A 72,089-nucleotide genomic window follows, 5' to 3' on the forward strand; every position below is an offset into this window, starting at 1 on the left:
TCGGTCATACCTGCGCGAGAATCTCTCATTTTATCCCAAAGAATCGCATATTGTTGTATTTTAAATATTATTATTAATTAATTATTGTGAGAATAACATAAAGGACCCGGCCAAAGGGAATATCTGATGTACGATCCATGAGCCTATAAATAAATGGCTCATGGTAGGGATCAGATCTTTTTAAACTGAGAAAACTCTCTCGTTTTGAGATTTTGGGGACTGTTACTTAGGGCATTCTTGGGGCATTTTCTGAGAGGTTAGAGAGATAAATCTTGTATTCTCTAGAGAGAGAAACTCTATATTTTTCTACTTGAACTTAAGAAACTCAGTTGGCTCAAGTTCATCTGATCTTAAGTGTAGGCTAAATATATCACAACTCCAAGTGGATTAGGCTATTACCAACAAATTGGGGCTGAACCACTATAAAATTATCTGTGTCGTATTTTTCTCTTGAAGGTTCATTGTAGTTTTGTCGTCTACTTGTCGGTTGCCAAAATCGTGGTCAACATTTGGGTGCTTTTATTGAGAACCTGAAGAGAAGAAACACACGAATATTGTATCAAGATGGCGCCCAAGAATACCAGTGTGGCATCCAAAAAGTCAGGCACATCAAAAGAGCCTGCTAGATCAGAAGGTCCTCGACCGCAGAACCCAGAGACTGAGCCCAGGGTCTTTCTTGAGGAGACCACTCAAGAAGTTGAACAACTCCAGGAAGCAATAGGTGCTTCCCAAGAGGAGATGGTGCAATTTAATGCTCGGCAGGAGTCTTTTGCTGAAGAGATGGCCAGGCAGAGAGCTGCGTTAGAGCAGCAAAGGCGCGATATGGAGGCCAGAAGCGAAGAGCTCAGACAACGACAAGAGGAAGTCGACCGGAGACATCGTGAAGCAGCACTTGCTCTAGAAGTGGCTACCTGATTGGCCCAAGCCAATGCTCAAGTCGCGACACAAGCAGCCACCCAGGGAGCAAGAAATAATAATGTTGGTTGGAGGACCACTAACAGAGCCAATTCTCGGGGACTGGACAGAAGCAGGAGTAACCCCCCTGGTCAGGAAGATGATGGGGACCGATCTATAACTGCCTCGACGCAAAGGGAGCACTCTCGAACCCCCTCCAAGAGCCACCGATCAGAAACTTCTAGATCAGAGAGTCACAGATCAGGCAGTAAAAAGACTTCGCCCAAGCAGGATCAGACCAGGACTTCTCGAGATAAGAGGACTTCACAATTCAAAGATGGGCATGTTCGTGATGAGGTTGATAGTCACCACACCGACCAGTTAAATGATAAAGAAGACAATAACCCACAAGGAGAAAAAGAATGCTCGGGACATACCGAAAAGCCTCCACTGCACCCCGGCCAGCAGCGTAGTAGGAGAGAGCAAGTCTCGTGTAGTAAGCCCTCTGAAAAATCAAAGAGTACGGTGTTCGATCGGGCAGGAGAGCATGCTTCCCAGAAGGATCTGAGGGATGTTATCACCAACAAGAGGAGGATTGTCTCGGTCAAAGGGCAAAATCTGAACCGCCCTGCCAGTCAAGTAGAAATACTTGACGACAGTGCACCAAACGGTAATGCCTGACCAGGCGGTCAAGACCTTGGAACTTCGTTAGTTGCACCAGCCATCCAAGCCCAGCTTGACATACTAGCTGCTGCAGTGCAAGGTTTGTCAAAACGAACTTCCGGGATGGATGCGATAGACCACTGAAGTGGCAGCCCATTTTGTGCCCGGATTAGAGCAGCCCAGCCGCCGACAAAATATAAAGCACCGGTTCTGCCAATATATACAGAAAAGGCAGATCCCATCAGACATGTTGGGAAGTTTGAGGACCAGATGGAATTGCTCGGAGTAAGTGATGATTATCGGTGTAGAGTTTTCCCGACTACTTTGTCAGATACTGCCCAGGAATGGTATTGGAAGTTTAAGCCGAACTCCATTATCTCTTGGGAAGCATTCAGGAAGGAGTTTTGTAGACAATTCAACGCTGCCCAGACTCCACCATTTTATGCCAACCACTTGGCAGATATCAAACAAGGAAAAGATAAGTCTCTAAAGAATTATATACAGAGATTCATGAGAGAAGCCAATAGAGCAACTGTTGTAGGAGACAAGGGGAAGATGGTTGCAATATCCGCTGGGATAACTTATCGGAGCCCTTTGTGGGATAACATACATAGAAATCAAATTTCAACACTTCAAAAATTTCTTGACCGAGCACACAAGTATATGAAATTGGATGATGCAATCGAGAAAGAGGAGAATGGCATAAATAATCCGGGCGGATCAACTGACTCTCCTAAGAATGGTGGAAAGAAACGTGGAAATAATGGGTCTGACCACCATGAGGAAAAGAAAGCAAAGTTGAGTTCAAAAAAAAAAGCCAACCAAGTATGAGCCTCAATTCACTAATTACACCATTCTCTCGGCCACCCGAGCGGAAATATATCTTGCTAGTCATGAAGAGGTTCCCTACAAGAAACCTCCACCCATCAGGAAAGAGATGAGGAAGAGAGATATGAATAAGTTTTGTCGTTTCCATGGAGATTATGGTCATGACATGAATGAATGCAATCACCTCAAGGACGAGATAGAATTTCTTCTCCGGTCGGGCAAGTTGAGAAAGTACCGAGCAGAGACACCCCAAGGAGAAAGAGGCAGCAGCAATCCTGGTTTCAAATGACAAAGATCTCCGTCCTTGCAGCCCGGGCCTGTGGACTTTACCTTAGACACTATATGTGGAGGTCCACACTTGGCTGAGGATGGAAACAAAGCAAGGGAGAGGTATGCCGAGACACTTCGGCATGAGCGGGAGTGTTAGGATCAGGAGCCACTGGAACGGCGAGCGTCAGTGAATATATTATTTCTAAATACCGCTTTCAGAGTGGTAGTTTAATTTCAAGTTGTTTAACTTGTTATTTAAATTTGGTTTATGAGCTGGTTATTTGCTGACCAGTCATCTATTTTTGAACAATTTTTGTTGTTTAAGACTCGTTATTAGACACGTTTTGTCCTTTTTAATTTATGAGTAATAAAAGAGACTACGCGCAGCGTGGTCGATTCTTGCTACAAATGTGCATGTGTGTTAATTATTCGAACAGTGTTCAACTGTTCGATACGTTCAAGAAATGTTCAACTGCTCGAATATTTTCAATATATTCTATGTGTTTCACGAGCAATTAACTGCTCGAATAGATTCGGTGAAGTAGCAAGTGACCCAAGATCTTTCAACCCTCGATCAATTGGGGGGCACATGGGATATGTTGGTATATAATTTAACACAAGCAATAAGAGCACGAGTAAACATATTTGTTTTTAGGCTGACTTGTAAAATTTTGAAGTCAAAAAAGGCCATTAAGCTAACTTATTTGACAGAGCTTAAGTAACTTGGAATTTTTCAAAATTTCAAGTTAGAAGCAAATATTCATGTGACAATAAATATTATGCTCATAAAATGTTAGAGCAATAAGAGTGTGAGAAAGTATACTTAGTATGGACTTATGAAATGTCTATAATTTCAAAGTTAGAAAACTAAGTACTCATGCGAAAATATAAGGCATACATCAGAGTGACTTTACTATTCACAAAAAACTTATAACTTTTTAAGTCTAAAAGACTTAGAATGTTTTAAGTTAACAAAGAAAAGTAAAGTATAAATGCCAACAGCTCGGCTGTATGAGAAAAATATCAAAGTTGCTAAGCAACAATTGTCTTCACAAGAATAAAGAGTAAACTACTGGCCAGGTGCAAAGTTTAGCTGATCAGGTGCAAAGTTTTCCTGGTCGGAAGAGCAGATACAACTTCCCTGGTCGGCTGAGCATATATCACTGGTCGAGTAGGAAACTCTGTTGTTGAGCATAACTAACAACGATGAGTCCCTAGAGTGAATCAAACAAACACGAACAAATTCATGCAAAGTAAATACTGCATAGTGAAAAAATGTCTTTGAGAAGAGAAGTCAATTTTTCCCCAAGATTGATTGAGAGATTCGAACAATGTGTTTTGATGGTGTTTGGAGGGATAAGTTTTAGGCATGTTCTTAAATGGCTATGCCATATGCCCGGTCGGTTGGGTGATGGCTGAGCGGATGCCAAGCGTGAACGAGCAGGCCCGCGCGCGTGTCCGAAGGCTGGTGTCCAAGCAGCCGAGGCTGCGTCCGATCGGGTGTGGGCTATGTCTGAGCAGCAAGAGTTGCGTCTGAGCAGATGTGGGCTGCATCCGACCAGGTATGGGCTGTGTTCGAGCAGCCAAAACTACGTCCGAGTGAATGGTGGCATTCGTCCGAGTAGCTGGGGTGCGCCTTCAAGGAGCTGTCGTCTGTGTCCGAGGGGATGCTAGCTGGCCATCCGAGGAACTTGGTGCTTCCGAGCGTCCGTGTCCGAGGAGATGCTAGCTAGCCATCCGAGGAGCCTAGTGCTTCAATGGGTCCGCGTTCGAGGGCTTCCATCCGAGTAGCCAGTAGGAGGTGTCCGATCGGCTAGCTGCATGTCCGAGTATTGGGGTGCATGTCCGAAGAGCTGTTGGACAGGCATGCCGATCGAATGGAGCATTCTCAAGGAGCTTGGCTCATTCAAGGATACATGTCCAAGAGGTTGAGCATATAGATGGAGTGGTGTCCGAAGAGCCAGGCAGGCGTCTGAGCAGCAGGAAATAATACACCCAAGGGTTAGCAGTTAAGAAATTATTTGGGTCCCGGGGACAAAATAGGCATTTCAAATCAGCTATTCAAACAAGCTCAAAGAATGGAATTTGAAGAAATCAAAAGAAAAGTTCGATCGTGGATTTATTACAAAAGTGAAAGTTACCGACTGGATGGAAGTTTTTAGATGACCTCAAAAACATTTTGCTAGAAGAAAAGTTTATCATACAAGTAAATCGTATAATAAACTTGGGGGGCAAATGTTATCCCCAAAATTTCAATTCGATGATGTGGCAATCAGAAGTGACAAGTGGCAATGCATGGTTAGTAAATGACACATTAATAGTCAATAAATGTGTTGGCTCTTTGGAGTTGTGAGAAAGTAATCGGACCGACCTGATAGAATTTATGTCCGACCGGTGAAGATTTTTGACTGACTAGTCAAGTGTCATGACCGACCAGCGAGGTACTTAGCTGACCAGTCAAGTGTCATGACCGACCAGTAAGGTTCTTAGCTGGCCAGTTAAGTGTCATGACCGACCAGTCAGGTGTTTGACCGACCAGTCAGATGTTTGTCCGACCAGTCAAGTGTTTGGCCGACCAGTCACTTGTCTTGGCCGACCAGTGAGGGTTTGGCCGACCGGTGAAGTATTTTGGCCCTCCAGTTTTCCTTCTGGGTGTGATGTGGACCGACTAAACAGATCATTGCTACACAAGAGATCCCTATAACAGCTTCAGCTAGAATCGGTCATACCTACGCGGGAATCTCTCATATTATCCCAAAGAATCGCATATTGTTGTATTTTAAATATTATTATTAATTAAATATTGTGAGAATAATAGAAAGGACCCGGTCAAAGGGAATATCTGATGTACGATCCATGAGCCTATAAATAAATGGCTCATGGTATCATTTTAGGGATCGAATCTTTTTAGACTGAGAATACTCTCTCGTTTTGAGATTTTGGGGACTGTTACTTGGGGCATTTTCTGAGAGGTTAGAGAGATAAAGTTTGTATTCTCTAGAGAGAGAAACTCTATATTTTTTTACTTGCACTTAAGAAACTCAGTTGGCTCAAGTTCATTTGATCTTAAGTGTAGGCTAAATATATCACAACTCCAAGTGGATTAGGCTATTACCAACAAATTGGGGCTAAACCACTATAAAATTATCTGTGTCGTATTTTTCTCTTGAAGGTTCATTGTAGTTTTGACGTCTACTCGTCGTTGGCCAAAATCGTGGTCAACAATGGGCTTTATGGAGTCAGAGGAACAATATGTTTTTCAATAGATCCTATAGACCTGTTCAAGATACTTGTTCCTAAGATTTTTCTCTAATACAGGAATTTAGGGATGCTGGTCGTACATTCAAGTCTAATTAGAAACCAAAGGTGAATAGACAAGATATCCAGTGAATTTCCCCAAGTTCTGGTTACTTTGAGCTCAATGTGAATGCTGTAATTTCAATCTCTACTTCTTCAATGGGAATTGGTGCTATCATTAGGATTTGCAAACCTTACAAATTAATCCAAGATATTAATTCTGAAAATCAAAATAAAAAGCAATTTTAAATAAAACGATATCTCTATAAAAAATTTCTTTATTACACAAAATTTCCTTTTTTAAAAAATGGAAACTATATTTTTTGAATCTTTCTTTTCACAGCCAGCCATTACCACGAAATTCGTCAATAAAAAATATCACAAAATATTCTTTAATGAGTTGACAGAAAGTCTCAAAGTCTAAAAAAAGAAAAGTATATTTTATTTAAAGAAAAATCTTCTTATAAATAAAATAATTTTTTTCTCAGTGAATATCAACATATACGGATGAAATATTAAAACATATATAGATGAAATTTCAAGTAAAAAAATGGTCATAAACATATATGATGATTTCTATAATATTAAGACTTAACAAAACAAATCTGGAAAAAACAAGTTGTCGCAATAGATCATAAACATGTCTGGATAACTGCTTCAACCTTGTCAAAAAAATATTTTTGAGTTATAAAATATATTGTCTATTTAAGAAAGTCAATTTAGGGTTTTACAATCTCTCACTTTGGCATCTTTTTAGACAAAAATCTCTTATTTTACTCTCACTAAAAAGTATTTGCAAAGCACACGTTATTGAAGCATAGAGTTTACTCAAAACTCCCCCATGCGCAAGATATAACATAAAAATAAGGCACAGAATAAAAAACATGTTCCAAACTCGATCAGTTAGCACAAGAACATGAAACTTTTTATACCCCCCTAAATAAATCTTCTCCCACTTTTTGTCTATCAAAATAGCTAAAGGAACATCATTATGGGTCAAATACACATCCATCATACTTCATCATCATGGTTGCCTGCACACAACTTGGATGAAAAACGAAATAAAGAAACAAGAAGAAGAAGAGAAAATGAAGTGGAATAAAAAAAATGGGTACCAACCAAGACACCACAAAAATTGGGAAAATGAAAACTTTTTCTTATCTAAGAATATGATCTTCAATGCACAAAAGAAATTGTCAATATTTTCACTAATCCCACAAACGATCAACCTTTTTTTTGTCTTTTTATAATAACACAAAGGTATATATATAAATATAAAAATGCCAAAATATCCTTTTATGCCCAAAAAATCTTTCATGACCTATCTATTCAGAAAAAAACCAAACATTAGTACATTTTAAAAAAAATTTACTATAATGTTTAGTAAATCTATTTAACATACCATGATTTTATTTGTCTTAAGAAAAATAGTTAGTCTTCTCCCATGAAATATTTAAAGTGAATCAAATGTTGTATATGCATTTTAATATATTTATTTTACCACTAAAATCAGTCTAAAACATTTGTGTGTGCATGTGAAAGCGTGGGACATTGCCCTTTGGTGGCAAATTTTAGCCTTTTTTCGCAAGCTGCATGAAGTACCCATCTTAGACACTTTCACACTACATCGATGGTAGCCCTTTTCACATGGTAGAGTATCTTCTACATAATTTTATTTGCATAGTTCCAACTTACTCATGAATGACTTCCACACACCAATGCAGGTAGCTCTATTCTTAAGATGGAGCCTGAGACAAGATAAAAAATGTTATATACTCACACACCACATACACATATTGATTCATAAAAATATTAAATGGATAGACCTATCTATTTTTCGAGACCACTAAGCATGATATATTAACTAGAAAAACTAACCAAGTAGTAAAATAATGTTAAAAACTAATTTTTACAATTTTCTCAATTTGGACAATAACAAGACAACTTTGGAGCAACACAATGTCAAGGATATGGCAAAAAAAAAAAAAAAATTAGTACAAACCCCCAAGGATTTCTTGAGGGAATCAAACTTGATCGTATCTAGGGATTTTGTGAAAATATTTGCAATTTGTTTGGCAATCTCAACATATTCTAAGACCAAAGTTTTATTTTCAACAAGTTCCCTTGTGCGTCGCGACATATCATCAACACAAAAACATTTTCATGGGAAATTTTCAAATGTTTTCTCAATCGACATGGTTCATATTTATCAAAAGAATATTTACTTAAATTTGATAAATCATGAACATGACTCACACTTCCATTTTTCTCAAATTTTCAAAATCCACATGACCATGTTTTTCATGATACAAATTAGTATCACTCCTTGTGTTTGTGTGATTGAGATAATGTGTAACAATTATCAACAAATTTATAAGTCTTCAAAACACAATTTCCATCTTGGTCAAGCTCAAAAAAATTATCATGAGAAAAATTTACAAACAAGTCTTGGTCGAAAATTTGACTTATACTAATTAGATTAGTTTTAAGTCCATCAACCAAAAGAACATTTTGCAACTTTGGTAGTCCTTCAGAATTTAGAGTGCCACTACCAAGTACCTTACAAGACTTACCATCTCCAAATGTGACTTCCTCATTTTTCAAAGTCTTAAAGTCAGTGAGTATGCTTTTGTTACCCGTCATATGCCTAGAACAACCACTATCAAAAAACCAAGAGTTAGAATCACATGTTCTAAGACAAGTAAAGGCAGCAAGACATTTGAAATTATTTTTCTTCACCCAAATTTTCTTAGGTTGAGTCCTTTTCTTCAGGGGCATTTGTCTCAAATTACCATGACGATTAAAGTAATTTTTTGAAGAAAATTCATCAAGGTAAAACATTTAGGTCCAATATGACCTTTCACTCCACAAAAATGGCAAATTGGAATAAAATGACCAGTTTTTTTATTCTGGAAATTTCTGGTTTGTTTCACATGTGTTGTGACAGATTGAGAAGATGAGGCCACATGAGTCTGAGTTGTTCTTGCAGAAGGGTCAGTCGTCGACACAACAAGAAGATTTCCAAAAATAAAAATTGTTTCTCCTTTAGATTTAAACCCTTTTGTGTTTAACCTAAAAAAATCACAAGCATTTTGACTTGCAAGCAGAACATCATCCAAAACCATAGATCTATGATTAAGCATTTTGACACATTTTACAATTTGATCAACTTCATTAGACAAGGTTTCAAAATCTTTAGCAACAATATCAATTTCATATTTTTTAACAAGAGAGTCAAGTTCTTCATTTCTCTTCTTGAGGACTTTGTTATTGTTTTCCATCAAACGATTATCTAAACACACTTTCAATCATTGATCATACATGTTTTTGTATGATTCTTTCAAGGAATCCTCATCCAAATCGGATTCATCTAAATCACCATGGGAACCTTCATCTGTTGAAATGGTATTATTTAAACAATCAAGATTCTCATTCACTTGCACATAAAGAGGAAAGCATGAAAAAACAGAAGTTAAGGCAAGATTATAATTTTGTTCCTTATCACTACTTTCAGAGTCCTGGTCACTCCAAGTGGCTGGCATGACCTTTTTTTTCTTCAAGGTATTGCACATTCGGACTGAATATGTCCAAAACATTCACACTCCCTGCATTGAATACATTTTTCATTGGTAGATTCAAAAGGTGTGAAAAAATTATTACCTTTGGAGGATTTAGACATGTTTTTCTTGTTACCAATTTTTTCCATAAACTTCTTAAAGTTTTTTTATAACAAGATCACTTCATCATAATCTTCCTCATCGGAGCTTTTCATTTTCTTGTTGGAAGATTTCAAGGCAATCAATTTCTCATTCACAATAATTGGTTTCTCTTGTTGGCGGGTCTTTTGATTAAGTTCAAAGACATCCCATCCATTCGTCAACTTTCAAGGTGTCAAGGTTCTTTACCTCCTCAATGGTTGTGATCTTGGATTGAAACCTGTCATGAATAGATCTAACAATATTACTAACCAAAACTGAGTCAGACAACTTTTCTCCTAAAGCAAAATATTTATTAGCAATGTCAGACATGTTAGGGTTTTATGCCATGATTAAAACCCAATTTCTTTGTAATCTCTTTTATTATCAATAAAATAATAGAATTTATTTTTTGACTTGGTCAATCACTTTGCTCACATATTTTATTTTCATGATTATTTGTTTAATCTAAACTTCTATTAAATCCTGAGCATATATCTAATTGTATTTATAGTGACGTAATCATGGTGGAATATAAATATGATTGTATGTTCAAAATAAGTTAGTCCTAAGATTAGTCAGTGCACATGATTTACACTGACTTGTCAATCTACGATATGATCTACTTACACATTTTAGTGTTATATTCTTTCCAGAACATTAGCAAAGTAGATAAGATCGGATGTATTTATTACATCGGACAGGACCGATATTGACAGTTGACAGGAAAAGTAAAAATACCGTTATTATCGATTCTAGTCATATCATATAGTTGAGCATAGGTCAATTCAATCTCAATTCTGAGTGGTTAGTATTCTAAATTATTGTATTATTTGAGTTCTTTGACTTGTTTGTTACCATCTTGGTAGTATAATTGAATGGGAGTGTTAATCATAGATATGAACATCTATAGCTTCTGATGAAGAAGTGAAACGATGGTTTCCTTTTAGTTTGGTTCAAAGTGTTAAATGATAGAGATCTCATTTCAGTAATTAATATTAGTTTACTAAAATATCATTTACAAGGAACTAAGTATTTTAAGGATAAAATACAATGAGGGGTAAAACGGTATTTTAGTCCCATCTCATTGTAGACCGTCTATAGAGGATTGAGTGAAAATTATGGTTTTAACAATGGATAATTAATAGCGAAACCATATTTGTTATAGAGCATTCTATGAATTCAAGAGTGCAATTCCGAGTCTTTAGTGAAATCACGAGGAAGTAATAAGTTAGTAAATTTATTTGTTAGATTTATGATAACTTGTTGGAACTTGATTTCATAGGCCCATGGTCCCCACTGTACCTTGGATAAAATCATCTAGATAGTCTCAATTAATTGATTTAATTATCAATTAGAATTATCTAAGTTGACCAGGTCAATTTTGAATAGTTTCATAGAGTTATGTAATTTAGAGAAGAAAAGAGAAACTATGACATATTTATTAATTAAGATAAATTGGTATCTAAATTAATTAATAAGTTTAAAATCAAGGTTCAAATTATAAATAATTAATTTGATACAGGATTTAAATAATTATTTAATTAATTAAATCAATATAAAATAATATAAGCCTTTATTTTAAGTCCAATGAGCTTATAATCAAATAGGAAATTTCACGGGCCTAAAGTCCATGATAATTTCGACCTATGGCTGATAATTGGCTATTATTATTATTGTTGTTGTTGTTGTTGTTGTTGTTGTTGTTGTTGTTGTTGTTGACGCGGTTCTTCGCCAACAGGTAATTAATAGAATAAGAGAATGGGATTAGTGCTAAGTAAAGAACCGTATCAGATGGGTGATCTTATAATAAAATGGTGATACGAATACTTTTTTAGGTGGTTCAAAGGTTAAAATCCTTCTACTCCACCAGCCAATATTATTGCTAGATTTCTGGTATTATTTACAAGGTATTTCTTTACACAATAGAATCCAACCCTTTGCAACTCCCAGGGTGTCCATATTTATAGGAGAAGGCACCTGGGGGTTGGCAAAGGGGGGTCATCCCATGACCTTCTTACCCATCATGTCACTTCTGTGACATTCATGATTAATTCCTAAAACCTGACAAATGAAGTGTGGTCTAATCAGTAGGTAAGGGGGATAATGGGCCACACGGCCCAACCCAGTCATGGGTGCCTGAACACGCACGTTTATGCTGCGTGTCCGAGAATTCAGGGATATATCAGACACGTGATGGCTGATATATGCACGTTTACATTGCGTGGTTGACTTTATAAAGGGTTACAGCTTCCAACCCAAGCTCGTACCTCGAGCTGGATGTCTTCTTAACCCGCGGTGTCCATACCTCTGACCCGGCTCCTTAGTAACTTTAGTAAGCCTTTGGTTACCTCAAGCTAAAGAGGTGGGAGCTGGCGACAGCACCTCCGGGTACCTGGCATCCACGTGGCTGATATAATTATGCCATACCTCAGCTCGCTAATAGCCCATGGAGAATTAGGGCGTACATTTGCCCCCCAAGCCCCTACTCGTGGCACATGACGTCACCCAGGGCCACAGTGGGGGCTTTTAGGCTTCCTCGTGGACTCTTCACATTCTGCTCATTACGCAGGCGTCGAGTACGTGGAGCATTGTGGTTGGTGACAGTACGTCTTCCGAGAACCGCTTTAAGTGGCCTAGTCTATACTCGGCTGTCGTTTCACCTTTCGAGTAGTGATCCTCGTATCCCACATCCAGGCAATCCAACGGCCCTCCTCACTTGGCCTCTTACGTATATAAAAGGGGTGGCCACCTTACGCATGGGCCACCCATTCATTTGGAAATTTTCTTATTTTCTCCTTTCTTCGCAGTCTCAAAATACCCTCCCTTTCTTCCGGTTACTGTTCCCAGCGTTCCAGAAGTTCAGGAGCGAGAGCTCCTTTGAGACTTTGGCACCAGCAATTTCAGCAGGACTCCAACCTATACGACCTTTTCAGCCTCCTCACAGCAAAACATTCTGTAAGTTCTCCCCTTATTCATGCTTTAAATTTCCTCTTCATTGTTGCTTAGGTAAATTGTTTCTGTAGCCGCATGCAGCATTTTGCTGGTTTTTGTGGGTATGATAGGCGTAGGTTTTTATTCTAGGGCACCGACCGTAGAAAAAACCATTTAGGAGTACAACTCAAAGGGTACACTTTCTGGGAAAATTTTCTGGGCAGAATTTTCGTATGCCAGTCTGAAATAACCAGCTTTTTGGGGTGCAAAAACCGGGTAGCTTAGGGGACACGCTTCACAGGCGGTTTTGCATTGTTTTCCTACTGAAACTTTCCTTCCAAGGCAAAAATTTTTATCCTGACCCTCCTAACACACAGATTCCGAGTAATCGGGGACCCGTTGGGAGCACAGGCGCGTGTTCATAGAACCGCGTGGTCTCACTCTCCACGGGCTGAGATTACCTCAGCCCGTGTAAAGGAAACACTTCGCGTCAGATTCTTTCTTATGCTTAGGTCGCCTTTTCTAAGTTTTCTTCTTTTGTTCGTTAGGCGACCAGATGGGACCAAAGAAGAATGCCCCTAAGAAGACTGCTTGAAGCTCGTCTTCTCAGCAAGCCAAAGGAAAGGAGGTGGTCACGGACTATCCAATCCCTATTTTCAGTCCAGCCGTGGAGCAGGAGCTCGAGGTGGGGCCCGACGCTTTCTTCGAGGCTGAGAGGATCATCTCGAAGATCACCAGCCAGGGGAAAGTGAATAAGATATTCCTTTCCCACAATATTGAGATTGGGAGGGGCGCCCTAAACGCCCGACCTCCCCTAGAAGGCGAGTGGAGATGCGCGCCGCTCGATGAGGAATACATGGCCTGGAGTGATGAGCACTTCAAGGCTGGGGCCTTCCTTCTGCTGGACCAGTACTTCGCGAATTTTCTTAATTACGTGAAGCTGGATCCTTTCCAGCTCCCCCCTAACTCATACCGTTTGTTAGCGGGGTTGAGATACTTATTCCTGAAGTAGGAATGGGAGGTCCCCACATCGGCAGACATCCTTTACTTTTTCTTCCTCAAGGCCAGCCCGAAGCAGAGGGGGCGAGGCGACGAGTTCTACTATCTGACCTGTTTTCCAAACATGGCTGTGGTCATCGAGCTACCCAACGACTTTAAAGACCAGTTCTTCATTTCCAAGGGGTTTCACAACTGCGAACATCACTATTTCAACCGCCCTCGTAAGTACCCTTTACTCTTAGCTCGCAAGCTGATTATTGATTAGCTTCCTTTACTGGTTCCTGGCCTGGAAACAATCATGCAGCTATTTTCGCGAGGACTTCCAAGTCTGTGACCCTCGGGGGTCAATACGAAACATTGGCGGGGCTGCCCCCCAGCGAAAAGGACTATCGCCAGCTTGTGTCCGATGAGACGATGCTGGAGTGCAAGCTAATCTCCCCAAGCCAGACTCTGGCCTTGAGGAGACCGCGGGGCCTCCCTCCAGCTCGCAACATGGCGCCCACCCCTGAGGAGGAGGCCGAGGGAGAAGAAGAGGACGAGGTACCCCTCGTGCGGCAGAAGCGGGCACTGGAGGTCGCCCAAGAAACAGACGTGGAGAGGGACCGGTCTGGAGCAACAGCCGGCCCATCCGGGCTAGGTAATCCTTATATGTTTAGGGACTTAGATAGGGCCACTGCAGACCTTCGGTTATCTAGGTTCAATCCCAGTCAGCCCGTTCATCGCCATCGGAGTGACCAAGACCGCGACTTAACCTTACTCCAATGTGTCGACCAGCTCGTGCTAGGATATGACATGAGCCGCCCTAGGGGTACTGTAGTCGTAGATAATACCCTAGCTTTTAGGTCGGTCTTTTTTGAGGAGTATGGGACCAATCTTCGGTCGTGGCCCTCCGTTCGAGAGGGTATAGTAGCTCCGGGTCCTAGGCAATACGTAGAAGAGTCTAGTCCCGATCCAGATTCGGACCCAGAGCCTCTTCCAGCCCACGAAGTCATTATTCTAGGTTCCCCCACTACAGCTCTAGGGCCGGTGGTCGTGACCATAGATTCCTCCTCTAGCTCGGAGGGTAGGATCCCTTTCAATATATACTTGAGATCTATCTTTCCTCTTATTTTTGTTGTTTTGCATGAATACTTTTACTTGTATATTAACACTCTGTCTTTGTTTTACCAGAGGAGATGTCTCAGCCTGGGAGCAACGACTTGCGAGCTATGTTCCCTGGAGGGAGCCCTTCCTCTGGGGCCTCTGGGACCATGGTGAAAAAACTCCGGCTGGAGAAGAAGGCCATCGGGAACACCTCCAAGTCCCATGCAAAGGGGGAAACCCAGGCTCCGGAAGCTCAGGAGAAAGTGCCTCCGCCCCCTCCTGCAATGAAGATGCCTCCTCCTCCCCCGCGAGTTCCCGACTTTGCTCGGGAAACGGAGGTGCCCCTCGGGACCTTGTCGACCACCGCCTCCGAGGTGTGGGTTCCGGTGAATCCTCGGGCTTTGGAGAAGATCCCCGACATCTTTTGGGGAACGGTCTACGAGATGGCGAGCTACACCGTGGACCATTATTACAATGCCGCCGAGAGAGACCTGCGGGCGATCGAGACAAGGAGCCCAGAGAACGTGATGGAGTCTTTGCTGGGGATGGCTCTCACGGTAAGTTGACCTTGCCGTTTGTACTCCTGGCTCATTATGCATCGCATGTTTGTTTGTTTTTTTTTCTCTAAGGCGGTTGCCTTATTATCTTTTGATCCTGTAGGGTTCTTTGGCTCTCCACTGGAGCATATCCCGAACTAGGGCTCGGCTCGAGGATATGAGGGGCGAGCACCAGACTGCCCTGGCCACCCTTAAGACTGCCCAAAAGCAGGAACAGGATGCCAAGGATGCCCTGGCGACTATGCAGGCTGAGCTGGACGCATCTCGACCTAAGCTGCAGGAGGCCGAGGCTACCAAGGCCGCTCTAGCCGCTGCGAGGACTGAGCTCGAGGAGGCCAAAGCCACTCGGGCCACACTGGACGCCGCGAAAGCCGAGGCCGAGGAGGCCAAGTCTGCCCTGGCGGCGAAGAAGGCAGCCTCCAGCTCCTCCATGGAGGCTATGCTATACCACTGCTGGGTCTTCAACCCAGATGGTGACTTCTCCTTTCTGGGGGCGGACGCATGGGATAGCTTCCTGGAGAAGTTCAAAGCTCGCCTTCAGCAAGAGGTGCCCTCCGAGACCGGGGAGACTTCCGCAGCCGCCGAGCCGGAGGGCGAGGTGGTGACCTCATCGGAGCAGCCTGGCGGGGCCTAGGACTTCTTTTCTTTTTACCAATTGAACACATTTTTTTTTTGTATATTTGTATGAGGTTTTCTAACCTCGAGACAATCGCTTTTATCAACTTTTTGTTTTTAATTGATTTGCATCCTTTTGCCTCTGTAGTTGGTAGTATTCTTAGTTTTTGTTGGTGCTGTGATTGACATTTTATGCTTTTCTAGGAAAAAACATGTTAATCAATTTTGAACCAACTTCTAAGACAAGTCCTGGTTGCATCCTGGACATTAATTTAAAAACTTAGTTCGCATTAATTTTTTATTAATATCTCGTGCTTTTTAAGAAAAACAACGATCAATCAATTTGAGTTAACTTCTAAGTTTTAAGACCTGGTTACATCCAGGACGTTAATTTGAAAACTTAGTTCGCGTTAATTCTCGATTAATATCTCGTGCTTTTTAAGAAAAACACCGATAAATCAATTTGAATTAACTTCTAAGTTTTAGGACCTGGTTACATCCAGGACGTTAATTTGAAAACTTAGTTGGCGTTGATTCTTATCAATATCTCGTGCTTTTTTAAGAAAGACACCGATCAATCAATTTGAATTAACTTCTAAGTTTTAGGACGACCTGGTTATATCCAGGATACGACTTAGTTCGCGTTAATCCTTTATCAATATCTCGTGCTTTTTAAGAAAAACATCGATCAATCGATTTGAATCAGCTTCTAAGTCTTTAGGGTGACCTGGTTGTATCCAGGCACCATATGTTCCCCAAGTAATTAGGAAAGGGTCTTTCCTGGTTACTTGAGATTACATTCGCAAATATACACAATAATGAAAAAAGATTTAATTCTCATTGCTTAATAAACAAAAAAAAAAATGGCCTTGAACGTCCTTTCGCGACCGGGGTGAGGGAAGCTTGAGCAATGACCTGATCTTATCGGGGTTTGCCTCGATTCCTCTAGTGTTGACAATGAAACCCAGGAATTTTCCAGATGCGACCCCGAAAGTACACTTTTGCGGGTTAAGCCTTATGTCGTATTCTCTTAGTATCTTGAAGCATTCCTCCAGGTCGGAAACATGGTTATCGGCAGTTTTCGACTTGACTAGCATGTCGTCAATGTACACTTCCATGTTCTTCCCGATCTGGTTGGCAAACATCCTGTTCACTAATCTCTGGTATGTAGCACCGGCGTTCTTCGGCCCGAATGGCATGACCTTGTAACAATAGACATTAGTTGGGGTCATGAAGCTAATGTGCTCCTGGTCCGCTGGATTCATGGCGATCTGATTATAGCCAGAGTATGCATCCATAAAGGACATGAGCTCGTGCCCCACCGTGGCGTCTACCAGTTGGTCGATCCTTGGCAAGGGAAAACAGTCTTTGGGGCAAGCTTTGTTTAGATCGGAGAAGTCAATGCAGGTCCGCCATTTCCCATTGGGCTTCGGGACCAGCACAGGATTGGCGACCCAGATCAGGAACTTAGCTTCGCGGATAAAGCCACACTTTTTGAGCCGGGCTACTTCCTCTTCCAGGGCTTCAGCTCGAGTTGTTCCCAGGCACCTCTGTTTCTGAGACTTCACAGGCACGCTCTTATCCAAATGAAGGGTGTGCATGATGATGTTTGGACTGATTCCCACCATGTCCTCATGTGACCATGCGAACACATCCAAGTTCTCCTGCAGGAACTTAATCAGCTCCGCCTTCCTCTTGCCACAGAGGTTTTTCCCGAGCTTAACCATCCGCGAGGGATTCTGTGGATCGATATTTACCTCCTCGAGCTCTTCAATAGCTTGGAGCTTGGACTTATCCTCGCCTATTCTGGGGTCAATATCATCACTTAGGACGATACTTTCCCCTTTGGTACTTTGAGGTTTTTCAATCTCAGGATTAGGCAAATGTTCCTGAGATTCCTCATTTCCATCCTGGACGGTCATCGTTAACTCCCCGGGTTTTAATTTTCCCTTCATGGAAATGTTGTAGCATTCCCTGGCAGCAAGCTGATCGCCATGGACCGTGCATATCCCCGTGGAAGAGGGGAGTTTCAGCGCGAGGTGGCGGATGGAGGTAACAGCTTCAAAAGCTATAAGTGTAGGTCGACCCAAAATGGCATTGTACGCGGCGGGACAGTCGATGACCATGAACACGAGGAGTTTTGAGACTGTCCCAGGTCCCTCTCCTAAGGTGATCACCAACTCGATCGTCCCTATTGCCGCTAATCCTTCTCCAGAGAAACCATAAAGCATCATGGAGGTTGCTTTCAGCTCGGCGACAGACAAACCCATCTTCTCCAGCGTGGACCGGAATAGAAGGTTTACCGAGCTCCCATTTTCGACCAGCACTCTCCTAACCCTCCGATTAGCGAGCTGCACTGCTACGACCAGAGGGTTGTTATGAGGGAACTGGACATGGCTGGCATCTTCTTCAATAAAAATGATTGGTTGCCTCTCCAATCGTTGTTGCTTTGGAAGATGCTGCTCGGGGACGAACTCCACTCCATTATGAGCCTTAAGTTCGTTGATGTACGTCTTTTGGGCACCTCTGCTCGTGCCAGCCAAATGAGGACCCCTAGAGATTGTGGAGATCTCTCCTCCTATCACTGGAGGAGGGATGTCCTGATCTATCTGAGACCCGAGCTGACTGACCGGGACTTCCGGAGCTGGACGGCTTGCGGGAACCCTATTCCGCGCGTACTGGGCCAAGGGTCCAGCTCTGATGAGTGTTTCGATCTCATCCTTCAGGTGTCTACATTCATCGGTATTGTGGCCAATGTCGTTGTGGAACCGACAAAACTTGGAAGGGTCTCGCTTTCCCTTCTGGTGCTTTAATGGCTCCAGCTTCTTCCAGGGGAGGCGAGCAGAATTTGCTAGGAAGATGTTCTCCCTAGAGTGGGTGAGCTCCGTATAAGTCGCGTAGACCGGCTTAAATTTTTCTATGGACTTATTCTTCTTCAAGCCGTGCTGGTTGCCCTCACTACTCCCCTTTCTCTTGCCTCCACCAAATTGGTTATTCTGTGTAACGGTCTGGGTCGCTGTCACGACCTCCGTTCCCACTCCAGTGGGCTCCTCAGGGGCCTGGCTGATTCCTGCGGCTGAGGCTTGCACCTCCTCCAGGTTGATCCACCCCTGGGCCCTATTTAGGAATTCATTTATGGTGCTGACTCCCTTCCTTTGTATCTCATTCTATAGTCCCCCCCCCCCCCCGATGAGGATTCCAGTCCTCAAAGCCATGAGCTTGGAGCTGTCATCTGCGTCTCTGGCCCGAGCAGCGACGTTTGCGAATCTGCTCAGGTAAGCCTTCAAAGGCTCATCGAGTTTTTGTTTTACGTTTTCCAGGGTGTCGGCCTTGACGTGGGTAGCCTGGGATGCTCGGAATTCTCTCTTGAAGTCAGTAGAGAAAGTTTTCCATTAGCTGATTGACTGTTTCTTACTCTGTTTGAACCACTGTCTGGCCGGCCCAGTCAATGTGGAGGGAAATATTAAACACCACAGCTCTGGGCCAATATTGTGGGCCATCATCAGGGTATTGAACATACCCAGGTGATCTGACAGAACTCCGTCTCCGTTGAATTTGGACAAGTACGGCATACGGAAACCGAGCGGATATGTCATTGCTGCTATGCTGGGGGAGAAGAGCTCGAGTTCGTCCCCGGAATCATATCAGTCCTTTTCTTTTTCTGATAGGAGCTTCCTCATCAGCTCCTCCATCTGAGCCAGGTGCTCAAGGGTTTTGTCCTGATTTCCTTGGTTGTTCCGGGGCTGTTCAACAGCTCCGGATCCATCGTACACGTTTGGCAGGTTATTGTCCCTCCTATCTTGAGATAGGTTGTATGGGACGTTCCCGTTGTCACATACCTTGGATAGGTCTTCCCTCTGGCAAGCATGGCTGCCGTTTCCCATTGAGTTTCCCCTCTGAGAGTTAAGACGATCTCGGAGGTCGCCCCTCGGGGTGGCTTGAGGACTCTGCGCCGAGCTCAGGCGTTAGCGTAGGTCTTCGCCAGAAAGGTCACTTCGGCAACTTCCGGTCCAATAGCTCTCGTTTGAGAAGCTTGGAGCCTGCCCCTGAGGTGAGGATCCGGGACCTCTCTGGGCGCCCTGCTACGATGGGAAGGTCCTGCGGAAGGTGGGTTTCTCCTACTGCTCCCATGAGCTGGAATATCTCGGTCTGGCAGAGGAGGAGACGGATACCTTATGGGTGAAGGAGGATGGCTGACTGGAGATGCAATCCTGGTCCCGTTAGGGCGGATTAGGTTAGGTCGGGGCCGCTCGACTCTGCCGACCTCCGGGTCCTACTCTCGGCGATCTGAGCGGGGTGCAGGACGGCTGGTCGGGATGGGCTGTCGTTGTGAGCCCTCCCTGGATCTCCTTCGCGAATTCCCTCGAGCCCTCCCGGGCGCACTCGAGGGTGGAAGTGAGCTGGGAGTTGAAGTCCGGACCGATCGGTTGTACTGTTGCTCGGCCCTAGGTAGCTCTTCGAAAGTGGTCTCTCGGTGGTGCGATTAGGGGGTAGAGTTTGATGTCGGGGGTCTGACCGACCGGCTAGGCCTGGACCGATTACCCCAGCGGGACTTATGAGTCTCGCCTTGCCTCTTTCCGACGTTTGCGTCGGTTGTAAGAAGGGGTAGTCGGGCCAACACCTCCTGAATCTGCTGGTTAGCTTTCTCCAGTTGACTCCTCAGTTGCGCATTCTCCATCTCCACCGCCGTGTAGAAATCTGGGTTCGGATTAGGTGGCTGGGGAGCCGAACTTCCAGTGTCATCTTGGCCTATTAGCTGCTTGCCCGGCCGCTGTTGAACCTCAGGGTTCTGATCATCGGAGATGGCGGCATGATGGGCCTCCTGCCCATCATGTTGGTCTGCCTTGTTACCATGTCTTGAGCAAGTGACCACCATGGTTGGGTATTTGCGATAGCACCAATCTAACAAGCTCTCAATGAAAGCACCAAACTGTTGACGCGGTTCTTCACCAACAGGTAATTAATAGAATAAGAGAATGGGATTAGTGTTAAGTAACGAACCGTATCAGATGGGTGATCTTATAATAAAATGGTGATACGAATACTTTTTTAGGTGGTTCAAAGGTTAAAATCCTTTTACTCCACCAGCCAATATTATTGCTAGATTTCTGGTATTCTTTACAGGGTATTTCTTTACACAATAGAATCCAACCCTTTGCAACACCCAGGGTCTCCATATTTATAGGAGAAGGCACCTGGGGGTTGGCAAAGGGGGGTCATCCCGTGACCTTCTTACCCATCATGTCACTTCTGTGACATTAATGATTAATTCCTAAAACCTGGCAAATGAAGTGTGGTCTAATCAGTAGGTAAGGGGGATAATGAGCCGCACGGCCCAACCCAGTCGTGGGTGCCTGAACACGCATGTTTATGCTGCGTGTCCGAGAATTCAGGGATATATCATACACGTGATGTCTGATATATGCACGTTTACATTGCGTGGTTGACTTTATAAAGGGTTACAGCTTCCAACCCAAGCTCGTACCTCGAGCTGGATGTCTTCTTAACCCGCGGTGTCCATACCTCTGACCCGGCTCCTTAGTAACCTTAGTATGCCTTTGGTTACCTTGAGCTAAAGAGGTGGAAGCTGGCAACAGCAGCTCCGGGTACGTGGCTGATCTAATTATGCCATACCTCAGCTCGCTAATAGCCCGTGGAGAATTAGGGCGTACAATTATTATTATTTTTTTTTTTTTTTAATTAGATAAATTACCTAAATGATTCTATAAAAGTAATGTTAAGAGAGAGTTGAAAATAAAGTCAGATTTCAGACAACAGCCACTGGTTTTCTGATAGGCTTTAGATTCTCTCTAAACATAAGTCATTTGCTAAGCTTTATTGTTCTTTTCTCTTCTTCTCTATGTATCGATCTCATGTGTTAAGAATTGTCCAACCTATTCTAGGTGATTCAAAGGATACTTTGGAAAGCTGTGAATAAAATTGAAGATTGGTTCAGTTTCTTGGTAATACTCTGCGACATAAAGGATACAAGGGTTAGAGAAACTGAAGGAATGACTCAATCATTCCGCTGCGTATAATGTAAGTATTCTTATCATTATTTCTCTTTGAATTAAATTTTAGAAACATGTTCTAGGTTATATCATATTAATTTGTTTGATATTAGATCTACATGAAAATAAATAAAGTTCATGTATAAAGTTTTCCCAACAAGACAGTCCTTCATAAAACTCAGTGAGGGTTTCTTTTTTAGACATGCGAAGGTTTTCAAATCTTGTGGTCAATATTACAATCCTAGATCGCTTAACATCAGTGGTTCCTCAAATTGAGTTTGAAGGATTTCCCAAGCATCTTTTGCAGACTCACAAAATGAAATCAATTTTATATAACTCTCACCAACACCATTAAAAATTGCACGTAAAGCTTTATTATTATAAATTGACAATTTATCTTCTTCATTAGACCATTCAAGTTCAAATTTTACCTGTGTCTCTCGGATTTCAAATCTGTCTCAACAGGTGATGTCCAACCGGTCAATATTGATCTCCAAGCCCTTTCATCAAGGGATTTGATAAAAGCTTTCATCATTACTTTCCAGTATGGATAGTTTGTATCACTCAGCAATGGAGGGCGAGTTATAGATCCACCTTCTACAAAAAAGACATTTACCAAGAAACCAAACAAATGAAAAACAAAATAACCTCACTAAGAGTTTAGTGACCTGCTCTGATACCAATTGAAATTCCACTTTTAGTAATTACCAAATTAATTAAACCAGGTGAATTAATTAAGGTGCGAAATGGTAGTTAAATGTTGAAACAGATTTCAGATCTATCAGGACAGAATAAGAACTTGTCATGGCAGAAACTGAAGACAATAAAAAGAGAGTGCAAAAACAATAAAGAACACAACGAATTTTTACAAGGTTTAGAAACCCTTTCGAAGAACCTACTCCTTGGGGCCACGCCCAGAGAATAAAACCAGTTAATAAAGAATCACAAGTACAAAATATTGACTTAAACAAAACAAGGCTCCCTCTTGAGATTTGCCACAACTTTGTTGTACTTCTCTTCACTAATCTGATTCTGATTGAAACGCTGAACCACTTGAACTACCTTCAATGGCCAGCGAGTGCTTCCATCCTCCAGACACAAGGCTTGTAAAAATCTTCTCCCGAAGACTATAAGAATTGTGTTCAAATTACATGTATTCACTCATGAATGTGGTTCAGACTCACAACAAAACAAAACACTCATTTTACTACAAGATCACGTGAATACAATGATCTTTAATACAAACTATGAACTCTCACAAATATTACAATTAACTCACAAACTATGCACCAAAGAGTTCATTTTTTCTCAAGGCCCTAGATATTTATAGAGACTATTTCGTGCTCAGAAAAGCTGAGAAATAATCTCCTAATAAAAGCAAGAATATTTGAAGATATTCTTGATTAATGAAGATATGCCATTTTTAGTTGATTCTGATCTGACAGACACGGATTTTGCGAGGATAGCTAATATGTGCGTCATATCAAATTTCTCAAGATAGAAATAACAATTAATTCTTTCAAAGATTGTATTACCTAAAGTTTATTATCTTGAGCAACACGAAAATCAAAAGAAAAATATTCTAGAAATGAATTTGAATAAGCACAGAATAATTTCTTTATAAAACCAATATACAAATTCATTTTATAAACATATTGTGAGAATATCAAACTAAATAAGGAATTATTTACAAACCTTACAAATTAATCCAAGATATTAATTATGAAAATCACAATAAAAAAGAATTTAAAATCATTTTTTAAATAAAAAGATATCTCTATTAAAAAAAAATTCTTTATTACACAAAGTTTCCTTTTTTTTTTAAAATGGAAACTACATTTTTTGAATCTTTCTTTTCACAGCCAGCCATTACCATGAAATTTGTCAATAAAAAATATCATAAAATATTCATTAATCAGTTGACAAAAAGTCTAAAGTCTAAAAAAAGAAAAGTATATTTTTTTTAAAGAAAAATCTTCTTATAAATAAAATAATCTTTTCTCATTGAATATCAATATATACGGATGAAATATCAACATATATAGATGAAATTTCAAGTAAAAAAATTGGCATAAACATATATGATGATTTCTATAATATTAAGACTTAAGTAAACAAATCTGGAAAAAAACAATTTGTCGTAATAGATCATAAACTTTTCGGGACAACTACTTCAACCTTGTCCAAAAACACTTTTGAGTTATGAAATATATTGTCTATTTAAAATAGCCAATTTAGGGTTTTACAATATTCTTAACGGATTTGTTAATAGTGTGATCCATTTATCATGAAGTGCTGACTAGCATTGTTTTTATTATACAATGTTGAGGTGTATTTAGTCTTGTTAGTGATTTTCTTCTGCAATGTCAGCAAGTGTAAGACCTTGATACACATGCTACTGTTACATTGGCTAATTTTGTAACTAATTGTATAGCTGGAAAGGAACTCTCAAGAATGTTGGAAGGCTCTAGATTGGAAAGAGACCAAATAGATCAAAGGGGGTAGCAGAAGGGTCAGGGGAGAGAAAGAGTGTATTGGTGAGTAGAAAAGTTCAGAGAAAGAGTGGCATTGTTCTGTAAATAGGGTACCATTGTTGATCCCTGGTAGTGCATATACTTTTCTCTGTAAGGAGCTTGTTTTATGCTCATGTAACTCTGTAACTCTTGATTGATATAGAGGATTGAGTGGCACAGCCCCAAAACTGGATGTAGGATGCACAATGCGTTCTAAACCAGTATAAATGTCTGTTGTTCTTATTTTCCTGCCATATTTAGTTTCTTTGCTTGTGTCATGTTTTATACACTGTGTGTTTTGTGCTTGGGGACTATACCGATTATCCTAACAAATTGGTATCAGTGCCAGGTTGGCATCAATCGGTTTTGGTCTCCCGATTACTTGTTTTTTCTCTGTTTCATGATAGTGTTTCAGAGGTGTTTGGTAGAAAGCCTGAATGGAAACTACTTTGTCAATGACTACAAAACAGGAGGTTGAGAAGTTTGATGGCACTCGTGATATTTTTTTATGGAAGATGAAGATGCTTCCTCTGTTTGGGAATCTGGGTTTGGAGGATGCTCTAGAAGGAGAGGAGAAAATGCCTGATTCTCTGTCAAAAGAGAAAAAGAGGGAGATTATGAAAAAGGCCTACAATACCCTGATTTTTAGCTTAAGTGACAAAGTATTAAGAGAGGTAGAGAAGATGAAAACAACGACTGAGGTTTGGTCTAAACTTGCTAGCTTATACATGACTAAAACACTATCTACTCGGTTATATCTTAAGGTGAAGTTCTTGACATTTAAGATGACAGAGGGAAAGGATTTGAAAGAACACATAGATGACTTCAATAAGTTGTGTCTAGACCTTGAAAATATATCTATAGGATATGTAGATGAAGACAAGGCGTTATTCCTACTCCACTCTCTGCCTAAGTCATATGAAGTATTTGTTGCTATACTCAAGCATGGAAGAGAAACAACATCACTGGAAGATGTAACTAGGGCTTTGAACTCCAAGGATCTGCAAAGGAGATATGAGCTGAAAGATCAAGTTGGAGAAGGACTAGTGGTACATGGAAGGTCATAGAAAAGGGAATTTAATCACAGAGGGAAGTCACGGTCCAAGTCAAAAGGACCAAAGAAAAGCAGATGCTATCTCTACCATGAAGAAGGACATATATGGGGAAGCGGAAGAAGGCTGAGAAAGACAAAGGGATTGAACAGAAAAATGTAACATGTGAAGATGGATATGAAAGTGTCGATGTTCTCGTAGTATCCACTGATAGCAGTGATGATAAGTGGGATACGTGGATACTTGATTCTGGGTGTTCTTTTCATATGACACCAAAGAAAGACTAGTTTGAGTCTTATAAAGAAGAAGATGGAGGTAAGGAGCTTTTGGGAAATAATAAACAATGTTCAGTTGTTGGTATTGGTACTGTGAGGCTAAAAATGCAAGATGGATTTGAAAAACTTCTTACTGAGGTGAGACACATCCCCGAACTCAAGAGGAATTTGATTTCGCTTGGTACGTTGGATCAACATGGTTACACGTACAAGGGTGGTAATGGTGTTATTAAAGTTCTTAGAGGTTCAATGGTGGTGACGAAGGGGATTAAAACAAATGGTTTATATACACTGCAAGCTTAAACAATCATTGGAGTAGCAGCTACAATCTCATAACCAAATATGTCAAAATCTCAGTTGTGGCATCAAAGGCTTGCTCACATGAGTGAGAGGGGGCTGAGTGAATTGCAGAAACAAAATCTACTCTGTGGAGATAAGCTTGATAAACTTGAGTTTTGTGCGAGCTTTGTGTTTGGTAAAACAATCAGGGAAAAGTTCAACAACTCGACATATACTACAAGGGATACTCTGAGTTATGTTCACTCAGATCTTTGGGGACCCTCTCAAAATGAAACTCTTGGTGGTGGCAAGTTTTTTATTTCAATCATTGATGATTGTTCCAGGAAAGTTTTTGTGTACATCTTGAAGAGCAAGGATGAGCCATTCAACAAGTTCAAGGAATGGAAGAAAATGGTTGAAGTGCAAACTGGAAAGAAACTAAAGAAACCCATTACTGATAATGGGTTAGAGTTTCTGAACAAATAGTTTGATCAGTTTTGCTTGAATGAAGGAATGGTGAGGAATAAAACTGTTAAGGGAACTCCTCAACATAATGGGCTTGCAGAGAGAATGAATAGAACAATATTGGAGTGTGTTAGATGTATGCTAATCAATGCACACATGCCAAAAAAGTTCTGGGGTGAAGCTATAAATGCAACAGTTTATTTGATAAACAAATGTCCTTCAGCAGCCATAAACTTCAAGACACCAGAGGAAGTCTGGACAGGTATGCCACCTAGATATGATAACTTGAAGGTCTTTGGTTGTGTGGCTTATGCACATGTCAAAGATGGAAAGCTTAACTCAAGGGCTAGGAAATGCATGTTCATTGGTTACCCTAAAGGGGTGAAAGGCTATAATTTGGGGTATCAAGATAAAAGTGTTTCAAGATGCTTTTAAAGTAGAGATGTGGTTTTCAGAGAAAGTGGGTATTATCTTGATAATGCTGGTGATAGAAGTTCAAATTCAAGTGCTAGTTCCAGCTGTAATAACCAAGCTAGAATTGAGGTGGAACTTACAGAGGAAACTAGTAGGCTACAAGAAGTTGACACAAATGAAGCAGTTGAACAAAACTTAGCACCAGATGAAGAACATAAAGCTAATCAAGATGAAGTTTTACCTTGTTGCCCCCTGATTTGGTCAATGACACTGACTCACTAAAAATGATAGAAATATGATGAATTGAACTCAAGAAGGTAAACGACACCAAAATTTATAGTGTTTCGGCCCCAAAGAATGGTAGTGACCTATGTCCACTTCATGTTCTTATTGATATAAAACTTCAAAACCTGCGATCAGTGAACTAAGGTTCATGAGTTTCACAAGGTTGAAGATGAGTACAAGTTTCGTGGATAAAAACACTATATTTCTCTCTTGATTGCAAACGATTCTCTCTTAATACAAGTTATTGCCTCTCTCTATATGAATCCCATGAGTCCTATTTATAGGCTCTGGGATGTACATATGGGCCTATGGGCCATGTTCAATTTTTGTTACAATCATATTTTAATAATAACATAAATAATGATATTTACATATAAAGATAAACAAATATCCTAGAAATATCCAACTCATAAGTGTATTTGAATTCTGGCTTCAGTCCTACAAGCAAATCTGGTCATTTATGTCAGCACATCTTCTTCCTTGTTGTCCATCATATTCCTTGCGTCCATCGAGCAACTTGATTTTCCTTTTAATAACCTGATCGTTGGTTGACCAGATCTCTAGTAATAATAAGCCATGTGCTATCCATGTGCACCTCGACCGTGTCACATCATCATGCAAATATTTTGAGTAATCGAGTTTACATAAAAAATACATAGGATCACTAGGATAAAAATAGTATTGTAGGCAACATTGTGCATAAAACAATGTTTAAATTGTATTTACATTGATTTCGGGTCCAAAAATCGAAGCGAAATTTTAATTTTGGGTATTTCGGAAAAACTGGGTTTTTCCCACTTGTTTTCGGAGTTGAAAAGTCTTTCTGAAAAAACTTTTCAAATTTGCTTTTTGATCTGTTTGTCCACCCTGCTCGCATGTTTATTATGTTATTAGGATGCTGCTGGTCATATAAAAGCTTAACTTTTATACACGAGCAACGTTATCCTTGCTTTTCTTTTTCTTCAATCTATTGGTCGTAGATTCTCACTTCCCCTTTGCTCTTCTCAGATATCCATGCATGATCCCTGGGGAGGTGAGAGACCAATAAATGACGATCTTCTCGCTTTGCTGTTCAAGAATCAAGAACAGCCTTCTCTGCCTTTTTCAGAGCCTTTGGCCTCACACCCAAACCCTACGACCAATTCTTCTCACAATCCTTCACAGAACCAACTGAATATATGTGTCGTGTCAAACACATCGCTCAAAGAAAAAGAAAACACACAAACTCTACTACCATCCAGCCTACATCCAATACCAAGGATCCCTCAAACGATCCTCAACCTTTAAATTTTTCACCACTAGATATCCAACTCAAAGCTCATCCACGTGATGGCCCTCGAGCAGAGGTAGCTTGGTACCTCGCCCCTCCAAGCGTCATATCAACCAGGATGGTGACCAAGTATCCTAAGAAGTATGGGCTTCCTGGGATTACTTTATATAAACCTACACCCGACCAGAGGGAAAATGTGCCTAGAGGCGCCTACAGTGCCTGATCGAGGTATCATATAGAAGTGGGGGTAATCTTGCCCTTGCACGAATTTTTCTAGGGGGTGGCCAATTATTTTGAGGTCACCTCTTTCCAAATAACTCCCAATGGATATAGAGTACTTCAGCACTCTATATCCTATACAACCACAAAAAATGGCTTGTGTCTACCCCTCATGAGATCAACTACCTGTTCGATCTCAAGTCCAACCCCAATCAAAACAACACGGAGTTTTTCCATTTCTACCACCAGGAATCTTCTCACACATTCCTGAGTAACATAACCTACAAGTCCAACGTAGGAAAGTACTTCCAAGAGCATTTCCTTACGACCGACTTGGTCGCAAACAACATGGCCTTCATACGAGGATGTAAACTTTTTAATCTTCGTTCAAAATTTATCTAGTCACTTTGCATTTTTCCCTTGTTCGTCGTTAGCTTGCATTGTACTTAGGTTCATGGTATCGACCGAACTCCACTCCAGAAATGGAGATAAGAGCCACATCCCTAGCCAGGATGACAAACATAGAAAAAAGTGTCAATGAGTTGGTCACGGAGAGCAACTTGAGGTTGTTCGACCTTTTAAAACCTCACCAGGAAGTGAGGGAATCTACTGCGGGGAGTTCCACTGGAGACGGAACTGAAGCACAAGAAAACCCCGAGCAGCAGTAGGAAGTGTCACAGCCTCAAAGGCGTCCACCAACAGAAGTGACCGCTCGAGAGCCCAACCACAATACTCGACCAGCCAGTACCCCTTCCCAACATGGTAGGGGAAAAAAACTACCAGAATATGTTGGTCCTATACTCGAATACTCTGACGAGAACGATATAGATTTCTCACTCCTAGATAAACTGCCCATCTCTTATCATTTATTTGATAGGGACGACAACTATAAATTTACGACCAGTAGTTTTAGCTTGGTCTTCTTCGAGGCAGATAGTGAGTGTAGCGGTAGTTCTTTAAATAATGTAGCAACCATTAATTTTAGTTCTGGTATACTACTTAGAATTTCTTTTTAGTTTGTTTCCTTATCATGCAAAACTATTTCTTGACAGATCTGCTTGTTTGTTTTTGTTTTTGTAGTCATGCAATCTGATGACGCATTCGGCATCTACGCCTCTGGAGGCACACCAACAAGCACGAAGAAGTCGAGCACAAAAGAGTATGGAGAAACTAGTGGGGAACCTTCAAGAAAAAAGGCTCGACCAGAGGACCCTCCACCTCTTGTTCCTTCTAGAACAACTACACCTCCCCCTCCTCCTCACATTGGGCCTTCCACCGACCAGACAGGGGGATCTTTGGTAGCAGAATTGATGAGTAATGCTTACAGCTCAACAAACGATTGAATGCAGAAACTAAACAAACACCGTCGCAGCCAGGAGGCCTTTTCCTGTCTCCCTTCGCTAATACCCAGCCAGGTCCTTGCTCGTGGGTTCAATGAAGTCCTCAGTGTAAGTTTCTTCTGTATTGTATTTTAGTCGAACAACATTTCATTTAATTAGCACTAACAACTTCATTGTCCACTGTTCACAAGGTATTTTGACCATGAACAACAGTTAGCACCGTGCTGAGGAGGTTGATTTAAAGCATGTCAAGGAGATCAAGGCATGGGAGGCCAAGTTTAAGGTAGCTGAAGACAAAGCTACTGTTTCAATAGAGGAGCTGAAGAAAAGCCAAGAAGACCTTGCTAAGGCTATTGCAGCTAAGGACAAAGTTAAGGAAGCCTCCAAGACCAACTATAAGGAGGCAGCTAAGCTGTAAGAAGATCTAGAGGCTAGCATGAAGGAGGCCAATGGTCTAGAGGACCAAGTCAAACTGCTCGAAGAGAAAAATGCCCAAAAATTGAGGTTCTAAGGAGCCACCTCCAACTGCTTTTACATGTTTTGGAAGAATAATCAAGATGCGAGTTTTGATTACCTTTCTGAGCAGGTAAAACAGGTTGAACTTTCCAAGTGTGCTGCTCGCTTGGAAGAGGAGAAAGTGCCCAAGAATATCCTAAAATCTCCTTGGCGACGGGCATAGATGGTGCCGAAGAAGAAGTTGGCCCTCCAGTCGATCAACATATCAACAGGACCCCCCTTCAGCTGCACAGTAGATATTTTTACTTATGTAAGTAAAACACCCAAACAGATTGCTTGTGGTGTTAAGACAATTTGCTGGCTAAGGTAGTTTTATTTATCTTTTAATATTTTTAATTACATCCGAGCAGCAATTATCCGTGGTGTAAGGACATCTCATTTTGATGTTATAATAGTTGCACATTACTATTGCTATTATAAAATTTGCTCGTATGACCGAACTTAGCATAACACTTTATTATGATTTCACAAAATTAACTAGTTTTTTAAAAAAATACTCTAAGTGTCATAGTATGCTTTCCCTTATTTTGCTTGTGTGTTTACATATGTTTATGATACGCATATGTTTTGCTCGCTTAGTATCTTATGTGCCCCCCAAGTGATCGAGGAGTATAAGGTTCTCGATCACTTGCCATAGACCAATACTTGTTCGAACAATATTGCTCGTGCTTATAAACAATTAATGATAATATAGAAAAGCAACACACGTAATGAGCAAATACTTGTAGGAAATACAATAATTGGAAAGAATAACTGGTTGTACACAGTTCCTTTTATTTCTCGTAATAAAATGGACAAGATTTGTGTTTGTACGAGAGATCAAAAATTGATCTTACACTTATAAGCGACCAGCCATCTAACTGGCAAGCCCTTGTTCAAAAACTTGTAAAAAGTAAAATTAATACAAGCCAAATCTTTAAAAAGAATTGTTCATTGATAATACTTGTGCAGGTGTTCTCCATTCCAATAGCGAGGAACGAGATCTTTATTTAAGCGAGCAATTTTGTACGTACCTGGTTGAAGGATTTCTTCAATCTGATACGGCCCGTCCTATTTTGGTCGAAGTACTCCAGCAGCCTGATCGCGAGTGTTAAGAAAAACTCTTCTAAGTACCAAATCTCCCTCGTCAAAATTTCTTTCGCGTACTTTAGAGTCAAAATATCGAGCGACCATTAGTTGGTAAGCTGCAACTCGTAGTTGAGTCTGCTCGCACCTCTCGTTGACCAAGTCCAAAGACTCCATTAATAACCCATGATTCGTATTCTCGTCGTATGTCAGCCTTCTATGTGATGGTGGATCTAACTCAACGGGTAACATGTATTCACACCCATAGGCTAAGGAAACTGGCGTATGGCCTGTTGCTGTTCGGTGAGATGTCCTATACAACCAGAGTACTTCTAGCAATTGTTCTAGCCACGCTCCCTTTCTTCTTCGAGTCTTTTCTTCAATGTGTCCTTCAGAGTTTTTTTCACAGCTTCAACTTGTCTATTGGCTTGTGGGTGGGCGATTGACGAAAAACTCTTTGTGATACCATGCCACTCGCAAAAATCGATGAAAAGGTCGCTGTCAAATTGCGTGCCATTATCTGATACAATTTTTTTGGCAAACCATATCAGCATATAATGTTTTTGACAATGAAATCCAATTCTCTCGTGGTCATGATTGTTGTGAGTGGTTCAGCTTCAGCCCACTTAGTAAAGTAGTCGACAGCAACTACTGCATACTTGACATTCCCTTTTCCTGTGGGCAAAGATCTGATTAGATCAATTCCCCGAACTGGAAAAGGCCATGGGCTTTGCATCTGTTTAAGCTCATTTAAGGCTACTCGGGGTATCTTGGAGAATCATTGGCATGTATCACACTTCTTAATGAATTCCATGGAATCTTCGATCATTGTAGGCCAGAAATACCCTTGTTGGAGAATCTTCTTTGAAAAACTTTGCTCCCAGCATGATCTCCACAGAATCCTTCATGTACTTCTTGCATCAATTCCTTAGCCTTTTCGTTGGAGATACACTGTAATAAAGCATGGAGTATCCCCGTCTATATGAGATTCCATCAAACAAGATAAACTGATCTAATTTCCTTTGAAGTGTCCTTGCCTTATTCCTATCTCCTGGTAACAATCCTTGTTCGAGATATTGTAAGATGGGAGTCATTCATGCGTCAGACACTTGTATTATTAGGGAAGATTCTTCCACTTGAATGCTTGGTGATGATAAGCGTTCGACCAGCACTATGCTCAAAGTGTCGGCATCTTTGGCGCTTGCTAACTTGGCTAAGGCATCGACGTTTGAGTTCTGGTCGTGAGGTACTTGCTGGAGAGTATACTTCTTGAATTATGCTAGTAAGTCATTTGCCTTGTTTAGATAAGCAACCATCCTAAGACTCCTTGCTTTATATTCTCCAATAATCTGATTAACTACTAGCTGGGAGTCACTATATATTTCTAGTGACTTTATGTTCATATCCTTGGCTAGTCTCAATCCTGGGAGCAGGGCCTCGTACTTGGCTTCATTGTTGGAGGCTGTAAAGTTGAATCTGATCACACAGTGAAACTGATGTCCTTTGGGGGTGATTAAGATCAGCTCCCCCCCCCCCCTCTCTTTGTGCTCGTTAGATGACTCGTCTACGGACAGTCTCCAGACAGGAGTTTGGTTTTGATTATTTGTCTCTATCATCGGCTCGCTAGCAGGGAGTCCAGTGAATTTAGCAACGAAATTCGCTAAGGCCTGTCCCTTTATGGCTGCTCGAGGTGCATAGGAAATTTCAAACTACCCCAGCTCAACTACCAATTTTAATAGTCGACCAGCGGCTTCTGGTTTCTGCAAGACTTGTCGTAGTGGCTAGTCGGTAGGTACTATTATGGGGTGAACTTGAAAGTAGGGTCGCAGTTTTCTAGACGCAGTACCAAGCAGTAAGCAAATTTCTCTATAGGCGGATATCGTAATTTCGCTCCCACTAGCCTTTTACTTATGTAGTATACTGCTTTTTGAATGTTGTCTTCCTCCCTGATTAAAACAGCACTGGCAACATACTCTGTCATTGTAACGCCTTGGATAGCCAAGACCGTTACACTGTGTGTTTATAAAGGTGCAAGACTTGCTAACCAAGTCATTTAATTAGAAACGTGTTACTGAAACTACAGTTGAACTAGAGTTAAAAGATTTTGGTCTCAAAAGCTACTTTTCTTATAATCAAACATTTTCTTTTACATGGGATCCAAGAATTAGTAAAGTTATAAGATCGTTTACAAAATTTCAGGATTAAGATACAGTTACTAGCCACTCTAAGGCAAAACAAACAATTAGGCATTTCTCGTCCTGTTCCACTCCTCGGCCATGGCGGCTGATCAGCTGATCATGTACATTCAGCCCCCAAGCTCTCCATCTCAAGACTGATCCAACTTGCCCTTGCCTTTACCTGCACCACGTACCACCCGTGAGTCAAGGCCTAGCAATAAAACACAATAACAGAGCACAATCATCAAGAAAACAACCAAATAACTCATACAGCATAAACATGTACTCAACAGTCCAAACATTCATGTTATTCAAGTATTCAGCATACCAAGTACATCATTTCATATCAATAATCAATTCACATATGATAACCAGGGTTAATTCCCTTATGTCGTACCCTCTATTTATCCCACTGACTCTGGCCCGCTTAAACCGAGCTCAATGAATATTAAGCTATCCTCAGCTACCAGTGGCCGAGCCGCACCCTGTACGCAAGTATTATTTACGGCACCCTTAGGCCGTTTATCACATGTCTCGAGGCATAATACCATCTATGATAACATACAGATATAGGGAGCTCTTAGTCCCATCACAAACACATAACCGGGTGCCGTTTTCTTACCTTTAGATTTCGATAGCTTTGTTCGATTCGATCCTCAAGCACGATCCCGTCTGAGCCCTAGCGTACACCTAGTCACGGTCACAAGTTAGAACCAACTCCAAACCTCAATTCCAAAATCTAGCCTCGGAACCAATCCCGAGCCCTCGGGAAGCCCTAATTCCACCAAACAGGGTGGTGGAATCAAACCCCGAGCCCCCGGGCAAAACCCTAAGAAATAACCCAAAAACCACTTTCTGGGAACAGGGTTGCGATACAACGCCCTAAAGTGCTACAGCGCTACAAGCAGAGCCATTAGGCTTCCAGATACCCAAGCCTATCATTGTAGCGCCATAAGGCTAGCGCTGCAGCGCTAGTCACAGCCAGGCACTACCCAGTTTTCTGCTCTTTGAATTTCCTCGAGCCAAACCTTTTTAAAACTCAACCAAACTTCAAAACAAGCCTCCCAACATCCTCAACTCATCCCAAACAACCTAACCACAAAGTAATTCAATCACATGCACCCCAATACACAAAATCAACCATGGCTGAACCTAAAGCTCAAAGACTCAGCAAAACAACAGAAATCACAAAGCCTAAAGCAAGAGTTTCTTACCTTTGATGGATGAGATCAGCCTAGGTTTTCTTCCACACTTGCTTAGCTTTCACCTCCTCAAACCCTTAGGTTTAATTCCCTATAATTCCCACAGAAACTCTACTTAGAAAACCAATTCAATACCAAACCAAGAACTAAATATCAACCTCAAGACCTTACCTCAAATGATGAGGAACCTCTTCCAATTCCCCAAGACAAATCAAGGATCCTAGTGTTGAGTCCTAGCCTAAGCCTCTCCTGAACTTTAGCTCCAAATTTCCTGAGATTTGGTGAAAAGAATCCCAAACCGTGCTAGAGAGAAAACCCCTGCTTTTCCCTTCTTTCCTTTTCCTTCTTTTATTTCTTTTCTACAGACTTTCAACACTTTCTACACAATCCACTAAGTCATAAAGCTTAATAACACTTATCTATATTTTTAACTCAAATGACCACTTTTCCCTCCCACTTAAACCTAGGCTTCTAAACCTCCTAAGGGCATTTTAGTCATTACACCCAATTCTCGCTAATTCCTCGAATGTCTCTAATATTTACCGTTTACTTCCCGACACCCAACTAATCACCAATTATATTCCTCAATATCAAAATAAACTCCAATATATTCTCTAAATTCCTAGAAATACCCCTAAGCTCGCCCCAAGCCGGGTATAAATTCCCGCCATGAATTTTTCGCTAAACTGCTCACTTGGATCGCCTCGGGTTACAGATTACAAATATATCCACATAATAATGTGGTCTCAACAATTTATTACAATTATTTACATTTATGCCCTCAACGGGCTAAAATTACGAATATTCCCTTCTAACCTAATCAAGGCCTACATGCATACTAATACACATAGTCATGCATCACAGATATTCAAATAATCATATAACATGCTTTTAATCATTTAATTCACATATAATCCAGTTATACCCTCTCGGCACACTAATCAAGGCCCTTAAGCCTTATTAGTGAATTTGAGTCGCTACAACTTTCCCTCCCTAATGAGAATTTCGTCCTCAAAATTTACCTGAATAATTCGGGATACTGATCCCGCATCGCTGTCTCAAGCTCCTAGGTCGCCTCCTCGACCCTGCTATTCCTCCACAATATCTTAACAAGAGGAATCGTCTTATTCCTTAGTACTTTGTCCTTCTGATCCAAGATTTGGACCGGTTGCTCCTCATAGGCTAGATCTGTCTACAATTCCAAGTCTTCATACCTCAACACATGTGTCGCATCTGAGACATACTTCCGGAGCATAGAAACATGGAATACGTCATGGACTCCTGACAGCGATGGTGGCAAGGCTAACCTGTAAGCCACCTGACCGATCCTTTCTAGGATCTCAAAAGGTCTGATGAACCTAGGGCTTAGCTTGCCCTTCTTTCTGAACCTCTTCACCCCTCGTAATGGTGAAACTCGGAGAAACACATGGTCCCCAACCTGGAACTCCACGCTTGGGATCAGCGTAGCTTTTCTGTCTGCTCTGTGAGGCGAGCATTCTAGCTCAAATCTTCTCTATAGCTTCATTTTTCCTCTGAACCATATTTGGCCCCAAATACTTCCTCTCACCCATCACATCCCAACGAATGGGTGATCTACACTTCCTTCCATACAGCATCTCATAGGGAGCCACTCTAATCGTTGATTGGTAACTATTGTTATATGAAAATTCAATCAACGGAAGATACTTACTCCATGAGCCCTCAAAGTCGATCATACATGCTCTGAGCATATCCTCCAACACCTGAATCGTCCTCTCAGACTGTCCATTGGTCTGAGGATGAAAGGTTGTGCTGAACTTCAATTGAGTCCCCATAGCCTTCTGCAAACTACCCCAAAACTTGGAGGTAAAGATAGGATCCCAATCTGACACTACAGACTTAGGAACCCCATGGAGACCTACAATCTCCCTCACATACAATTCTGCATATTGATCCACAGTATATGCGACCTCACTAGAAGAAAATGGGCTGACTTAGTGTATCTGTCCACTATCACCCACACCGAGTCATGAAGCCCTACTATTCTGGGCAAACCTCCCACAAAATCCATTGTAATATCCTCCCATTTTAACTCAAAATACCCAAAGGATGAAGCAACCCTGCTAGTCGTTGATGGTCAGCTTTCACCTGCTGATAGATTAAACATCTGGTTACGTACTCCATCACACCCTTCTTCATCCCAGGCCACCAATATATCATCCGTAGATCCTGGTACATCTTCGTTGTACCCGGATGAAGTGAGTACGGCGTCGTATGAGACTCATCCAATATCTCTCATCTAATCCCCTCAGCATTCAGAACACAAATATGTCCTTGATACCGAAGCAAACCAACCTCAGAAATAGAATAGTCTTTAGCTACTCCCGCTAAGACATTCCCTCTAACTTCTTGTAATTGAGCGTTTACCAATTTTCCTTCTTTAATCCGCTCTAGCAGGGTCGACTGCAAAGTAATATTGGCCAACCAGCCAACCACCAATTCTATCCCCACTCTGACCATCTCATCACCTAACTTTCTCGAGATCCGGGTGGAACTATATAATTGACCTGGGCCTCTCCGGCTCAATGCATCTGCCACTACATTGGCTTTCCCCAGATGGTAAAGAATATCACAATCGTAGTCTTTCACCAACTCTAGCCAGCATCTTTGTCTCATGTTCAGGTCCTTCTGTGTAAATAAATACTTCAGACTCTTGTGGTCAGTGTATATCTCGCACTTCTCCCCATACAGATAATGTCGCCAAACCTTTAGTGCGAATACCACCGCTGCTAGCTCCAAATCATGGGTAGAATACCGTTGCTCATACTCCTTTAGTTGTCGTGATGCATAAGCTATGACCTTCTCGTTCTTCATTAACACGCAGCCTAAACCCAACCTTGACACATCACAGTAGACAACAAACTTCCCTTCCCCCGAAGGAAGACTCAACAAGGGTGCAGTAATAAATTGTCGCTTCAGCTCTTGGAAACTGTTCTCACATTTTTCTGACCAAATAAACTTCAAATTCTTCTGTGTCAATTCTGTCATCGGTGCCGCTATCTTCGAGATGCCTTCCACAAACCATCTGTAGTAACCCGCTAGACCAAGAAAACTCCGAACCTCCAAGGTATTCCTTGGCCTCGGCCAATCCCTAACTGCACCTTAACCCCATCTACACCCACAATATGTCCAAGAAATGCCACTTCTGGTGACCAAAAATCATATTTCTTAAACTTGGCATACAGCTGATGCTCCCTCAACCTCTGCAGAACCTGTCGAAGATGAATCTCATGCTTTGCCTCTAAACTGGAGTACACTAAGATGTCGTCGATGAAGACAATAACGAACTGATCCAGAAAGTCCTTGAACACTCTGTTCATTAGGTCCATAAAGGCTGCTGGGGCATTGGTCAAACCAAATGACATGACCAAAAATTCATAGTGCCCGTACCTCATTCGGAAGGCCTTCTTCGGTATGTCCTCATCCTTGATCCTCAGCTGGTGATAACCAGATCGAAGATCAATCTTCGAAAACACCGTCTTACCCTGCAGCTGATAGACCAAGTCATCAATCCTTGGTAGGGGTACTTATTCTTGATAGTCAACTTGTTCAATTCCCTGTAGTATATACACATTCTCAAAGTCCCGTCCTTCTTCTTTACAAACAAAACTGGAGCACCCCATGATGAGTAACTAGGCCTGATGAACCCCAAATCTAGAAGCTCCTGCAACTGTATCTTTAATTCTTTTAGTTCTGCCGATGCCATCCTATATGGTGCCCTCGACACTGGCTCTATCCCTGGCGCCAACTTTATGACAAACTGAATCTACCTACGCTGCGACAACCCAGGTAAGTCCTCAGGAAACACATCCAAGAATTCGCAAACCAATCTGGTCTCTTTCGGTCCTATTGGTGAAACCCTAGTGGTATCCACCACACTAGCTAGGAAACCTATACATCCTCCCTGTAATAGGTCCCTAGCTCTCAATGCTGAAATCCTGGGTATGCAGGGTCCATGCACCGCTCCCACAAAGACAAAGGGATCCTCACCCTCCGGCTCAAAGGTCACCATCTTCTTCCTGCAGTCGATAGTAGCTCCATATTTAAACAGCCAATCCATACCTAAAATCATATCAAAGTCCTCCATACTCAACTCAATCAAGTCTACTGACAATTCCCTACCAAATACCATCACTGGCAGTGCCCTAATCCACCTCCTAGAAACCACCAGTTCCCCTGTAGGCAAAATAGTCCCAAACCCTGAAGTACAATACTCACTAGGTCTACACAATCTATCAATCACCTTACTACAAACAAACAAATGTGTAGCACCAGAGTCTATCAATACAGTAAAAGGAGAGCCAGCACAAGAAAGCTGACCTGTCACTACCAAGGGACTAGCCTCGACCTCCGCCTGCGTCAGGGTGAACACTCGAGCTGGAGTCAAGCTGCCCACCTTCCCCACATCTCCCTTCTTCACTGTCGGGCAATCTTTCTTGAGGTGTCCCACCACCCCGCACACTTAACAGACCTTAGCCTGACACTTGCCCGGATGGCGTCTTCTGCATCTCGTGCACTCAGGATAGGTCCTCCATGAATCACCGCCTCCCTGAGGCCACCTTGAGTACCCCGACCTCTCCTATCAGGACCAGGAGCGGTCGAAGCATCAGGGGTCTTCCTCTTTAAATCACTAGAGCCTTCGCCCCTACCAAAACCAGAATATGGAGGCACCGCCCTGCGGCCCTCCCGCCTCGCCGCACTCTCTCTCCATATCTTATTCTCCGCTTCCTCAGCGGTAAGAGCCATCTCTACAGCCTGGGCATAAGTCGTCCCTCCAGGAACTATTGTAATCCTCACATCTCGGGCTATCATAGCATTAAGCCCTCTAATAAATTTGTCCTGCCTAGCTGCATCAGTAGGCACAAGGTCGGGTGCGAACTTTGCAAGTTTGTCAAACTTTAGGGCATATTCTATAACTGTCATGCTGCCCTGATGGCAACATTGTAGTACTTATAACTGAATAGGTCCTTGAATCCTTCCCAAGTCAAAGCAGTAAAATCTCTGTTCTGTGATGCCACTTCCCACCAGATTTGGGCATCCTCTCTCAGCATATATGTGGCACAAGCCACTCTGTCATGTCCCTCTACCTTCATAAAATCCAGGATGGTAGTAATCATGGTCATCCACTGTTCAGCCTTCAGTGGATCAAATCCTCCCTCAAAGATCGGGGGCTACTGCTTCCTGAACCGCTCGTACAATGGCTCCCATCTGTTCCCAACCTCTATTGGATGTACAACTAGTACCACTGCAGGTGGCACAATAGGGGCAACACTCCCTGATGGAGCCTACTGTCGCAAAATTTGAATCTGTTCATCCTGGCTCTGTAGCCATGCTTGCATGTCTGCCATAAGTTGTTGCCAGTTCTCAGGGACTGGCGGAGGGGTCTGGCCCTGGTCATCATCTCTAGTCCTAGACCTGGTGCCGGCTAGTAGTGTAGATTTTCTTGGATGCATAATTATCCAAGTCAATCTGCAATCAACGACTTGGCAGTCAGACTATGATGACAGGGTAACAATCCTTCCACGACCCACCATTAGAACCCAAACATTCACAAACAATCAAAATATAACAGTTCATCCAATTGTCCAAATATTTTCATTCACGTGCATAGCAGAGCTAATAAGCATGCCTCAATGTCATCATGCAATAGTCAAGGGCCAGGCCCTATCAGTATCTCATGCTCCCTACTAATCAAGCAGATATCAATAGTCATATTCCATTCTACTCATTTAAGCATACAATCATGTATATACAATTACCAAACCCTGAGTCGAGCTTGTCTTTCACAGCGAATGTACATGTCCAGCCAGTCTTCAGGAACCCTTAAACCTAGGATGCTCTAATACCAAGTTGTAACGCTCTGGATAGCCAAGACCGTTACACTATGTGTTTATAAAGGTGCAAGACTTGCTAACCAAGTCATTTAATTAGAAACGTGTTACTGAAACTACAGTTGAACTAAGGTTAAAAGATTTTGGTCTCAATAGCTACTTTTCTTATAATCAAACATTTTATTTTACATGGGATCCCAGAAGTAGTAAAGTTATAAGATCGTTTACAAAATTTCAGGATTAAGATACAGTTACTAGCCATTCTAAGGAGAAACAGACAATTAGGCTTTTCTCGTCCTGTTCAACTCCTCGGCCATGGCGGCCGATCAGCTGATCATGTACATTCAACCCCCAAGCTCTCCATCTCAGGACTGATCCAACTTACCCTTGCCTTTACCTACACCATGTAGCACCCGTGATCCAAGGCCCAGCAAGAAAACACAATAACAGAGCACAATCATCAAGCAATCAACCAGATAACTCATACAGTATAAACATGTACTCAACAGTCCAAACATTCATGTTATTCAAGTATTCAGCATACCAAGTACATCATTTCATATCAATAATCAATTCACATATGATAACCAGGGTTAATGCCCTTAGGCCGCACCCTCTATTTATCCCACTGACTCCGGCCCGCTTAAACCGAGCTCAGTGAATATTAAGCTGTCCTCAGCTACCAGTGGCCGAGAGCCGCGCCCTGTGTGCAAGTATTATTTACAGCACCCTTAGGCCATTTATCACATGTCCCATGGCATAATACCATCTATGATATCATACAGATATAGGGAGCTCTTAGTCCCATCACAAACACATAATCGGGTGCAGTTTTCTTACCTTTAGATTTCGATAGCTTTGTTCGATTCGATCCTCAAGCACGATTTAGTCACGGTCACAAGTTAGAACCAACTCCAAACCTCAATTCCAAAACCTAGCCTCGAGACCAATCCCGAGCCCTCGGGTAGCTCTAATTCCACCAAAGAGGGTGGTGGAATCAAACCCCGAGCCCCCGGGCAAAAACCCTAAGAAATAACCCAAAAACCTCTTTTTGGGAATAAGGTAGCGCTACAGCACCCTAAATTGGGTGCTACAGCGCTACAAGCAGAGCCATAAGGCTCCCAGATACCCAAGCCTAGCATTGTAGCGCCCTAAGGCTAGCGCGACCGCGCTAGTCACAGCCAGGCACTACCTAGTTTTCTGCTCTTTGAATTTCCTCGAGCCAAACCTTTCTAAAACTCAACCAAACTTCAAAACAAGCCTCCCAACATCCTCAACTCATCCCAAACAACCTAACCACAAAGTCATTCAATCACATGCACCCCAATACACAAAATCCACCATGGCTGAACCTAAAGCTCAAAGACTCAGCAAAACAACAAAAATCACAAAGCCTAAAGCAAGAGTTTCTTACCCTTGATGGATGAGCTCAGCCTAGGTTTTCTTCCACACTTTCTTTGTCTTCACCTCCTCAAACCCTTAGGTTTAATTCCCTAGAATTCCCACAGAAACTCTGCTTAGAAAACCAATTCAACACCAAACCAAGAACTGAATATCAACCTCAATACCTTACCTCAAATGATGAGTAACCTCTGCCAATTCCCCAAGAAAAATCAAGGATCCTAGTGTTGAGTCCTAGCCTAAGCCTCTCCTGAACTTTAGCTCCAAATTTCCTGAGATTTGGTGAAGAGAAGCCCAAACCGTGCTAGAGAGAAAACCCCTGCTTTTCCCTTCTTTCCTTTTCCTTCTTTTCTTTCTTTTCTACAGACTTCCAACACTTTCTACACAATCCACTAAGGCATAAAGCTTAATAACGCTTATCTCTGTTTTTAACTCAAATGACCACTTTTCCCTCCCACTTAAAACTAGGCTTCTAAACCTCCTAAGGGCATTTTAGTCATTACACCCAATTCTCGCTAATTCCTCGAATGTCTCTAATATTTACCGCTTACTTCTCGACACCCAACTAATCACCAATTATATTCCTCAATATCAAAATAAACTCCAATATATTTTCTAAATTCCCATAAATACCCCCAGGCTCGCCCCAAGCCGGGTATAAATCCCTGCCGTGACTTTTTCGCTAAACCGCTCACTAGGATCGCCTCGGGTCACAGATTACAAATATATCCACATAATAATGTGGTCTCAACCATTTATCACAATTATTTACATTTATGCCCTCAACGTGCTAAAATTACGAATATGCCCTTTTAACCTAATCGGGGCCTACATGCATACTAATACACATAGTCATGCATCACAGATATTCAAATAATCATATAACATGCTTTTAATCATTTAATTCACATATAATCCAGTTATGTCGTCCCAGCACACTAATCAAGGCCCTTAAGCCTTATTAGTGAATTTGGGTCATTACAGTTATGGCTAAGTAGATCTACAAAGTCTCTCCTTCGACCGGCTTGGAAAAAATGGGCGGCTGCGACATATAGGTTTTGAGCGCCTGAAAAGCCTGTTCGCATTCTTCTATCCATTCAAACCTTTTGTTTCCTCCGAGTAGATTAAAAAATGGGACACATTTTTCCGTAGACTTAGATATGAATCTACTCAGGGCAGCAATTCTTCCTATCAGGCTTTGCACATCTTTGACTTTGGCTGGTGACTGCATCTCGATCAGTGCTCGAATCTTTTCGGGATTGGCTTCGATTCCTCACGAGTTTACTATAAATCCCAAAAAATTTCCTGATCCAACACCAAAGATCACTTTAGAGGATTTAGCTTCATCTAATATTTGTTCAAGATGTTGAAGCAATCCTATAGGTCCTTGATGTGTTCACCAGCCTTTCTCAACTTGACCAGCATATCATCGACGTAAACCTCCATGTTGTTGCTGATCAGTTTTTTGAACATGTGGTTGACTAGTCGATGGTAAGTCACACCAGCGTTTTTCAAACCGAAGGGCATTACTTTGTAGCAGTAAAGTCTCATATCTGTTCGAAAGCTAGTGTGGTCTTCATCAGGTGGATGCATACTAATTTGATTATAACCAGAGTATGCATCCATGAATGACAAAACTTCATGTCTTGATGTAGCATCGACCAACTGGTCGATTCTTGGAAGTAGGAAACAATCCTTTGGGAAGGCTTTATTAAGGTCTATGAAATCCATGCATTACCTCCATTTACCATTTGGCTTGGGAAATAGTATGGGATAAGAGACCCAAGATGGATAAAATGCTACCCTGATGAATCCATTTTCCTTCAGCTTCTCGACTTCTTCTTTTAGGGCTTTAGATCTGTCTTTGTCGAGCAGCCTTCTTTTTTGTTGCACTGGTGGATGATTTTTGTCTATATTCAAGACATGACTAATCACTGTTGGGTCTATCCCAACCATATCTTTATGCGACCCAGGAAAAGACTTCCTGATGCCTCCTCAAAAACTCCACCAATTTGTTTTTTATTGTTGTCTCTAAATTTTTACCGACTTTCACAACCCTGGTCGAATCTTTCTCTTCTAGTTGGACCTTCTCGAGGTCCTCCACGGGCCCAAAACTTTCTTCTAAATCCCCAAAGCGAGGATCTAAGTCCATATCCTCACTTTGGGAAACACCCTATTTAGTGACTTGTTCACCTGATTGGGCTTGTGATTCATTTACTACCAGCAACCTTTTCTCTACTGCGCTCCCTAATCCACCTCGTCTTGCCTTTGTGATCAGGGAGTTGTAACATTCTCTGGCCTCTCGCTAATTTCCCAACACACATCCAACACCTGCATCGGTTGGAAACTTTATAGCCAAATTCCAAATCGAAGTTACCGCTCGTAGATCGACGACTATGGGTCTTCCGATCATAGCATTATATGCGGACGGACAATCAACTACTATAAATGTAGCAAGCAGTGTCCTGTTCGCGGGTGCAGTTCCTGCTATGACTAGGAGTCTGATTGACCCGGTTGGTGCTAGCCCTTCACTAGAAAAACCATAGATGGTTTGGTTGCATGGCTCTAAATCTTGCACTAATAATTTCATTCTTTCCAGTGAAGATTTGTATAAAATGTTGACCGAGCTTCCTGTATCCACCAACACTCATTTTACCATCATGTTGGCGATCTGAACATCCACGACCAGAGGATCTGAGTGGGGGAATCGAACATGATGTTCGTCTAGCTCGTAGAAAGTTAGTAATTCTTCCTCTATTCGAGCTTTTTTGGGAGTTCGCTCCTCGACGTTTTTCTTGATCATGACGTAGGGTTCTGGCATATCTCTCCCTTTCCTTACCACTGTCACCTAATATATATGGTCCTCCACAAATAGTCACCAATGTACCAGCAATAGGAGCTAGCTACAAAGGAGGTAAGTGTTGGCGCACAGGTGCATGCTCATTGCCTCCGTGAGCCTCTTGCTGAGAATTTCCTTCTGCTTGTACATATCTCCTCAGATGTCCTTGTCAAATAAGGAATTCGATCTCGTCCTTGAGCTGGTTACACTCATTGGTATCATGGCCATAGTCAATAAAATGAAAAAACTTAGTTGTATCCCTTTTGGATATGTCTTTCTAGATTGGGCCTGGTCTCCTAAAAGGAATGGTGGTATGACTACCCTGATACACTTCAGCACGGCTATCGGCAGTGTAATTGGGGAACCTTGGTTTGTATCTATTTTGTTTAGGGCCCTTGTTATCAGATGTCGTTGGTTCAGTGTTTGCCCTTTCTCCCCCATTCTTATTGTTACCTTTGACGTTGTCGTTGGGTTTACCAAACCCGCTGGCGGCTTTGGACGAGTCTTCCTTCTTACCCTGGTCTGCCTTTGGGGATTTTCCTTCATTGGCTATGGCCTCCTCGAGCTTGATATATTTTTCTGGTCAATCCAGAAATTCTTGAGTGCTCTTGACTCCATTCTTCTGTGGGCTACTCCACAGGGGAGAATGGCATTGCACTCCAGCTTTGATTGTCATCATCTTTCCCTCATCTCCAACAATTTTGGCCCGAGCAGTTGCTCGCATAAACCGATGTATATACTCGTTGAGAGTTTCTCCTTCCTTTTGTAGAATGTCGACCAGCTGATTAGCCTCTGTTGGATGTACTCGACCAGCATAAAACTGTCTGTAAAACTCCTTCACAAACATCTCCTAGGAATCTATACTGGGTGGAGGGAACTTGAAGCACCATTCCTGAGCAGTGTAAGACAAAGTGGCAGGAAAAATCCTACACCAAGCATCTTTGGACACCTTCTGGATGTCCATTTGTATCTCAAACTTGTTTATGTGAGATATTGGATCTTCTCCTTCAATGAAGTTGGGTAGGATTGGCATTTTGAATTTGCTCGAGATTTCTACCACAACAATTCTATTAACGAATGTGGTGCCCTTTCTTCGATCATACTCTAAGTGGGACATTTTATTCTCGACCAGCTATTGCACAGCGTGATTCAAGGCATTTATGTGAGCCTGAACAACATTTGGTATTGCAGGAGCGACTGGAGCCGGGGGGAAGTACTCGTCGTGTCTTTCCCTTCGGTCATTAAGCACATCGCTTGCACCTAGTCGGTCAAAGATGTTGGGTTGTTTAGGCTATCCCCCAGCATTTTGGCTTATCGCTCAGTTCTCCATTGGGGGAGGATTTCGTTGTTCATCTCTTTCCCCTACTGCCGACCATTGTTCCTCTTACTAGAGTCTGTCTCATTGTAGTCATGGCCATCTCTGAATTGCGACTTGTGAGTGTGCGACTTGCTATATGCATTGTCCTCAAGCCAAATAAATGGTTGCTTCTAAAGTTGGCGTGGCATCTTTCTGGCGATGGTCCATGTCAGTATGCTTCTCATTAAGTTCTTGGCACTGCCTATCAATCTGCATTTGCTGCAGCACCATAGTTTCAACCACATTCTCCTAGCTAGCCTTCAGAGTAGCTAATTCCTATTGAAACACTATCAAAGTCGTTCACAAGGTTTCAAAATCCATTTCTTCCTCTTCTAGTTCCACTTGTGGCTCGTCCTCCACTACACCTTGTGGAGGGGGTGGATTTGGCACACTTTCAGATGTCTGACCAGTTTGACCCGCTTTCCTGGAGTTCTTTGCCATTGTTTATCTTGAAGTCTTTGAGTTCAACTCTTAATGAAAACATCAAAATGTTGACCCCTGATTTGTTCAACAACACGGAGTCACTAAAAATGATAGAAATACAATGAATTGAACTCAAGAAGGTAAACAACACCAAAATTTATAGTGGTTCGACCCCAAAGAATGGTAATAACCTACGTCCACTTTGTGTTCTTATTGATGTATAACTTCAAAACCTACTATCAATGAACTAGGGTTCACGAATTTCACAAGGTTGAAGATGAGTACAAGTTCCGTGGATAAAAACACTATATTTCTCTCTTGATTACAAACATATGGGTCTATGGGCCATGTTCAATTTTTGTTACAAGCATATTTTAATATTAACATAAATAATGATATTTACATATAAAAATAAACAAATATCCTAGAAATATCCAACTCATAACTATATTTGAATTCTGGCTTCGGTCCTATGAGGTCGTAAATGTCAGCACATCTTCTTCCTTGTTGTTCAGCATATTCCTTGCGCCCATCAAGCAACTTAATTTTCCTTTTGATAATCTGATCGTTGGTCGACCAAATCTCTAGCAATAATAAGTCATGTGCTATTCACGTGCACCTAGATTGTGCCACGTCATCATGCAAATATTTTGGGTAAACATACCTGAATACCAATTAGCTAGAGATAGAACAAGAAGAAGGTTAGTGTAACGACCCAAAATTTGCTGAAAAGGCTTAGGGCCTTAATTAGCGTGCCTGGAGGGCAATAAATGATTTAATATGTTAATATGTGAATATGTGATAGATATGCATGTTTAGTTGAATTAAATATGCATGTGGGCCCTGCTTGGTATTAAGGGTATGTTTGTGATTTTAGCCCGTTGAGGGTATAAATGTGATAAATGCGATATGTATGTGATTTATCTGTGCAGCACGATCTGAGACAATCCTGGGGAGCGGTTAGCCAGAAAGTCACAACGGGGTTGAGAATCCGACTCAGGGTGAGTCGAGGGGTATTTTGGGTATTAGATGTGTTATGGGGTTATCGGGTTATGGAAATAAATATTCAGAGATATATTGGAGGTTAGAATGTCTAGGAGGGAATATTGGGGAAATTTACCATTTTGCCCTCAGGGATGTTTTGGTACCCCGAGCCTTGAGGTAACCCTATTGATTAAGTTAAATATAACAAAACTTGGAATTGTTTAGAACATTCAGAAACTGACTCTTTCCTTCTCTCTCTCTTGAAGTTGTCTTCTTTTCTTTCTCTCCATTTGAGCTTGGGAGAATTCTTGGTGAAATCAAGCTAAGGATTAAGTAGTGAAGCTGGGAATATTTGGAGCTAGAAGCCTGAGGCCTAAGGACCAAATTCAGAGACTAAGTTGTGCAAGGGTAAGCTTTAAATTACAAGGTTTTAGCTTGAAGTTTCTGCTGTTTTTTTTAGAATATGCATGTAGTTGGGTGAAGGATTGATTTTGGGTTTTATGAGATTTTTGGTTTAAGTTCTTGTTAGGTTTTGCTGCTGTGATTGTCTTAAGACCTCTGAGATTAATGTTTGGATTGTTAAGTTGATTTTTAAGGATGGTTAGTTGGGTTTTAGAAGAGAAAATGGAGAATTTTTCAGGGTTCGAAGGGTCGGGCCGAGACATTGTTCTTGCTGAGCCGCAGCCCTCCGAAGCATTTGGGTGGCCTGGAAGAAGGGCAGGCTGCGGCATGCCTTAGCTAGGGCCGCAGCGCGCATGCCCTGTTTTGGGTGTGCTCTCGGGTTTGGGGGCGGGCCGCGGCATGACCCCATAGGGCCGCGACTCTTAGTGCCATTTTGTGTTGTTAAGGGTGTTTAGGCTTGGGAACTCAAAGGTTAAGGCTCAGGATGGATTTTATCACCCGGATTGATAGAATTCAAGGTCCTAGAGATTGAAGATATGGCTCAATGTTATTTAATGGATTAGAACTTGATGGATGAATATTGTTAATGTGTTGTGACTAGGGTTTGGGCGAGGCTCAAGTTAGAGGACTGTGCTCGGGATATTGGTGCTCGGAGAGCTCGGGACGCAGGTAAGAAAACCCCTGTTCCAATAGAGCTTGTATGCAGGGCTGAGCCCAATATGTTTGAACTGCAGGGCGTAGCCCTTTGAATTGAGTTTGTTAAAGTTCAGTATATGTTTTATTATGCTATGAATGCAATTGTGTAAATGTTCGGCAAGAGACGAGAACGGCGCAGGCCGAGGTCGGCAGGGGCCGGGAAACGGCAAGGGGCCAAGAACGACGTTAAGCACGTTGAGTGCAAGGCCGAGTGTGGCAAGGGGCTGGGAGCAGCGTTGAGCACGTGGAGTGCGAGTTGGGATATCCTCACGGTGTGAACCGCAAACCCAGGGCCTGGTAAAGCGCCTGGGACGGCTTGGCCGTATGTGTTTAGCCTATCGATGGCTTGTTTATACGCTATGTGTTTGTTATGCATATGTTTTCTTCTTGTGAGGGTTTTCTTGCTGGGCTTCGGCTCACGGGTGCTCTATGGTGAAGGTAAGGGCAAGGGAAGGGTCGACCAACCATTAGTACGGAGAGCATGAAGCGACGCGTACATGTTTGGCCTGCATGGCTGCCACAGCCAGTGGTTTTGAGGGATGATTGTATTAAAACCTAGATTTTGTCGTCTAGTCGACTTAGTTTGTACTTATATGTTGTAAATATTTCTAAACAGTATTTTGTGATCCCAAGTGTCAAACACTTTATGATTTTCAGTAAATGGAATTATTTTTTTCAAAGTTTATAACTCTGTTTATGGCTTAATTACACTTTTTGACCTAAAATCTCGATTAGCGAGTTGAATTCACATTTTAAACTCACTTAGTAACGGCTCTAAGGCAGTAGGGCGTTACAGTCAGCTCCCCCAACTCATTATGGATATGCAGATATGATTTCATTTGCATGCATTTCTGACAGCTGAAGCTATTGAAGAAAATGAGCCTATGACCTATGAAGAGGTGTGTAACTGTAAAGAAAGGAAAGAATGGCAACTAGCTATGCAAGAAAAAATGCACTCATTATGGAAGAATGAAACTTGGGATTTGGTGCATAAACCAAAGAAGCAGAGATTGATTAGTTGTAAATGGATTTACAAACTCAAAGAAGATAGTCTACATGGAGGGAAGCCTAGATATAAAGCAAGACTTGTGGCTCGAGGATTTACACAACAGGCTGGAATTGATTTTAAGGAGATATTCTCTCCAGTGGTAAAGCACACGTCTATTAGGGTACTTCTTGCTTTAGTTGCTCAAATGGACATGGAGCTGGAAAAAATGGATGTAAAAACAACGTTTTTACATGCTAAGCTAGAGGAAAGAATATTTATGCACCAGCCAAAGGGGTTTGTAAAACCGGGTGATGAAGGGAAAGTATGTTTATTGAAGAAGTCCTTATACGACTTAAGGCAATCACCTAGACAGTGGTATTTAAAGTTTTATGAGGTTATGAAGCAGAATAATTATCATCGAAGTGACTTTGATAGCTGTGTGTATATTAAGTGGACTAAGGATAAAGTTGGTGTGTTCCTTCTACTCTATGTCAATGACATGCTTATTGCTTCTTCAAGTATGAACAAAATCAAGAAGCTAAAGTTCTTGTTGAGTCAAGAATTTTAAACGATGGACTTGGGGGCTGCTAAGAAGATTATGGGCATGGAAATTAGGAGGGACAGAGTGAAGGGAAAATTGTTTTGCAATGCCCTACTTCCTTAGAGTCGTTACTAAGTGAGTTTAAAACGTGCAATTAACTCGCTAATCGAGGTTTTAGGTTAAAAGTGTAGCCAAACTATAATATAAGTCATATAATTTAAAAATGTAGTCATTCATTGAAATTATAAAGCGTTATACATTTGGGATCCCAAAATACTGTTTAGAAATATTTACAACTCAAAATATGATTAAAGTCGATTAGACGACAAAATTAGGTTTAATACATATCATCTCCCAAAATACCCCTGGCCGTGACAGCTAGGCAAGCCGAACATGTACACACCGCTTCATGCTCTCCGTACTCATGGTTGATCGACCTTTCCCTTGCCCTTACCTGCACCATCGAGCACCTGTGAGCCGAAGCCCAGCAAGAAAACTCCACACAAGCAATCAACATATGCATAACTATCAATCATCATATAACAGAGTTGCCAACAGGCTAAACACATAACGGCCATGCCATCCCAGGCGCTTTACCAGGCCCTGGGTTCGCGTTCTACACCATGAGGATGTCCCAGGCATCCGAGAAAGGTCTCACCCTAGCGAATTGCACTCCACGTGCTTAACGTCGCTCTCGTCCCCTTGCCATACTCGGCCTTGTCGTTCTTGGCCTTCGCCGTTCCCGACCCTTGCCGTGCTCGGCCTTCACCATTCCCGGCCCTTGCCGTACATTTACAGATATGCAACACATAACATAAACTTAACAAATACAAACATAATTAATAGGGCTACGCCCTGCAACACAATCACATAGGGTCGTGCCCTGTAATACAAACTATAAGGCCATGCTCTGCTCTACGGGTACAACAGTTTTCTTATCTGTGTCGCAAGCTTTCAGAGTACTGATATCCTGAGCACAGTCCCCTAGTCTGAGCCTCACTGAAAACCTAGTCACAACGTGTCAACAACATCCATCCATCAAGTTATAATCCATTGAATAACTTTGGGTTATAATTCTAGTCTCTGGGACCATGAATTCTATCAATCCGGATGATAAAATCCATCTTGAGCCTTAACGTTTGGATTCCCGAGCCTAAAACCTTCTCGGGGTCCAATAGCCCACTAAGTGCCGTGGCCCCAAGGCCCTGTGTCGCGGCCCGCCTCAACCAGAAGCCCAGCCTCCCATTTTTTCCTATGCGCACCGCGGCCCAACCTATAGGGCACCGCGGCTCGCCCCTCTTCCTGGTCTCCCTTCTGCTCTAGAGGGTTGCAGCTCAACCAGAACAGTGCCGCGGCCTGACCCTTCGAACCCAGAAAAATCCCCAACTTTCACAACCAAACCCAGCCAATTTAACCCACAATCAATCCCACAACTCATTTTAATCATCACAATAGTTCTACTAAGTTCCCAACAACATTACCCAACAGAAACTAATCCCAACACACACCCAAACAACCAAGAGTAATTCACAACTTAGCTCACATGCATAAACTTGTATTTCTGACCAAAACTCAACAGAATTCAATTAATCACCAGGTTTTAGAGCTTACCTTTGAACCTAATTAAGTCTCTGAGTTATTCCCCTGAGTTCCAAACTACAAGCCTCCCAAGCTCCAGCCTCGAGTTTTGAATTCCAAGCTTAATTTCCTCAAAATTTGCTTCAGCCTTCAAGCACCCAAAGAGAGAGAAACCGAGTGATAGGGAGATAAGGTCGATTTGGGAAATTTTCTAAGTGTTTCTTATGTTTTTTCTTACTTAACCTAGGTCACTTAAGTTACCTCCAAGGCTCGGGGTACCAAAAACATCCTCGAGGGAAAAATGGTAAATTTCCCCAATATTCCCTCCTAAACGTTCTAACTTAAAATATATCTCCAAATATTAATTTTCATAACCCGATAACCCAGTAAAATGTCTAATGCTCCAAATACCCCTTGACTTTCCTCGAGTCGGGTATTGGGTCTGTTGACGCGGTTCTTCGCCAATAGGTAATTAAGAAAATAAGAGGAAGGGATTAGTGCTTATGTTGAACCAAAATAGATGAATGATCTTTGTAAATGAAATGGTGACACAATCACGTTTTTGAGGTGGTTCAAAGGTTAAAATCCTTCTACTCCACCAGTCAATATTATTGCTATATGCTTGGTATTCTTTTACAGGGTATTTCTTACACAATAGAATCCAACCCCTGGCAACTCCTAGGGTCTCCTTATTTATAGGAGAGGGCACCTGGGAGTTGGTAAGAAGGTCATCCTGTGACCTTCTTACCTATCATGTCAACTCTGTGACATTCATGATTAATTCCTAAAACCTGACACATGAAGTGTGGTCTAAGCAATAGGTAAGGGGGATAATGGGTCGCACGGCCCAACCCAGTCGTGGGTGCCAGAATGCGCACGTTCATGCTGTGTGTCCGAGAAGTCAGGGATATATCAGACACATGATGTCTGATATATGCACGTTTACCTTGCGTGGTTGACTTTATAAAAGGCCATATCCTCCAACTCTAGCTCGTACCACGAGCTGGATGCTTCCCTCGACCTGTGGCCTTCAGAGTCCAAACTCAGTCCTTAAGTAATCTTGGCAAACCTTTAGGTTACCTCGAGCCAAGGAGGTAGGATCTTATGATGGCAGCTCCGGTCTTGGGCATGTCCACATGGTAGACATGATTAGGTTGTATCTCAGCTCGCTAACAGCCCGTGGGAAAATCAGGGCATACATTTTCCCCCCAAGCCCCTGCTCATGGTACACGATGTCGCATAGGGCCACAGTAGGGGCTTTTAGGCTTCCCCATGAACTCTTCATATTCCACATTTTACGCAGGCGCCGAATACGTGGAACATCGTGGTTGGTGACAGTACGTCTTCCGAGAACCGCATTTAATGGCCTAGCCTATACTCAGCTGTCATTTCGTCTTTCGAGTGGAGAGCCTTGGATCCCACATCAGGGAAATCCAATGGCCCTCCTCACGTGGCCCTTCACATATATAAAAGGGGTGGCCACCTTACGCATGGGCCACCCGTTCATTTGAAATTTTCTAGAATTTTTCTTCTTCTTCTCTCTTCTTCATCTTCAAAAGAAAAACCTTCTTCTTTCCGGTCGTCATTCCCAGCACTCAAGAAGTTTAGGTGCAAGGGCTCCCTCGAAGCTTTGGAATCAACTATTCCGACGAAGCCCCAACCTAGGCGATCCCTTTATCCTCTTCTCAACCAGAACACTCTGTAAGTCTCTTGACTGTACATGTTTTGAAATTATTTTTTACTGTAGCCTAGGTAAATATTTACTGTAGCCGCATGCAATGTTCCGTTGGTTTTTTGTGGGCATGAAGGGTGAAAGCCTTTTAGGTTAGGGTATCGTTTGCAGTAGAAAACCATTTAGGAGCATTGTTTATAGGGTGCATTTTCTGGGGAAATTTTCTGGGTAGGATTTCAGGTATGCTGGTTTAAAGTACCCAGTATTTTGGGTGCAAAACCGGGTAGCTTAGGGGACACGCTTCACATGCATTTTTTCACCTCTCGCGTACCAAAACTTTCCTTCCAAGGAAAATTTCTATCCTGACCCTCCTGACACACGAATTCCAAGTAATCGGGAATCTGTTGGGAGCACAGGCGCATGTTCATAGAACCGCGTGGTCTCACCTCAGCTCGTGTCAAGGAAACACATTCAGATTCTTCTCCATTTTAAGATCGCCTTTTTCTAAAATTTCTTCTTTTTGTTCGCTAGGCGACCAGATGGGACCCAAGAAGAACGCTCCCAAGAAGTCTGTAGGCAGCTCGTTCTCCCAACAAAACAAGGGAAAAGAGGTGATGGTTGAATCCCCGATTCCCAACTTCGGGCCAGCAGTGGAACGGGAGCTCGAGGTGGCCCCCAGCGCATTCTTCAAGACAGAGAAGATCGTCTCGAAGATCACTGACCAGCCGAGGGTAAACAAAATATTCCTCTCCCATAACATCGAGTTGGGGAGAGGAACCGTGATCGCCCGACCTCCCTTAGAAGGCGAGCGGAGCTGCGCGCCGCTTTATGAGGTGTTCTCGGCCTAGAGCGACGAACATTTCAAGGCGGGGGCCTTCCTCCTGCTGGACCAGTACTTCGCCAATTTCCTCAATTACGTGAGGTTGGCCCCATTCCAGCTCCCCCCCAACTCTTACCGTTTGTTGGCGGGGTTCAGATACCTGTTCTTGAAACAGGAGTGGGAGGTCCCCACTCCTGCAGACATTCTGTATTTCTTCTGCCTCGAGGCCAGCCCGGAGCAGCGGGGGCGAGGTGACGGGTTCTATTACTTGACCCGGTTCCCCAACACGGCTGCGGTCATCGAACTGCCCAGCCACCCCAACGACTTCAAAGACCAATTCTTTATGTCGACGGGGTTCCGAAACTGCGAGCTGCACTACTTCAACCATCCTCGTAAGTGCCTTTCAACCTTAGCTCATAAGTTAAGTATCGGTTAGCTCCCCCTGTATCAATTTCTGACTTAGATTAATTCTGCAGCTATCTTCGTGAGGACAGAGAAGTCTGTGTTCCTCGGGAGCCAGTACGAGACACTGGCGGGCTTACCCCCCAGTGAAAAGGACTATCGTCAGCTCGTGACAGACGAGACGATGCTGGCCTGCAAGTTGATCTCCCCAGGTCAGACTCTGAACCTGAGGAGGCCCCGGGTGCCTCCCCCATCTTGCGACATGAGGCCTATCACCATGGAGGAGGTCGCGGGGGACGAGGATGAGGAGGACAAGGAGGACGAGGAAGCGGGCACCGGAGGTCGCCCAAAGAACGAACGAGGAGAGGATCCTGTCCGGAGCAGCTGCCGGTCCCTCCGGCCAAGGTAACCCATATATGTTTAGGACCTTAGATAAGGCCACTGCAGACCCCCGGCTAGCTAGGTTCAATCCCAAACAGATCGTCCAACGCCATCGAAGTGACCCAGACTTTGACGAAACCCTGCTCCAATGCGTCGACCAGCTCGTGTTGGATTACGAAAGTAGCCGCCCTAGGGGTATGGGACTAACCTTTAGGTCGGTCCTATTCGAGGAGTATGGGACTAACCTTCGGTCATGGCCATCACTCCGGGAGGGTGTCGTAGCTCTGGGTCTTAGGCAATACATAGAAGAGTCTAGTCCTGAGACAGCCTCGAATCCAGAACCCGCGCCAGCTCGAGAAGTAATTGTCTTAGATTCCCCCGCAGAAGCTCCGGGGCCGATGGTCGTAACCATAGATTCCTCTTCTAGCTCGGGGGGTAGGATTCCCTTTAGTATATATATATACTTGAATTTTTCCTTTTTTCCCCTTCGTTTTTGTTTTTGCATGACTGCTTACTGACATATTGATGTTATCTTTGTTATGCCAGAGGAGATGTCTCAGCCCGGGGGAAAGAACCTGCGAGCTATGTTCACTGGAGGGAACTCCTCAGCCGGGGCTTCTGGGCCCAAAATGAAGAAGCTCCGGGTGGCGAAGAAAGTCGCTGGGACCCCAACCAAGTCCCCTGCAAAGGGGAAGGAGCAGCCCCCAGCTGCCCAGGTCGAGGAAACTACACCTCTTACTGTAGTGGAGAACATGCCCCCACCCCCTCCGCGAGCTCCGGCTTTTGTCCGGGACACAGGGGTGGAGCTCGGGACCTCGGCAACTGCGTCCCCTGAGGTACGTATCCCAGTGGACCCCCAGGACCTGGAGAAGATTCCAGATGTCTTTCGGGGGACGGTGTATGAGACAGCGAGCTACGCCGTCAGCCACTTCTACCGCTTCAATGAGAGAGAGCTGCGGGCCATTGAAACCAGGAGCCCGGTGGGCGTAATGGAATCGTCATTGGGCATGGCCCTAACGATAAGCTGACTTTACCCTTCTATGATTTTTTATTATTATGCCTTGCCCTGCTTTTCCTCTCTTTTTTTTTCTAAGGCAGTTGCCTCTTTGTTTTCGCAGAGCATCTTGGCCCTTCACCGGAGCATAGCCAGGGCCAAGGCCCAGCTCGAGGATATGAGGGGCGAGCATCAGACGGCCTTGGCCACCCATTAGACTTCCCTGTAGACGGCCCAACAGAAGGAAAGGGAAGCCAAGGATGCCCTGGTGGCCGCGCAGGCCGAGCTGGCTGAAGCCCGTCCTAAGCTCCAAGAGGCCGATGCCACCAAAGCTGCCCTCGCCACTGCACGGGTAGAGCTAGACACTGCGAAGGCTGGGGCCGAGGAGGCCAAGGCCGCCCTGGAAGTCGAGAAGGCAGCCTCCAGCTCCACCATGGAGGACATGCTCTACCATTGCTGGGTCTACAACCCGGACGATGATTTCTCCTTCTTGGGAGCGGACATCTAGGAGCCCTTGCTGGAGGGGTTTAAAGCTCGCCTCCAGAAAGAGGCACCTTCTGAGACCGAGGAAGTATCCATCATAGCCGAGCAGGAGGACGAGATGGCGACCTCCAGGGGCAGCCTGGTGGAGCTTAGGGCCTTTCTTTTTCGCATCCACTCCTTTATTATTCTCATTTTTTGTTTTTTTGTTGTAACTTTGCATGAGGTTTTTCACCTCGAGACATCTAACTATCAATTTTATTTTTAATCGATTTACTTCCTTTTGCCTTTACGCATTTTAGTTACTATTTTGAAAAACTAAGTTCGCATTAACTTTTATCAATATCTCGTGCTCTTTAAGAAAAACAACGATCAATCGATTTAAATTAACTTCTAAGTTTTATGACCTGGTTATGTCCAGGAACTTAGTTTGAAAACTTAGTTCACGTTAATTTTTATCAATATCTCGTGCTCTTTAAGAAAAACAATGATCAATCGATTTAAATTAACTTCTAAGTTTTATGACCTGGTTATATCCAGGAACTTAGTTTGAAAACTTAGTTCGCGTTAACTTTTATCAATATCTCGTGCTCTTTAAGAAAAACAACGATCAATCGATTTAAATTAACTCCTAAGTTTTATGACTTGGTTATGTCCAGGAACTTAGTTTGAAAACTTAGTTCGCGTTAACTTTTATCAATATCTCGTGCTCTTTAAGAAAAACAACGATCAATCGATTTAAATTAACTTCTAAGTTTTAAGGCGACCTGGTTAAATCTTGATAGGACTTAGTTCGCATTAATCCTTTATCAATATCTCGCGTTTTTTAAGAAAAACAACGATCAATCGATTTGAATTAACTTCTAAGTCTTTAAGGCGACCTGGTTATATCCAGGCACCATATGCCCCCCAAGTAACTAGGAAAGGGTTTTTTGTGGTTGCTTTAGATTACACATGTAAACATGTACAATCATAAACGAAAAGTTAATTCTCATTGCTTAATACATAAAAAATGGCCTTTTAGGCCTTACAAGGGGGGTCATTGATAATATCTCTTCAAATGGATGGTGTTCCAAGTCCGTGGGACTGCCCCTCCATCGAGCCGAGCTAATTTGTAAGTTCCCTCTTTAATGACCTTGATGACTTGATATGACCCTTCCCAGTTCAGTCCCAATATTCCATCTTTGGGATCCTTACCGGCTAAGAAAACCCTCCTGAGGACCAGGTTGCCAATGATAAAGGCGTGTTTTTTTACTTTTGAGTTGAAATAACGAGTGATTTGTTGCTGGTAATGTGCGAGCTGGAGTTGCGAATCTTCTCTTCTTTCATCAACCAAGTCAAGGGAAGCGCAGAGTAGCTCGTGGTTGCAGTCCTGGTCATATGCCTGGACCCTATGCGAAAGTACCTTAATCTCCACAGGGAGGACTGCCTCACTCCAAAAGGTCAGGGAGAAAGGAGTATGACTCATAGGAGTCCGATGCGAGGTCCGGTATGCCCACAGAACCTGGGGGAGCTGTTCTGGCCAGACCCCCTTCGTTTCGGCTAGTCTCTTCTTGAGGCTCGCCTTTAGAGTCTTATTGACGGCCTCGACCTGGCCATTCGCCTGAGGATAGGCCACGGAGGAGAAGCTTTTCAAAATCCCGTACCTTTCGCAAAATTCGGTGAATAAGTCGCTGTCGAACTGAGTCCCATTATCGGAAACGATCTTCTTGGGCAGCCCGAATTGGCAGATAATGCTCTTAACCACAAAGTCGAGGACTTTTTCGGAAGTTATCGTCGCCAAAGGTTCTGCCTCAGCCCACTTCATAAAGTAGTCGATGGCCACCACGGCGTAACGGACCTCGTCTTTTCCAGTAGGGAGGGCGCCAACCAAGTCGATCCCCCAAACTGCAAACGGGCATGGGGAAGAGATCATCTTCAGCTCGACTGGGGGAGCTTGGGAAACTGTGGCGAACCACTGGCACTTGTCGCACTTCTTGACATACGAGATCGAGTCCTTGGACAGAGTGGGCCAGTAATATCCTTGCCTCAGGACCTTTAGGGCCAAGCTTTGTCCCCCAGTGTGATCCCCGCAAAAACCCTCGTGCGCCTCTTGTAGGATGGCCTTTGCTTCACCTGGAAGAACACATCATAGGAGAGGTAGGGAGTGCCCACGTCGGTATAGTATTCCATCTACCATCGTATACCTTGGGGCCTAGTACAGTACTCGCCGCGCATCATTACGCCCTTCAAGTAGCTTCCCCTCGGTGAGATACTCAAGGATGGGGGTCATCCAGGTCGGCCTAGCGTCAATCATCTCGACCTCCGTCCTGACTTCTTCTATACTTGGTTTCTCCAAGAATTCTACGGGAACTAACCCCAAAGCCTCCGTCTCCCCGGAGGTGGCGAGCTTGGCAAGAGCGTCTGCGTTAGCGTTCTGCTCCCGAGGTATCTGCTCGATTGAGCCTCGCCCAAACGCGGACAGCTCAACTTTTACCTTCGCTAGGTAGGCAGCCATCTTGGGTCCTCGTGCTTGATATTCGCCCAGAACCTGGTTCACCACGAGCTGGGAGTCACTGAAGCACTGGACGGAGCTCGCCTTCAGCTCCTGGGCTATCCTTAGCCCGGCCAGTAAAGCTTCGTATTCGGCCTCGTTGTTGGAGGCTTTGAATCCGAATCTCAACGCCGAGTGGAATCTATGTCCCTTAGGGGATATCAAAATGATTCCCGCCCCGGAGCCGTTCTCATTGGGCCGAGGTGAGCTGGGGTGAGTCTTCTGCAGGATCCTCCCGGAATCCTGCGCACTCTGCCACAAAATCGGCCAGGGCCTAACTTTTTATTGTAGTCTGTGGGGTGTACAGAATCTTGAACTGACTGAGTTCGATAGCCCACTTTAACAGACGTCCCGATGCTTCAGGTTTTTGCAAAACCTGCCTTAAAGGCTGATCGGTCATGACGTGTATTGAGTGGGACTGGAAGTACGGCATGAGCTTTCGGGAGGCCGTGATGACGCAGAACGCCAATTTTTCCATCAATGGGTATCAGGATTCAGCCCCGAGAAGTCTCTTGCTGATGTAATAGACAGGTTTCTGAATCCGGTCTTCTTCTCGGACTAATACGGCACTAGCTGCATCCTCTGTGACAGCTAGGTAGAGAAAAAGGGGCTCTCCTGTCTTTGGTTTGGATAATACGGGCGGCTCGGCCAGGTGTGCCTTTAGCTCGAGGAAAGCACTTTCACACTCTTCTGTCCACTCGAACTTCTTATTTCCTCAGAGTAGGTTGTAGAATGGCAAGCACTTATTGGTGGATTTTGAAATAAACCGATTTAGGGCTGCCACCCTTCCTGTCAGGCCTTAGACGTCTTTGCGCAACCTGGGTGAAGGAAGCTCGAGTAATGATCTGATCTTGTCGGGGTTTGCCTCAATTCCTCGGGTATTGACGATGAAACCTAGGAATTTTCCAGATGCGACTCCAAAAGTGCACTTCTGTGGATTAAGCCTCATGCCATACTCCCATAGTATCTTGAAGCATTCTTCCAGGTCGGAAACATGGTTATCGGTAGTCTTTGACTTGACTAGCATGTCATCAACGTACACTTCCATGTTCTTCCCGATCTGGTTTGCGAACATTCTATTTACTAACCTTTGGTACGTAGCACTGGCGTTCTTCAGCCCGAAAGGCATGACCTTGTAACAATAAACGTTAGTCGGAGTCATGAAGCTGGTGTGCTCCTGGTCCGCCGGATTCATGGCGATCTGATTGTAGCCTGAGTACGCATCCATAAAGGACATGAGCTCGTGTCCCGCCGTGGCATCCACCAATTGGTCAATCCTTGGCAAGGGAAAACAATCTTTGGGGCAGGCTTTATTCAGGTCGGAGAAGTCGATGCAGGTCCGCCACTTCCCGTTGGGCTTCGGGACCAGCACGGGGTTGGCGACCCAAATCGGAAACTTGGCTTCATGGATAAAGCCGCATTTCTTGAGCCGGGCTACTTCTTCCTCTAAGGCCTTAGCCCGGGTTGTTCCCAGGCGCCTTTGCTTCTGGGACTTTGCAGGAACGCTTTTATCCAGATGAAGGGTGTGCATGATGACACTCGGGCTTATTCCCACCATGTCCTCGTGTGACCACGCAAACACATCCAGGTTATCCCGCAGAAATCTGATCAGCTCCGCTTTCCTCTTGTTACAGAGGTTTTTCCCGAGCTTGACCATCCGTGAAGGGTTTTGTGGATCGATGTTTACTTCCTCGAGCTCCTCATTAGCATGGAGCTCGGACCTGTCCTCGCCTATTCGGGGGTCAATATCCTCACTTAAGACGATATTTTCCCCTTCGACGCTATGAGGTTTTTCAATCTCAGGATCAGCTAAAGGTCCCTGAGATTTCTCTCCTCCGCCTTGGATGGCCATTGCTATCTGCCTGGGTTTTGATTTTCCCTGGCAGCGAGTTGATCGCCACGGGCCGTGCATATTCCTGTGGAAGTAGGGAATTTCATCGCGAGGTGGCGAACGGATGTGACGGCCTCAAAAGCTATGAGTGTGGGTCGGCCCAAAATTGCGTTGTACGCAACGGGGCAGTCGATGACCACGAACTCAAGGAGTTTGGAGACTTTCCGAGGTCCTTCTCCTAGGGTGATCACCAGCTCGATCGTCCCTATGGTCGTTGATCCTTCTCCCGAAAAACCATACAGCATCATGGAGGTCGCCTTCAGCTCGGCGACAGTCAAACCCATCTTCTCCAGTGTGGAACGGAATAGGAGGTTTACCGAGCTCCCATTATCGATCAGCACTCTCCTGACCTTCCGATTAGCGAGCTAAACTGCTACAACCAGAGGGTCGTTATGAGGGAACTGGACATGGCCCGCATCTTCTTCCATAAAAATGATCGGTTGCCTCTCCAATTGCTGCTGCTTTGGCAGACGCTGCTTCGGGACAAACTCTACTCCATTATGCGCCTTGAGTTCATTTATGTACCTCTTCTGGGCGCCCCTGCTCACGCCAGCTAAATGTGGACCTCCAGATATTGTGGATATCTCTCGTCCTATCACGGGAGGAGAGACGTCTTGATCTATCCAAGGCCCGGGCTGACTGACCGAGACTTCTGGAGCAGGTCGACTTGCTGGAACCCTGTTCCGCGCGTACTGAGCCAAGGGGCCGGCTCTGATGAGAGTTTCAATCTCATCTTTCAAATGCCTACTGTAACGCCCTACTACCTTAGAGCCGTTACTAAGAGAGTTTTAAAACACAACTGTGCAACTAACTGACTCTACGAGGTTTTCAAAGACCAAAAGTGTGACTAATAGGAAGTTAAGGCTGTAATCTTTGAAAATACTTAGTTTCATTAAAAACTTTAAGTATCAACATCTGGGATCCCAAAAATAAGGTTTACAAAATACTTACAACTCAAACTAGATTTACACTTAATTGACTATCAAAAGAATAAGTTAATACATCCATATTCAAAATGCCCCCAACCAAAGCAATCGGGCAGGCCGAACATGTACGCGCCGCCCCCACGCTCTCCATACTCATGGCTGGTTGAATGACCCCTTGCTTTTACCTGCAACACAGAGCACCCGTGAGCCGAAGCCCAACAAGAAAACTCATACAGTATATAACATATGCATATAGAATAGTTAACATATAATCCACTGATAAACAGGAAAACCATCAGACTGAACAAACACGACCATGCCGCCCCAGAGGCTTTACCAAAGCCTAGGGTCTCGGGCTTTACCGAAAGGATAACTCATGTATCCATTGGGTCCCACCCTGACTGTAACGACCCAAAATCGCTAATAAGGCTTAAGGGCCTTGATTAGTGTGCCAGGAGGGCATGTTGGGATTTATGTGTGTTTTTTTATGAGTTAAATGCATGGATATGATTTAAAGCGTGTTATATGACTATTTGACTATTTGAGATGCATGACTATGTGTATTAGTATGCATGTAGGCCCTGATTGTGTTAGAAGGGCATAATTGTAATTTTGGCCATTTTGGGCATAACTGTATTGATATGAGATGATTGTTGAGACCACATTGGTATGTGGATGTATCTGTGAGTTGTGACTCGAGACGATCCCAGTGAGCAGACTAGCGGAAAGTCGAGGCAGAGATTTATACCCGGCTCGGGGCGAGCCTGGAGGTATAAATAGGAAGTTAATGAGTATATTGGGGTTTATTTTGATATCGAGGAATATTATTTGGTGACTTTTCAGGTATTGGGAAGCAAGCGGGAAAATATTAGAGACACTTGAGGATTAGCGGGAATTGGGTAAAATGACTAAAATGGCCCTACTTGGACAAAAAGGGTTTAGAATTAATAGAGAAGGCATTTTGGTCAATTGGCTTTTAGAGATTGATTTATGAGGCTTTATATAGTGAGTGGGATTGTTAGAGAGTGTGGGAAATCTGAAGGAAAGGAAAGAAAAAGGAAGAAAAGAAAAGAGAGAAAAACAGAGGGTTTTCCAAAGGGGCGGTTTAAGGATTCTAGCACCGTCTCTCTTCAAATTTCTTGGGGCAAAGCTCAGTGGAGAGCTAGGATAGGCTGAGCATCAAGGATCTTAGGGTTATACTTGAAGATTTGGCAAGGATTAGCAAGAACACACCAACTTTTGAGGTAAGTTTTTAGAGTTTTCAGTTTTAAGGGTTTGGCTGGTTTGAGCGGTGTTTTGAGCTGAGATGATGGGAATTTTAGGGAATTTCTGGGCAAGCTTTGAGGAAGAGCAAGCTATGAAGGTCTAGGAAATGAATCAAGGTCGAAATTGCATCAACGGTATGAATTCTAAGCCTTTAACTTTGTTGTTTGACTGAATTTCTGGGTTTAGGGTTGATCATGGTGAATTTTGAGATTTGGATTGAATGTGCTTGGTTTTTGAGGATTTGGGATGCTTAGGATGAGTGGAGAGTGTTTATAAGCTTGATTTTGAGTTTGGTAAAGATTTGGGGAAGTTTGGGTTGAGATTGGCTCAAAGAAATCGCAGAAATGGAATTTGGGTTTTTGTCTGCCTGCAACTAGCGCTACAGCGCTAGTCTTTGGGCGCTGTAGTGCTAGGCCCTGTTTCTGGGGATGTGTGGTTCTGCTTGTAGCGCTACAGAGCCCTCTTTAGGGCGCTGTAGCGCTGCACTGTTCACAGAAAGGGGTTTTTGGGCTTTTGTTGAGGGATTTTGACCTAGGGTTCGGGGCTCGATTCCACCACCTTGTTTTGTGGATCTAGGACTTCCCGGGGGGCTCGGGATTGGCCCCGAGGCTAGGTTTTCGGACTTGGGGTTCGGTGTTGACTTTGACCTATGGCTGTGTTTAGGTGTGCGCTAAGGCTCGAGTGGGATCGTGCTCAAGGAGTCAAGTGTTGAAAGCTATCAAATTGACAGGTAAGAAAACTATGGCACCCGTAGGACAGGGCATGGGCCCATAGTGTGATTGTGGGGCACGGCCCTATATTGCATTACAAGTTAGGGTGCAGACTTAATTGAAGTGATATATGTTTGAATGTTATTTGAGTTATGCTATTTGTGATTATAGTAAGAATGAATGGCAAAGGAGCCGGGGACGGCAAAAGAGTCGAAACGGCAAGGGAGCCGAGAACGGTGAAAGGCCGAGAACGGCAGCTGGGCCGGAAGTAACACTTAGCACATGGGATGCTTATAGTCAGGGTAGGACCCAGTGGATACATGTGATATCCTTTCGATGGGGACCGAGACCCCAGGCTTTGGTAAGGCCTCTGGGACGACATGGCCGTGTTTGTTTAGTCTAATGGAATACTTGGTTATCTGTGGATTATCTGATATGTTAACTGTATAATCGCATATGTTATGTACTGTATGAGTTTTCTTGCTGGGCTTCGGCTCACGGGTGCTCTGTGTTGCAGGTAAGGGCAAAGATTGAGTCAACCAGCCATGAGTACGGAGAGCATGAAGCGACGCGTACATGTTTGGCCTGCCCGACTGCTTTGGTTGGGGGTATTTTCGAGAAATGGCTGTAATAACCTGTGATTTTAATAACGGACCAACTGTAAACTTATTTTAAGTTGTAAATGGTTTTCAAACCTTATTTTGGGATCCCAAATGTTTAATACTAGAAGTTTTCAATGAAACAACGCATCTTCAAAGATTACAACCTTAACTTTTGCTTAGTCACACTTTTGTTTTAAAAACCTCGGTTAGCGAGTTCATTGCACCTTTTTCGTTTTAAAACTCACTTAGTAACGGCTCTAAGGAAGCAGGGCGTTACACTGACTATAAGCACCCCATGTGCTAGGTGTTACTTCCGGCCCACGGCTGTTCTCAGCCTTCGCCGCTCTCGGCTTTAGCCGTTCATCTCATTATAATCACACATATGGTACATCTCGAAATAATCATTCAATCATATAATAATTCATTTAAGGTTATACATTAGCACGTAATACAATCTAGGGCCATGCCCTGCAACAACACTATGGGCCCATGCCCTGTTCTCGGGTGCTACAGTTTTCTTACCTGTATCCCGAGCTTTCCAATGCACACGAGCCTTTCCGAAATCCTAGTCACAACACACATAAAACACTTTTAATACTAACCAAACCCAAAACCACTTCTCGGGACCAATCTCGTACTCTCGGGACCTCTAATTCCTTAAAACAATACATTGGAACCATCCCCCACGTCCCCGGGAAAAAACCCTAAAAACCCAAATTTTTGGCTGCCAAAATGGCCTAGGGCCGCGGCACTCCCCTCAAGGGCCGCGACGCCCAGCAGCTAGGCCATTTCCTGAAGCATCCTCGCGCCGCGACGCCCAAGAACAGGGCCGCGACGCTCCTTCGCGAACCCAGATTTCTGGGTTTTCTCTTGCGTTTTTCCCGAGCTACAACCTCTCCAAATCATCCCAAACAAATACCTAAACCTCAAGATCAATTTAAAACTTCATATGAACCATCTAACAACCCATAAACACTAGTATCAAGATCAAAACACCAACACACCCAAAAATCCACCCTTTGATTTCTAATTTCAACAAACTCAAACCAAAACTTTAAAAAAAAAAACTGAACTCATGCTTTAAATTTCTCAAATCAAAACAGAAACAAATCTTAAATGTGCATAAAATCCTTACCTCAAGTGGAGAATTCACCCAAAAGCTTCCTTGATCCCCTCCTAAACTCCCACTTCAGCCCCTTCTACTCCTCTTCTTCTTTTTCTTCTTCTTGCCCTAGCTTTTTCTTTCTTCTAATTTTTCTTCTCTTCAATTTTTATCAAAACCATCAAATGACCCAATGCCCAAACCGTGTACGCCAATATCCCAGCTGAAAATTGTCTAAATCCCTTGCCAAAAGACCATTTTACCCCTTCCTAATAATCCTTCCTAACTAAACCTTCAAGGGCACTCAAGTCCTTTCACTTCTATTTCAATTCTACAATTTCCTATCTAAAACTTGTTACTCAAAGCAGTTACAAATGGTTACACAGGTTACTCAATCGCCAATAACTATAACCATTAGTTCTCAATTCAACTTACAAAATTCCTAAAGTACCCCTAGGCTCCTTCCGAGCCGGGTACAAAATCCCATTGTGACTTTTAGACTAATTAGCTCACTAGGACCGTCTCAACGCGTGCATCACAATAAAAACACCACCCTCACGCGGAACAAATCACATAATACATTTATCACATTTATGCCCTCAACGGGCTAAAATTACCAGTTTACCCCCAACATACAAACGGGGCTCACATGCATTTGTATACCACCTAAACATGCATTACTAATCACATATTCATTCAAATTCATAAATTATCATGTAAAATCATTTATTGCCCTCCAGGCACGCTAAACAAGGTCTTAAACCTTATTAGCAACTTGGGGTGTTACAATTATCCCCTCCTTACAAGAATTTCGTCCTCGAAATTACCTGAACAACTCGGGATGCCGCTCCCGCATATCAGACTCAAGCTCCCATGTTGCCTCTTCAGTCTTGTTGTTCCTCCACAACACTTTAACCAAGGAGATGGTCTTGCTCCGCAAGAATTTTTCCTTCCTATCAAGGATCTGAACAGGCTTCTCCTCGTATGATAAATCCTGATCCAATTCCAAGTTCTCATAGCTCAAAACATGAGTAGTATCTGATACATACTTCCGGAGCATGGATACATGAAACACATCATGAACCCCTGATAGAGCTGGAGGCATTGCTAACCTGTAAGCCACCTCTCCAACTCGCTCAAGCACCTCAAAGGGGCCAACAAACCTGGGACTCAGCTTGCCCCGGACGCCAAATCGTTTCACTCCTCTCAGGGGTGAAACCCTGAGGAACACATGATCGCCAACCTGAAATTCCATTCTCCTGCATCTCAAGTCTAAATAACTCTTTTGGCGACTCTGGGAGGCGAGCATACGAGCTCTATTCTTCTCAATTGCCTCATTGGTCCTCTGAACCATCTCAGGACCTAAATATCTTCTCTCACCTGTCTCATCCCAATGTATTGGTGACCTGCACTTTCTTCCATACAGCATCTCATACGGAGCCACACCAATAGTAGCTTGATAACTATTATTGTATGAGAACTCAATCAGAGGGAGATACCTACTCCAAGATCCCCCAAAGTCCAACACACAAGCTCGTAACATATCCTCCAGTATCTGAATCGTCCTCTCAGACTGTCCATCTGTCTAAGGATGATAAGCGGTACTAAACCGTAGTCGTGTGCCCATTGCCTTCTGCAGGCTCTCCCAAAACTTGGAGGTGAAGGTGGGGTCTCTATCAGAAACTATCGACCTCGGAGCCCCATGAAGTCAAACAATTTCCTTCACATATAGCTCAACATACTGCTCCACAGTATAAGTTGTCCTCACAGGTAAGAAGTGGGTGGACTTAGTATACCTGTCCACAATCACCCACACCGAGTCATGCTGACCCACGGTCTTCGGCAATCCAACCAAAAAGTCCATGGCAATATCCTCCCATTTCCACTCGGGAATCCCTAGAGGTTGTAATAACCCTGCTGGCCTGTGATGTTCAGCCTTAATCTGCTGACAGGTCAAGCATCTGGCCACATAGTCCACCACATCTCTCTTCATGCCTGACCACCAATACAAAACTTTCAAGTCACGTTACATCTTCGTAGAACCTGGGTGCAAAGAGTAGGGAGTGGTATGAGACTCATCCAGAATCTCTCGCCGAATATCTAGATCAATCGGAACACAAATTCATCCTTTGTACTTCAATAAACCCATCTCAGAGATAGAGAAGTCCTTGATTGCTCCAGTTAGGACATTCTCTCTACGTTCAACTAACTGGGGATCCATTCCCTGTGCTTCCTTAATCCTCTCAAGGAGCGTTGACTGAAGAGTAATGTTGGCTAACCTACCAACCACTAACTCTATACCTGCTCTGGTCATCTCTTCAGCTAATCTGTCAGATATCTGCCTTGAACTATACAACTGTCCTGGGCCCCTCCGGCTCAATGCATCAGCCACTACATTAGCCTTCCCAGGATGGTATAGGATATCACAATCGTAATCCTTTACCAACTCTAGCCACCGCCTCTGGCGCATATTCAAGTCCTTCTGGGTAAAGAAATACTTTAAACTTTTGTGATCAGTGTATATCTTGCATCTTTCACCATACAGATAGTGTCTCCAAACCTTAAGTGCGAATACCACTGCAGCTAACTCTAGATCATGCGTGGGATATCTCTGCTCGTACTCCTTTAATTTCCTTGATGCATAAGCTATCACTTTCCCAGCCTGCATCAACACACAACCCAGACCCTGTCTAGAAGCGTCACAGTAGACCACAAACTTCTCATCATCTATCGGCAGGCTCAGCACTGGTGCAGTAATCAATCGTCGCTTCAACTCTTTAAAGTTGTTCTCACATCGATCTGTCCACACATACTTGGTCTTCTTTCTTGTCAATTCTGTCAATGGAGTAGCAATACTGGAGAACCCATCTACAAACCACCGGTAGTAACCTGCTAGTCCAAGGAAACTTCTAACTTCAGGAACACTGTTTGGTCTAGGCCAATCTCTTACTACCTCTATCTTACTTGGGTCGACCAGTAACCCATCCTTACTGATAATATGGCCCAGAAATGAAACTTGCGATAACCAAAACTCACACTTGCTAAACTTAGCATATAGCTTATGCTCTCTCAGCCGCTACAACACCAGGCGCAGATGATGCTCATGCTCTGTCTCTGACTGGGAGTACACTAAGATATCATCAATAAATAAAATCACAAACTTATCCAGATAATCTTTGAAAATTCTGTTCATCAAATCCATAAAAGCTGCTGGGGCATTGGTTAATCCAAAGGACATAACCAGAAATTCATAATGCCCATACAGTGTCCGAAAAGCAGTCTTTGGTACGTCCTCTTCTTTGATCCTCAACTGATAATAACCTGATCGGAGATCAATCTTTGAAAACACTGTACTCCCCTGAAGCTGATCAAATAAATCGTCAATCCTAGGCAATGGATACTTGTTCTTGATGGTCAGCTTATTCAACTCCCTGTAGTCAATGCACATCTTGAGCAATCCATCCTTTTTCTTAACAAATAACACTGGAGCACCCCATGGCGAGAAACTCGGTCTGATAAACCCCAAATCCAGTAGCTCCTGCAACTGAATCTTCAATTCCTTTAATTCTTCCGGAGCCATTCTGTAAGGTTCCTTGGACACTGGCTCTGCTCCCGGAACCAACTCTATGAGGAACTCAATCTCTCGTTGTGGCGGCAATCCTGGCAGATCTGCTAGAAACAAGTCTGGAAACTCATAGACCACTCTGGTTTCATTCGGTCCCACTGCCGCCACCTTAGAGGAATCTACAACACTCGCTAGGAATCCTATGCAACCCTCCTGCATCAGGTCTCTAGCCTTTAGTGCTGAGATCATAGGCACCCGCGGTCCATTCACTGTTCCCACAAACACAAAGGGTACCTCGCCTTCTGGTTCAAAAGTCACCATTCGTCGCTTACAGTCAATTGTTGCTCCATACCGCGTTAACCAATCCATTCCTAGTATTATATCAAAATCGTCCATATGTTGTTCAACTAGGTCAACAAACAATTCCCTACCGTTTATTACTACTGGTAATGCTCTAACCCATCTCTTAGAGACTACCAGTTCTCCTGTTGGCAATAAAGTCTGAAAACCCCTAGCATACAAAATACTAGGTCTACAAAGCTGATCAATCACCCTAGCAGACACAAATGAGTTAGTAGCGCCAGAATCAATCAATACAATATACAAATAACCAGCGCTAAAAATCTGACCTATCACAACTGAGGGACTGGCCTCCGCCTCAGTCTGAGTCAAAGTGAATACCCGAGCAAGAGCGAGGCTGTCTCCCTGCTTTGGCTCCTCTTTCTTAGCTTGTGGGCAGTCTTTCTTCAAATGATTGATGCTCCCACAAATAAAACAGGCCCTGGTCCGGCACTCGCCCTGATGTCGTCGCCTGCATCGAGAACACATCGGAAAGCTCCTCCAGTTGTCATTTCCGCCTTGACGGCCACCTATAGAACTGCGAACCCTCCTATCAGAACCATAAGGAACAAATGAATCTGGTACTTTTCTTTTCTGCTCACTAGGACCACTGTCCCGAGTAGGCCCAGAAGAAGGAGGCACCGTCCTCCTGGTATCGCGCCTAGCAGCGCTATCCTTCCAGATCTGATCCTCAGCCCTCTCTGCAGTAAGGGCTTTATCCACTACCTGAGCATAAGTAGTCTCTGGAACCAATGTAATACTCACATCACGGGCGATCATCACATTCAATCCCCGTATAATCCTATCCCTCCTGGCCACATCAGTCGGCACTAGCTCTGGCGCAAACTTCGCCAATCTGTCGAATCTCAGGGCGTACTCAGTGACTGATAACCTGCTCTGAGTCGGGTTAATAAACTCATCAGCCTTCGCAGCTCGAACTGCTACACTGTGGTATTTCTCATTAAAAATGCTCTTAAATTCTTCCCAAGCCATAGTTGCAGTATCCCTTCGCTGCCTTACTACATCCCACCATATTCGTGCATCATCTCTAAGCATATAGCTGGCACAATCAACCCTTTCCTTTCCTTTAATCCTCATGAAATCCAAGATTACAGAAATCATATTCATCCACTGCTTAGCCCGCAGTGGGTCTGTTCCACCCTCAAAGGTAGGAGGTTGCTGTTTTTTTAATCTTTCATATAGAGGTTCCAACTTGTTCTCAACCACAGGCTGAACCGGAGCTAGTGCTACACTCTGCTGTAGTGATAACCCGGTGACTTATGGAGGAGCCTGCTGCCTCAACTGACTAAGCTCCTCTTCTGTTTTCTTCAATCTAGCCTCCATTTCAGCTAAAATCTGCTGCCAGTTCTGAGGAGCAGGTGGAGGGTCCTGACCCTGATTGTCATCCTCGGCCCGAATGCCGCGGAGTCCAAATGGTTGCCGAGGCATTACAACTAAATGCCTGCAATCAATGACACCGCTCATCGGGCATGATAAAAAGATCCAATTCCACCTCTCAATCTCAACAACAACCAAGATCAACCATCCAAATAACATACAGATAGCACATAACACACAACGGGCCTTGCCCGGACATCATGCATATGTTATTTCACTCATCATGCTCATAACAATCTAAGCAGGCAAACAAGGCATTCAAACACATATTCAAGTACAGTAATCAACCATACCAATCAACCCTGAGTCGAGCTTTTCAATGGCAGCGTGCGTACATGTTCGGTCAATCTCCAGAACCAATAAACCTTGGCTCGCTCTGATACCAAGTTGTAACGCCCTACTACCTTAGAGTCGTTACTAAGTGAGTTTTAAAACACTACTGTGCAACTAACTGACTCTACGAGGTTTTCAAAGACCAAAAGTGTGACTAATCGGAAGTTAAGGCTGTAATCTTTGAAAATACTTAGTTTCATTAAAAACTTTAAGTATCAACGTCTGGGATCCCAAAAATAAGGTTTACAAAATACTTACAACTCAAAATAGATTTACACTTGATTGACTATCAAAAGAATAAGTTAATACAGCCATATTCAAAATGCCCCCAACCAAAGCACTCGGGCAGGCCGAACATGTACGCGCCGCCCCCACGCTCTCCATACTCATGGCTGGTTGACTGACCCCTTGCTTTTACCTGCAACACAGAGCACCCGTGAGCCGAAGTCCAGCAAGAAAACTCATACAGTATATAACATATGCATATAAAATAGCTAACATATAATCCACTGATAAACATGAAAACCATCAGACTGAACAAACACGGCCATGCCGCCCCAGAGGCTTTACCAAAGCCTGGGTCTCGGTCCTTACCGTAAGGATAACTCATGTATCCATTGGGTCCCACCCTGACTATAAGCACCCCATGTGCTAGGTGTTACTTCCGGCCCCACGGCC

Source organism: Humulus lupulus, chromosome 4 (assembly GCF_963169125.1).
Source record: "Humulus lupulus chromosome 4, drHumLupu1.1, whole genome shotgun sequence".
NCBI classification, from domain to species: Eukaryota; Viridiplantae; Streptophyta; class Magnoliopsida; order Rosales; family Cannabaceae; genus Humulus; species Humulus lupulus.